The 72089-nt window shown below is 36.4% G+C and overlaps 2 protein-coding genes across 6 annotated transcripts in view; both read right to left on the bottom strand.

The window, feature by feature from the left end:
• Positions 1-1208: 1208 nt before the first annotated feature.
• Positions 1209-48117, bottom strand: LRRCC1 (leucine rich repeat and coiled-coil centrosomal protein 1). 5 transcript variants are annotated; one of them, XM_030304040.2, is made up of 19 exons: positions 47959-48117; positions 45418-45623; positions 45042-45107; positions 40450-40617; positions 37685-37860; positions 37379-37585; positions 23154-23347; positions 22737-22884; positions 21546-21694; positions 17468-17672; positions 16490-16629; positions 14660-14861; positions 13843-14028; positions 12921-13095; positions 11884-12047; positions 8241-8449; positions 8010-8147; positions 4197-4332; positions 1209-1906 (listed from the first exon to the last, which is right to left on the bottom strand). In XM_030304040.2, the coding sequence occupies exons 1-19, from the start codon at positions 48045-48047 to the stop codon at positions 1784-1786; spliced, it is 3081 nt and encodes a 1026-aa protein (XP_030159900.1). In that variant the 5' UTR covers positions 48048-48117; the 3' UTR covers positions 1209-1783. The 5 variants fall into 5 exon arrangements, with proteins under 5 accessions (XP_030159900.1, XP_030159902.1, XP_030159901.1 ...); XM_030304042.1 differs by lacking the exon at positions 45418-45623 and having other exon boundaries at positions 47959-48095; XM_030304041.1 differs by lacking the exon at positions 37379-37585 and having other exon boundaries at positions 47959-48094.
• A 19635-nt stretch (positions 48118-67752) lies between these two features.
• LOC115506423 (solute carrier family 7 member 13-like) overlaps positions 67753-72089 on the bottom strand; it is a 13965-nt gene continuing 9628 nt past the window's right edge. Inside the window, exons 3-4 of the mRNA XM_030304408.1 lie at positions 71183-71544; positions 67753-68115 (exon numbers count right to left, since the gene is read on the bottom strand). Of these exons, the coding sequence (XP_030160268.1) occupies positions 67840-68115; positions 71183-71544 (638 nt within the window). The 3' untranslated portion in view covers positions 67753-67839. The remainder of the gene's footprint in view (positions 68116-71182; positions 71545-72089) is intronic.

Here is a 72089-nt window from a genome sequence, read left to right on the forward strand (position 1 = left end):
GCATTTTAATTTATCAGTCATCTTTAGATTAATCTGACAAAATAAACTCGAGTATGGCTGTATTTCCTCCCAACTTTGTGTTTTTTTTGTCACACATATCCCAATATATATGCTGCAAATTCAATATAGTGTTAAAATTATTGCCATAAATGTCTTTTAATTAACAGAAGAAAAAATGTATTTATATAGTCCTATGAAAACTTACCCATAGGGATGCCTGAGTGGTTCAGTCAGTTAAGTGTCCAACTCTTGACGTTGGCTCAGGTCATGATCTCACAGTTCATGGGTTTAAGCTCTGGGTTTAAGCCCTGCATCGGGCTCTGTGCTGACAGCACAGAGCTTGCTTGGTATTCTCTCTGCCCCTCTCCCCGCTTGCTCTCTAGCTCTCTCTCTCAAAATGAGTAAACTTTTTTAAAAAAAAAAAAAGAAACTTACCTACATGTTTATTGTTCCCAATAGTCTTCATTTCTTCCAGTGGGTTTAAGTTAATGTCTGGTATCACTTCCTTTCAGCCTTTTAGAACTTGAACATTTCTTTTAAGGTGGGTTGGCTAGCAATAAATTCTATCAATTGTCTGGGAATGCCATTTTTTGCATTTATCTTGAGAGTTTTGCTGGATATAACATTTTTGATCGACAGTTCCTCTTCTTCCCATTTCAACTGTGTGACTGACTGCCCTCTGGCCTCTACTGCTTCTGATGAGCAGTCAATCGTTCCTCTACATGAGTCGTATTTTCTTGCTGCTTTCAAGAATTTCCCAAGAGTTTGACTATAGTTCCTAGGTGTGGTTCTCTTTGTTTATCCTGGGTTTTACTGAAGATCTTGGATCTGTAGGTTAATCTTTTTCATCAAATTTAGGAAATTGTCAGCCATTATTTTTCCTCCTGACCTCATTGTGCATGTTTGTATGCTTGATGTTGTCCCACAGATTTCAGTAGGAATCTTGCCTCTGATGAAATGGAGCCCTCTCTTTTAGAAGCATTTGCATTTTTTTCTGATTGCATTTAATTTTTAAAACTTACTTCAGTGGCTATTAGTTCAAAATATTCTTTCTTTTAGAAATAGTATTTAGGTTTTTTCCTTTTTCTGCATGCATAGGAGCATAAGAGATGACAAAAGTTAAAATAAGAATTCTTTTATATACAGTGATTAGAAGGGAAAATGAGCATGGAACAGTAGTGTTGCTGCTGAGGAACAGACAATGTTCATAAAACCTTAAGTATAATCTTTAATGAAAAAGTCATACGCATTCTAAAAAAGGGGTCATTATGAGTGATGTGGAGATGGTTACCTGTGCTTTGTTAAGAATGCCACATCTTTATCATACAGACTTCAAATCTTTTCAGCTACACTTATGAAAAAAATGGAGCTACATCAACTAAAGGATGACCAATATATATATTAGTTTTTCATCAACACAATAATGTAACAACAATGATGAAAATATTTTACCTCATATAGTCTAAATACTAATCTTAATTTCTATTTACATATTTGTAGGCAAATGTGTAATTGCCAAACAATGTATATATAGCACAGAAACAAGAAAGTGTCATAAATCTGGTTGATAGGTTTTTCTAATACACATATTATCAACAATTTATTATAGAAACCTACAGATACAATTAAAAAATACTTGATCAAAAGTCTTTTAAAATATAATCAGAATGAAATGTGTACAAAGAGACATTTCAAAGTCGTAGCAGTTACTACTATTACAATATTTAATCATTTTTACAATAGGTCTGCTGTTCCATTTCAATTAAATTCATTCTCAGAAACATCACATTTCTCGCTGAATTTCAGTTAGAGCAAAAGCAAGTTGCTTAATTTTTTCTTCCATTGCTTTTTTGTTCTTGCATGTTTCTTGCAGAAGTTCACGCATTTCTTCTTCAACTAGATGAACCTAAATCAACATATAAATTCACTTTTTTTTAAAGAAAATATATTTTAAAAATGTATTCTGAAACAAAAAGTCAACACTTTACTCTCTTCAATTTTGTAACTTGTGGTATTCATTTAAAGCAAAGAGGTTAGTAAAATGTAACTTGTTCAAATACTAATAGGGAAATCAATGTTTATACTGTACACAAAGTACTTACATGTATATTGTCTATATCTCATGGGTGCTTGTGATGAGCACATGGGCATTTATTTTAACTCTATTTTAGAGCTTAGAAAATTTGTTCAAGTTATACAGCTTCTCAGTAGTGTATATGGACAGAAACCATTCTTTTGACTTAATCTTTCCACTGTCCTGTACTACATATGAATAAGGAATCAGGAGTTCAAGTAAAATATCAGTTCCTTATAAACTTTCAAAACAAATAACCTCCCTTCCTAAAGAAATGCTTTAATTTAGTCTATCTCATTTCTAAAATTGCTGTGGGTTATAAATTACCATCTTTTTGAAAGATAATTTTATCATTTCTTCCTAACCTATATTCTCCTAGGATTCTTTGTATTTGATCCTACTAATTTCTGCTTGAAATTCTCCTATGATACAACATTCCTGACAGTACTATCAATATGACCATTCCTTTCTATTTATCTCCCTCTTCCTAATCTCTAATATAGATTTCCTAATTTTTTCCCCCTGAGAAAATTAGTATTTCTCCTAATTTAAATTATATTCATGTGATAATTTACAATGTTTTCATGATTATAACATTTAAGCTCTGGTGCCATTTCTCTAACTCTCAAACAGACACATCCCTTTGATATTATTACGTCATATCAGCACTAGAGGTCCAATATCAAACTTATTATTTCCCTTTCAACTAAGGGCCTAATCTTATGTTTTATTTGGTATTACCTGATACACCCCTGTTAAACTTGGTAGATTTTAAAGAAAACTTCTGAAACATCTGTTGACATGAAATAAAATAAAGAACTGCATTTTGAACAAGTTATACTTCCTTATTCATTATTTCCAAAGACCTTGTTGCTTCCTTCTTTGCACATAGACTCCTGAGGGTAATGTCACCTAATCACACAACTGTAATAATTATATGGAGTCACTCTTTCTGTTTATGAACTCTTTCCCAGTCACTGGTTTCTGAGTCTCTAGTCGTACAGGTATCTCACTTTCTTATTGCCACTTCAAAATCAAGGAAAAATGGAAATTTACAACTGTTCCACTGATCTAGTAGGTCTCAAAAGAGGGGACATATCAAACCAAACAGGTGTTACCTGCTGAGTTTTAAAATAACTGGGTCTAACTAAAATACAAGAGACTTAGGAAATGAAAGTCTCTGGGGGGGGAAGCTCATGCATATGTATTATTAAAAAGCTCTAGGGGCATCTGGGTGGCTCAGTCAGTTAAGTGCTCTACCTTTTTTTTTTATTTATTTTTGAGAGAGACAGAGAAAGTGAGAGGGGGAAGGGCAGATAAAGAGGAAAAGAGAGAATCCTAAGCAGGCTCTGCACTGTCAGCACGGAGCTTGACATGGGGCTCGAGCTCACAAACCATGAGATCATGACCTGAGCGGAAACCAAGAGTCGGACACTTAACCCACTGAGCCACCCAGGCGCCCCTGCATTCTACTCTTGATATCAGCTCAAGTGGTGATCTCGTAGTCTTGAGATCAAGCCCTGCATCAGGCTCTGTGCTGAGCATGGAGCCTGCTTGGGCTCCTCTTTCTGCCCCTCCCCAACTAGCATATGTGCACTCCCTCTCAAAATAAATATTAAAAAACAAAACAAAACAAAACCAACAAGCTCTATAAGGTGATTCTGATGTTGCTTCTGATTTAATAACACCTAAAATTCCTGTCGATGATATTAAATATCATTCAAGATTATCAAGGATAGTCTTAAACCCTAATTAACAAAACACATCTTGGGAGTTATTTCCAAGGTAGTGATGAATTGTACTTATTCACATTCTTACCCTGCCTATGTGTAACCAAAGGTGCTTCCATATGAGACTGATCAGGAATACGTCAATTTTTATTCAGAGATCATGGAGGTGCACATCAGAATCAAACTTCTAATTTTGGTTTCCTTAGAATTCTACAACTAGTCTAAGTATTACTAGCATTTTGGCCTGATTGCACAATAGTTTTGGCAACATTCTTCATATCTATTCAGCCATTAAATCATACTGCCTTTTCTCTTTATAATTCTCAAAGATATAATTTATTTAGCTATAATAATTTAATACTGATTATCAAAGCAAATTTTATTTATAGTACCTTGAAATTTGCAGAATCAATGTATTTCTGCTTTTCACTTGCTAGTTGTATTATTTCAGCTTGATGAGCTTCAACAATTGCATCAACTTGTTTTTTAAAGGCATCATCCATACTATGAAGCTTTTCCACTGCATCCCTTAAAAAAAAGCACAAAAACCATATTATCTAGGTTTATAAAAATTAGAATTTCTTTTCTTCTTAGATGGCAGCTCTTACATTCACTTTTTAAAAAATGTTTATTTATTTATCTTGAGAGAGAGAGAGAGAGAAGGAGCACGTGCATGGGAGAGGGGCAGAGAGAGGGAGAGAGGGAATCCCAAGCAGGCTCCACGCTGTAAGCACAGAGCCCGACATGGGGCTTGATCTCACAAACCGTGAGATCATGACCTGAGCAGAAATCAAGAGTCAGATGCTTAACCAACTGAGCCACCCAAGCACCCCATCTTACATTCACATTTTAATGGAAGTATATATAACTCCATTAAATAGAAGAAGGTATCCTGGGTAATAAAAGACATAAGTAGTTCATCCAGCAGAATCTGTTAGTAATAGAACAGGGCAGGATAACATCAATTTAAATTTGTTACCCTTTTATCCTCTAAAAGTTAGAGTACTCTGGTTCCCATTTATTTTGAGTCTCATGGTATGATATATAAGCACATTCATAGATGATTGCTATCAATTTTTTTTCTCCATGTGTTTGTAGTGTGATAATTTGAGAAGTGTACGTTATAGGCAGGTTTAGGTTTATGAACATGTAGATCTGACTTTTCTATGCTAATGTTTAACAGATAAAACCCTGTGTTAATAAACACATTAAACAGTACTGTATTCACAAAATTTTAGCGCTATAAGTTTCTTAGAGGCAAAAAACCAATTCCTTTATATTAAGTATGAATAATTTCATTTAAGAAAGTTAAGTCCACAAGGAACATATTTTCTGCTTTTGGCACAGCCCATAGTAATAGACTGAACACTGGGTCCGTGAATCAAGTCTTTCTTATGTTCCCAGATGCAAGCAACCCTTAGTAGCTGTATGACTTAAGGGCAAGTCACAAACTCTGCTTTTAAGTTTTTTAAACTATAAAAACAGGATAATCCTACCTGTTCTGCCAACCTCACAGAATTATTGTTGGTTGCAAAATAAGATAGAAGAAAAAAACCAATTATGTATTTTTTTAAAAATTTATTTATTTAAGTGATCTCTATATCCAATATGGGGCTCAAACCCACAACCCCAAGATCACGAGTCACATGCTCTTCTGACTGAGCCAGCCAGGCACCCCAATTTATGTATTATAAAAGGCTATATAAATAAAATCTGTTTTTATTAAAATTCTATTAAGTTAAAAATCTTCTATCTTACATACTAATCTTAGTCTACAATGCATAAAAGCATTAATGTATACAATCAGGTCTTTACTGTTTTGCTATTAACAACATGACAAACAATGCAATATAAGAGATTTTGAAAACTGTCAGGCTTTATGATTTATATTAACTTTAGGAACTGCTATTTATAGGAAATGATTATTTCTTTTAGGATATAAGAGACTCCCAATTGTGACAGGCAGGAGAGAAAATTTCAACAGGTTCCAAGCCAAAGTCCCTGTATTAGTGCTGGTTGAAAGCAAAGTGGAACAGGGTCCATTAGCAGACAAACAAGACACTACTGTCAGTCAAAACCTTTTCCATTTACACTGAGTTAAAATATAAGAAATCAAATTCCAGGTTCTATTAGATTTGATATAATGGGAACTGACCCCTACATGAGATTTTGCTGTTTATCCATACCACTCTTTAATCTTGACCAGAGTTTAACTGATCATTAAACTGTGTTACCTATTTTTCAAGGCAGCCAACTTTATAAATTATTTTAAGAAGTCCAGTTACATAGTTTACAAGGTGAAGCCTTCATTTCCTCTATGGGATTTTATAAAATCTACACACCGATGGCACCCAGGTATACATTTTCTTCCCCTTCTTTCAAATTAGCTCTCATCCTCAGTTTGTGCAGGCCTGCTACTGAAATCCGCTCTAGCTTCTTCAGGAGTTCACTGCCCCTGGTAGTTAAGGGACTGCCCATTCTAAACTCCACACAGAAGAGCCAAAAATATCACTAGATGTTTCAATCAGTTTGAAAATAATCACAGTCATAAAAAAAAATATTCAACCAACAATTACTACTATGTGTTAGGCACTATGTACCAATTAACTCATACAAGCCATATATACACATAAATACATTTACATATGCTTTTTACATCTCACCCATCCCAATTCAGTGTTTACATCAAAAGATCTCCCACAGAGGCAACACAATCCTAGACTTTAGCCTCTACTGCAAAGCTGTAATCATCAAGACAGCATGGTATTGGCACAAAAACAGATACATAGACCAATGGAATAGAATAGAAACCCCAGAACTAGACCCACAAAAGTGTGGCCAACTGATCTTTGACAAAACAGGAAAGAATATCCAACGGAAAAAAGACAGTCTCTTTAACAAATGGTGCTGGGAGAACTGGACAGCAATAGGCAGAAGAATGAAACTAGAATGCTTATACCATTCACAAAAATAAACTCAAAATGGATGAAGGACCTGAATGTGAGACAGGAAACTATCAAAACCCTAGAGGAGAAAGCAGGAAAAAACCTCTCTGACCTCAGCTGCAGCAATTTCTTACTTGACACATCTCCAAAGGCAAGGGAATTAAAAGCAGAAATGAACTATTGGGACCTCATCAAGATAAAAAGCTTCTGCACTGCAAAGGAAACAATCAACAAAACTAAAAGACAACCGATGGAATGGGAAAAGATATTTGCAAATGACATATCGGACAAAGGGCTAGTATCCAAAATCTATAAAGAACTCACCAAACTCCACACCTGAAAAACGAATAATCCAGTGAAGAAATGGGCAGAAGACATGAATAGACACTTCTCTAAAGAAGACATCCAGATGGCCAACAGGCACATGAAAAGATGTTCAACGTCGCTCCTTATCAGGGAAATACAAATCAAAACCACCATGAGATACCACCTCATGCTGGTCAGAGTGGCTAAAATGAACAAATCAGGAGACTATAGACGCTGGAGAGGATGTGGAGAAACGGGAACCCTCTTGCACTGTTGGTGAGAATGCAAACTGGTGCAGCCGCTCTGGAAAACAGTGTGAAGGTTCCTCAAACAGTTAAAAATAGATCTACCCTATGACGCAGCAATAGCACTGCTAGGAATTTACCCAAGGGATCCAGGAGTGCTGATGCATAGAGGCACTTGTACCCCAATGTTTATAGCAGCACTTTCAACAATAGCCAAACTATGGAAAGAGCCTAAATGTCCATCAATTGATGAATGGATAAAGAAGTTGTGGTTTATATATACAATGGAATACTACTTGGCAATGAGAAAGAATGAAATATGGCCTTTTGTAGCAATGTGGATGGAAATGGAAAGTGTTATGCTAAGTGAAATAAGGCATATAGGGAAAGACAGATACCATATGTTTTCACTCTTATGTGGATCCTGAGAAACTTAACAGAAGACCATGGGGGAGGGGAAGGGGAAAAAAAAAAAAAAGTTAGAGAGGGAGGGAGCCAAACCGTAAGAGACTCTTAAAAACTGAGAATAAACTGAGGGTTGATGGGGGGTGGGAGGGAGGGGAAAGTGGGTGATGGGCATTGAAGAGGGCACCTGTTGGGATGAGCACTGGGTGTTTTATGGAAACCAATTTCACAGTAAATTTCATATTTAAAAAAATAAATAAATAAATAAAAAAGAGAAAGATCTCCCACATATTTTAGGACTTACTTTTGTAGTTCAATACTTTTGTCTCTTTCCGCTTTAAGTTTCTTTTCCTTGTCTTCAAATTTTTCTTTTACTTCTTTTACTTGCATTTCCAGATGACTTAGAAGCTCTCCTTTATCATGCCACTTCTGATTAAGTGTACTAATACAAAAAGAAATAATTTAAAAAATAAAATTAGTTATATGAAACTATTAAGCCACATTTTATTTCTCAATAGGAAATACTATATAATACCTATAAGCTTTTCTAATTTCTTCAAGTTCTAATTCCTTTATTTTCAACTGCTGTTTTAGTTTTTCTTTTCTTTCATTGTGTCTTTCCAGTTTTTCAATTACGTCATCCAGTTGTAAAGATTTTTCATCAAGTTGTTCTTGGGTACATTTTTGTATTTCAATGATCTTTTCTTGTAATACTTTGATTTGTTCTTCTTTTTCTTGTACACACTTAGAGAAACAAAAAAATCAGCACTTTATTTTTATTAACCCAGATGTCTCATTTCCTATTTGGATTTAATGGTTTAAAATGATTCTAAAAACTACAGATTAAAAAATAAACTGAATATTCACTAAGTGTTTTCAAAAAGATTTACAGGACATTTTTTAATAACAATCAACAAGAAACATCACTACTACTTTGTTTTAAGTGCTATTAAGAAAGATAAAATTCTAGGGGCACCTGGATGGCTTAGTCAGTTAAGTGTCTGACTTCTGCTCAGATCATGATCTCACAGTTTGTGGGTTCGAGCCCCACGCCAGGCTCTGCTGACAGCTCAGAGCCTGAAGCCTGCCTCAGTCAGATTCTATGTCTCCCTCTCTCTCTCTCTGCCCCTTCCCTATTCATGCTCTGTCTCTCTCAAAAACCAATAAACATTAAAAAATTACAAAAAAAGAAAAAGGAAGATAAAATTCTTATGCCCTTTACACTTTTTATTTCAGTAAGTTAAGTTAGCAATTATCAATCATAGAGGGAGAAGGAAAAGCGGCACAATAAAAATTTTCAATTACTGTAATTTTGCATTTGAAAACATGTTTGCATGACAGAAAGAGAAAGAAAACTCTAGGTGGATGACAGATACAGCAAAGACTGATATGCACAGTACGTGTGGCACTAATTAAACTGCTATTTCTACTATATTCAACAGAAGTGCTTTCTGCATCAGGATGAGCAAATAAATGCTTTACCTCAAAACAAAGCATGATTTTATCACTACTAAAATGTCACATAAGAACAGGGTTTACATCTCCCCAAACTTTTTATGCTATCTTCTATACCATGAATCAGACTTTATCCTGTATGTGCATAAGACAAATCAGAGGATAATGAAAGATCAAAACCACCTTAGGCAGCGTTAAATGTCTGCAGGGATTAGGCCTCCTATAGGTGATTTATTCCAATGACTATTTCTTTGCTTTGTGGGGGCATGCCTGGATGTCTGGAACAGTCTGCTACACACCGACTACTGGTATCAGTCTCTGTAAGTGAGAATAGATGAAACTGGCAGTTCTTATTTTTACCCTCTTTCCTCTGCCCCACTCCACCTTGCCTTTTTTCCTTTTGGGAAGAAGATGGAGGCAAACACACAAATGCTGGGAAAGGTCACTTTAAGTATATACTCATAAGAATTATAAACAATGCAGTTCAATTCCTCAGTGTGTTACATATGCAAAAATCTAAGCAAAGATGTTGGGTAGTCTCCTAGGCTTGACCAACATTTGCAAAAAAGTCATGAATTGTTTATTTTGTCCCCCTGACTCTCTGAAGCACTAAGAGTGAGCAGTCTTGACATATGTTATGGGAGTTCACAAAAGCTATAAAAAATTATTATGAAATAACCCTATTAATCAAAAAGAATGATAAACATTGCAGCATCAGAGAGTACTATGACCCAGATATACTGAAAAATACCAAAATAATATATGGGGCAGAAACAGAATTTTTAAAAAAACTTCTGCTTCTGATTCCCATAGTCAGAAGCTAACTATAGATTCCATTTAATTGAAAATATCACACTCCAAAACATCAAACATCAGTATCAGGTTCATTTGCCTTTTGCAGAGACTTGTTCTCTCTCTATAAACTTTCAATATGAGCCACTAATTTCCCATGATTTTGGCCTAGGGAAAATCCTGAGAAACAACACGATCAGTGACAAACTTTAAAAGACCTGAAGGTTTTCTATTCTATGAACATCCAACCTAACAATAGATAAAGGTCATTATCGGTTTTAGATGAATTTACTGCTGAAAGAAATTATGCCTAACTATCTCTCTCTGTTACATGGTTGGTGGGAAAGCACCCTAATACTCACACCTGTGAGGCTGTGCAGTGTTCTCTAAAGTAAATGTAGTAAGTTATGGGAAAAGAATGATGGGTTGAAAAATCTGAACTTTTTTTTTTAAAACCAAAACTCTAAAACTAAAACTCAACAGTGTTTTGGCTCCACTGTATCATTCATTACTAGTCATTTCCTTCCTGCCCTGAGACTGACAAGAAGGCAGTAGTCTTCTGTAGAAGTAGCTTTGTCAAATCAATGTCTTGTACCCATAGTATCCCCTGCTTTGCTTTGTGAAATTTAAAAAGCAAATCACAAGTCTTTCTGTTTCATACTTAGCTTAACTCAAAGGAAAATATGTTTGGCTAGAATTTTAAAACAAGAAAAAAGGCTTACTGCTAAAAAATTTCAATAATTTTCACTGCACGTTGGCATGTATGACAGATATATTTGAAATTTTGGACATACTGAAACCAAATTTCAATGGAGTGAACAACAATGTAATTGCTTAGAGTGATACAATTCAGGCATTCATGGTCTAAACCTAGCTAAGGATATAGCAACATGGTGATACAGATTTATTTTCTGTACTTGATAAAGTCAAGTTCTCAAGGAGTTTCTTAAAAATGACTAAGAAAAAGAAAATTAAATCTTAGGCAGTTATAGCTACTCTGAAGAATGAGTTGTTACTTTTAATGGGTGATAATCTCATTTAGAAGTTTTTAAAATACTCCTTTCTCAGTTTTTACACTTTTTAAAAAAATATTTGTTTTGAGAGAGAGAGAGAGAGAGAGAGAGAGAGAGAGAGAGAGAGAGAGAAAACATGTGTGAGTGGAGGAGGGGCAGAAAGAGAAGGAGAGGGAGAGAGAGAATCCCAAGCAGGCTCCTCACTGTTAGTGTGGAGCCCAACGCAGGGCTCAATCTCACAAACCCTGAGATTATGATTTGAGCTGAAATCAAGAGTTGAACACTTAACCCACTGAGCCAGCCAGGCTCAGTTTTACACTTTAAGATAATCTCTAGAAGAAAATTTTGGAGATCAAATTTGATTCAGTACTCAAGATAACTTTCAAAAAATTTCTCTGGAAAATTTTCATGTAACATACTTTGAAACAAGTGAACCTAGTAGTATTCTCTATTAAGATATGCCATATTGGAGAAGAAGGTGAAATGGTTTCCCCTGGGAACAAGCATAGTTTTACAAACTATTTCTACTTTTAAATACAGAATAGTTGGGTTTTGTCACAATTTTCAGAATTTAGCAATATTAGAAGATCCTAAACAGTGCTCTAAATGGATATTTTAAACATATAAAACATTAATTTTCTTAAGATTCCTAACCCTTTAATGACATTATTTTCAGTTATTTCACAGGACCATGATAACATCCCATAAAATTCTGAGATAAAAGTAATTTAAAGTTAATAAAGGCCATACAGTCATTTTAAAAGGCAAAGGGCATAGATTACATAAGGAAACATCTGATAATGTCCCAAATTCCACAACAGTTGGGATTCACTGAGACAGATATTTATTCGATACTCTGATCCACAGATTTACAAAACTGCCACATGCTCTTTTCCCAAAATAAAGTATCAAACTTACAACTTTTAATTTTCCAATGGTTTCAGTTTGGTCTTCTATGATTTTGCACTTAATTCTTAATGCATCATTATCACGTTCATTTGCCTTTCTCAGAGACTCATTCTCTCTACATAAACTTTCATTTTGAGCCTCTAATTTGCCACGATTTAAGGCTAGAGACGATCCTGAGAAATAAACATCATGAGTTACAAACTTTTAAAGATCTTGGAGGATTTGTATTTTATGAATATCTAATTTAGCAATGTAAATAAAAAGTAAATAAAAACTGAATAAAAACCCAAAATACATAAAGCATAATATAAAAGGAAACGGGAAAAGAACCAAAAGGCCCTTTAAACACCTGTGGCTATTTGGAAAACCTAAAGCCACAAATCAAAAACAAGTAACTCAGACATGTGATATTTAATTGATCAGCTTATGACATTCAAACAATCATATTAAAGATTCTTATATGGAATGGACAAATGAGCAATTCTCCACTAAGACCAACATCTAGCTATTCATAATTTGTAATCTATGAAGGCCATAAAACAGTGTCTATCTCTTGCTTTAGTGATTGGAAAACAAAGGAGACTAAGAGTAAATATACCTACACCTACAGTGGTTTTCATTCATATACTATTCTCACATTTCTCTATGTATAACAAAAGTGTTACCAAATTTTTAGGAAAAAACATGAATACTGCATACTATACAAATAATTTAAAATCACTGTGTAAGAATTATTTCAATGACTTAGTTAGTTGAAGCACTGTAAATGTATACCTGATCAGAAAAGTAACCAAATTATGTTGGGAAGAAAACCAAAATTAAGAAAAAAATCAGAGCTGTAACTTCCTAACTAGTGTAATAAACTATTTCACATCTTAGGCATTTCATTTGGCTGTTTGGCTGGCAAATGCTTACTTATCCTTCCATATAAAGTGTTGCCTTTTTTTGGTATGTCTTAGGCAGAATTAATGAGCGCTTGTTTTTCTCATCAATACCCAGAATTGTTGGTTTAGAAGAATGAGCTATTTTCCCTTTGAAAATTTTACCTTGTTGTGCCAGCTCATGCCCCCATACTTTTCTTTCTGTCCTTAAACCATAAATTAGTGATTCCTTGGCGGCTAGCTCAGAAATGAGCTGGACTTTTTCATGCTTGAGAAGTTCTATTTGAATACTCTTCTGCTTGTCATCTTCAATCAAGATTTCAAGGGTGTTGATTTGATTCTGTATATCCCCAAAAAACATCAAAAAAAAAAAAAAAGCACAGTATTACATTTAAGTGCTCTATTTTTTACTTTTTGCATTTTAGGAGAAAAATTGTTATCTAACCAAATACAAAGTAAATGCTCCTAAATTTTACATTACAAAGGTTTTCATTTTAAGATAAGTGTATGTCATAAAACAAAAAGTCAAATTTTAAGGGACTATTCCTTTAAGAACGCTGAATGTTATTCTAATATCAGTTATCTTAAAAGAGCAATTACACATGTAATACTCAAAATTTCTCAACCTGCATTTATATCAATAATCTAAAGGTCACTTTCTGGAATTAAGTTTTCTTGGGCAAAATACCGCTAATGTTTAAAACTGAGACAACAGCACTAAAAAGGTTAATTTAAGAATTACTATAGCTAGGTCTATCTAAAGACAACCATCACCACCACAAGACTATCAGCAATTTGTGTGCCATTTCCCGAACCTCAACCATCTGAGTATCACCATCACAATTTCTGCTGTATCACAGACAACTGGAACCTATTTACCTAAGTACAGTTCTTAAATTCACTTATTTTATTTAAATAATACCATTTTAGTGTAAGCAATACAATCTGTGAAGTCATTGTTTAATCTCCTAGTTATATTACTTTTCTCATATGCATCATATATATACTTAGTATTAAAATCATCACAATATACATGAGACTATGATATAAAAAATTAAAGAGGAAATAAAATGTTTCAATGTTTTACCTGTAAATTTGCTGCTGTTTCCTGTTTCAATTTCGAAACTTCTGCAAGTTTTGTTTTTTGCTCCTTCACCATACAAGTCAAATCTTTAATTAAAGAGGAAGATTCATTTTCTTTTCGTTGAGCCCAAACAAGAGCATGCTTGCTCTTTGCTAACTCAGTTGCAACATTTTCAAAACCATCTTTAACCTATATTTCAAAATTGCATTATAAATAGCAGTTCTCCAAATATTTAGAAACTATTTGTTTCTGTGGCTGTGTTCTAATAAAACTTTATTTACAAAAATAGGCCTAGGGTCTTTAGTTTGCCAATCCCTGCTCTATAGAAATAGGAGAATTCAGGCTTCCCAATTCTTATTCCGGTGCTGTCTTTACTTGACCATTTATAATCTCACTCAGTTTTTGCAACAGCACTGAAGAGTGGCTATATTTTTGTGAAGAAACTAAGGCTCTAAGAATTTAAGTAATTTGCTTAAAATCATAGAGGCAACAGTAAATAAAGCTAGAATTCTAAATTTTTTTTTTTTCAACGTTTATTTATTTTTGGGACAGAGAGAGACAGAGCATGAACGGGGGAGGGGCAGAGAGAGAGGGAGACACAGAACCGGAAGCAGGCTCCAGGCTCTGAGCCATCAGCCCAGAGCCCGACGCGGGGCTCGAACTCACGGACCGTGAGATCGTGACCTGGCTGAAGTCGGACGCTTAACCGACTGCGCCACCCAGGCGCCCCAATAAAGCTAGAATTCTAAAATGTAGTCCTCTCATCCAACCATATCTTGCTGATTTTGTTTTCAATAAAAAGCTAGATGCCAATTCTTACATCTTTAAATCTTCTGGCTTCAACAGTTAAAGCAATACGGAATTCATTTTCTAAATCCATATACTGTTGGTTTAATGTATCAATTTTTTCTTGGTACTCTTTTATATCTTGTTCATGCTTTCTTTCTTCTTTAGCTACTTCTTTAGCTAAGGCTTCTTGGAACTCAGCATCACTGAGAAACTCCCTTGTTTCAAGTTCTTTCCTGGAATGAAATACAAATAAAAATCGCAGGATGCTATTCATCAGGAAAGAAAAACTTTAAGGCTGTTTAAATAGTTATTAAATATTCTATATTCTCTATTGTTAACTTAAAATCAGCTTCTCACTTTCAAAAACAACCTGGCGGAGGATGGTAGTTAGACGAAGACTATATGTATTCAGTGGTGATGGGGATAAAAGGGGTCTGCTGTATCTTAACTTCACTGAGATAGTTCAGAATCATTTTATGATTTCTAAAATTCTTCAGGTGCATTTGTAGAAGTCAAGTTCTACTTCACTGTATCTTCTTTGACATACAACTGTGACAAACAACTAATATAGTCTGACTGGTACTGGTGGTTGGTTAAGAGAAAAAAATCAGTTGAAGTGTGAAAGTATTCACTGGTCTTTTGATATATAGGGCAAGTTTATTTAAATATGAGTTAATTCTTTACAGTTTTCCACTATTTTTCCTGAATAAGTCAAACCCATAATACAAAATCCATTATTTCTAGTTTTGGTTTCTTTAAATCAGAACAAGAAGTTAAAAGATATCTGCGAAGGAAACTAAGTGCAAAATTTTAGATTTTTACAATTATTTCGCCCCTCATCTTTTACAGTCGTTCTGCCCCTGCACATGTTGACAATTTTCCCCGGTGCATCAAAATTTAAATTTATACAGTAAAAATTTCATTTACATAAGGGCAAAAACAAAACAGGTTTGGTAACAAACACAATTAACTCATGCAAATACACAATTCAACTGGTAGGGCAGTAAGTAGATAACTAGCTGCAAGTGTTCAAATTATTGTGGACTCCACAGAGCAGGGCTGGCAAACTATAAGTGATGGACCAAATCTGGCCGGAGACTCTTTTTTTTGGAAATAAACTTTTATTGGAACATAGCCATGCCCATTCATTTACATATTGCTTATGGCTACTTTATTACTACAAAAATATAGTTAGGTATGGCCTGCAAAGCCTAAAATATTTTCTATCTGGCCCTTCAAAGAAAAAGTTTGTTGACTCCTGCACTACAGAGGAATAAAGGCTATTGATTAATTTGACAGGCAGTTACCTGGGGGTCAATTAAAATAGTTTTCTCGGGGCGCCTGGGTGGCTCAGTCGGTTAAGCGTCCGACTTCAGCTCAGGTCATGACCTCACACTCTGAGTTTGAGCCCCGCATCGGGCTCCTTGCTGACAGCTCGGAGCCTGGAGCCTGCTTCCGATTCTGTGTCTCCCTCTCTCTCCGCCCCTCCCCTGCTCACACTCTGTCTCTGTCTCTCTCTCTCAAAAATAAACAAACATTAAAGAAAAAAAATTAAAAAAAAAATAGTTTTCTCTACTACAATGACTGACTTTTGGTTGGGCTTGAAAAAATGCAAAATGAGCTTCATTATTATAAGTTCTTACCTCAATGAAGCCACCTATTTGTTTTTAAGCTATCAGTTCTTTCTGTAAGACTGCTTTTAATGCATACCTAAACATGTTATTTTCCATGAGCTAATTCTGTCAGACTTCAGCACTGATCAATCAGTCTAGCTTTAGGTAAGTGAGTAAGGTAGGGAGGAACCAAGAAGCTTTCTTTCTCTATTTTTAAAAGTCATTTTCCTGATGTATTTTTCATTTACCTGTGTTCTTGTTCTTTCAATGTAAGAACTTCATGAAGTTGTTGTACTTGTTCCTTTTCTTGATGAAGAGAAGTTCTAAGTAAGTTTATTTCTCTATCAGCAGCAGCAGCTTTGAGCTCCATCTCTTGGATAAGTCGTATCTGAGTAAATATATACATTACAGTATTTAGATAATACTCTCCCTGCTTCTATTTTAATGCTACTTCCCCAAAGAAAACTGACTTCTAAATAGAACCTGGTGACTAAGTTGATTTTTTTCCAAATTTATTAAATTAATGATGCCATGGTCACATAAAAGTACAGTCTTAGAAGCATCGGACTAGCATTAACTATTGTTTAGTTACATCATAGACCTCAATAACTTCCACTCAAAAGGCATGAAAATGAAATATCTTCGGGATCCCCAAAGAGACTTTTAAAACTTGGCTCCCAGAACATAAGCCTAATAACCTCCAATATTTCCACCAACTATTCTTAAAACTGCTTTGCAAGTGCTAGTCAGAAATAACTCCACGGTGGGGAGTGGGGGGCCTGATTGGCTCAGTTGGTAGAGCATCCGACTCTTGATCGGGGGGTTGCTAAGTTCAAACCCTACATTGGGTGTAGAGATTACTTTTATTTTCAGCATGAAAGTGACGTGGGGTGGAGGGTCAGAGAGAGAGGGAGAGAGAATCCCTAGTAGGCTCTGCACTGTCAGCACAGAGCCAGATGTGGGGGCTTGTACCCGTGAACCGTGAGATCATAACCTGAGACGAAATCAAGAGTCTGACACTTGACCGACTGAGCCACCCAAGTGCCCAAAATAAAATCTTTAAAAAAAAAAAAAAAAAAGAAAAAGAAAGAGGAATTGTTACATTTAAATTTTTTGCATATAGTCTAACATCTTTGAAGTTTACTCTATAACAATATAACTTGTTTCAAGATGAAAGCTATGAATTTGTGTTAATTCACATGGTTGACGGATTTAAAGAGAAATACCTGTGCTGCTTGCTGTTGCCCCTTCTGCCTCTCCATTTTTTCTAATGCTTTTTCCAGGGTTCTTAAGTGTCTAATGTGATACTCTTGTTGATCTCTTGCTTTGATTAATTCAATACTTAGATTTTTTACTTCACTTTGAAGTTTGTGAACCATAACTTCGAGTTGTGCTTTGGAATTTCTCTCTTTATATATAATTTCCTTTAACCTAAAGCGAAATTGAATGTGGTTTTAAGTATATTACACATACAAAAGGTTAAAAATTGTAGTAAACATTAAAGGTTACAGTAAAGAGGAAATTTGAAGTAGGTTTCAAATCCTCATTAGGTAAAAATGGCTGAAAAACAATATAATACAACTCTCTCCCATCCCTGAAACAAACACTGTGCCAAAAGGGAAAACACTCCATACAAATTAATAAAATTTTATCTTATATGAACTTTGCTATTCAACAGCAAAACTTTATTAAACACCTAATTTGTTTCAGACATTATGCTAGGTATGGGCTTAAAAGCAAGCTAGATGGATTAAGATACAGCCTGTGTCTTCAAGGAGTTCAAGGAGAGGGAAGAGACATGGATACAGTTACAAAGCTGTAAGAGAGAATTGATATATAAATAGATACCTGGAAGTTAACTTTGACAAAGTATTGATCCCAGCTTTGTAATAGTTGGAACCGTTTGATTACAACTGAAAACTCTTAACTAAGTTAAAAGAGAGAATCTGTTGACCTACATGACCATTCAGAGAATGGGGTGCACTATTCTGAGGAGCCCCTGAAACCAAGGACATGAAGACCATAAGGGCTATTTGTAATTCTCTACAGGCTGGTTTCTGTTTTCCTAATGTAGGCTTCCTTGTAAAGTATGGAGAGAAGGAAATGGGCTCACATCCTAACAGCCCTGAGGACCAAATAGAAAAGATTATCTTTCTCTAGTTCAACTTAGAAGAGAGTTCTGGGAAAGGTCTGATTAGTCCAATTTGGTTCATATGCCCACTGTATGCACCAATCACTGTGACCATGGACTAAGGCATTTCGTTTACCTTGCTTGGGTCAGATGTTCATCTCTTGACCATTATTATATAGGCAGAGAGGCAAATGATGAAAGAATATAAGTCTGGTGTTTGAAAATGGTACAACATGGGTGCCTGGTGGCTTAGTCAGCTGAGCGTCCTCTGACTCTTGGTTTTGGCTCCAGTCATGATCTCATGGTTTCATGAGTTCAAGCCCCGCATCAGGCTCTGACAGTGTGGAGCCTGCTTGGAATTCTGTCTCTCCCCAATTCCACTCTCTTTCTGCTCCTCCCTCACTTGCACGGTCTCTCTCAAAATAAATAAACTTAAAAAATTTTTTTAAAAAAGAAAATGGGACAACAAACAGCAAAGACACAGCCTCATGAATAAATTACTGAGCTAGGCAGCCACTCCTATATATATTTACTATAATTTCCAAGCCACAACTGAAAAAAGTACATATATCCATCAGGTGCTATACTAGTCATTTCTCCAATTCTTATCCTTACTGTCTCCTCTTCCCTTTGAGAGTAGTCTCTGAACTGGTCTTCCTTTGTTTACTTTCTCAACGCCAGTTTGGTGTGAAAGAGTATTAGCCTTTATTCTGTGGACCACCATATTTGGTGAATGAGGCAGAGCAGCTACGGATCAGTACAATCAGAACAACCATCTAAGCAAGAGATAAGGGCCTAAACTAAGGTGACAGTCTCAGGATAAAGAAAAGATAGTTCAACATCTTCTAGCAAGTAGAATAAAGAAGATACCAATACCAACTGGTTATGGGATATGAGAACAAGAAAGAAGCAAAAAAAAAAGATTCCTAGATTGCTAGCTTTGGTGGCTGACTGGATGAGACATCATTTATTAGAACAGAGAATATAAAATAAGGGAGCAGGATAAGTCTACTTGTGGACATGCTGATTTAAGACACTTATGAGCAAGGTACACAAGGTATTTCTGGTAGATAATCAGATAATCAGATCTGTTGTTCATCAAGGAGATCTGGATGACATATAAAGATTTGGGGGTTTATAGGTTATGTGTTAAAAGCATAGTAGAGAAGATTGAGTTTCTGAAATAATGTATATTCAGAACATGGCACCTAGATGTTAGACTCTATTAGGGATGAGGAATGCAGAGTCCCTACCAAGTCCCTTAAGGGGATATGAAAGTGTGTGAGGATCTAATGCCAAACGAACATTTGAGGTATAAATAAAAGGCAAATCAGAAATGATTGAAGCTGAATTTTTAAGAAAATAACGAATATATAACATGGTAAACATGGACAACAATGGAGAAGTTAAGCAAGGATAAAGATGAAGTGTGCCCAAAGCCTTTCAATTTAAATGGAAGCTGGCTAGCAGCCCCAGACACTGCTTCCTCAAAAATCCCATTAAATAATACCTACAATACAGAATAAAGCAAAAATTCATACACCTACAATTAAAAACAAGAGAAAACATAATGTCAAAGTCTGGAAGAAATTTTGATTAGAAGAAAAACAAAACTAAGTTAAAATAAAAACCACCCCTAAAACACTCACGCTTTGCCTCATAAAACTACAACTTCATAAAAGTGTGTGAGGTGGGGGCGGGGGGGGGAGGATATATCCTCTCTTTTATTTTTTGTTTTTAAATTTTTTTTTTTTTAACATTTATTTATTTTTGAGACAGAGAGAGACAGACCATGAACGGGGGAGGGTCAGAGAGAGGGAGACACAGAATCTGAAACAGGCTTCAGGCCCTGAGCTGTCAGCACAGAGCCTGACGCGGGGCTCAAACTCACGGACCGCGAGATCATGACCTGAGCCGAAGTCGGCCGCTTAACCGACTGAGCCACCCCGGCGCCCCTATCCTCTCTTCCATGATTCAGGGTCCCAGGGACTCTGTAAATCTACCACTGCACTCTGTTAGCTAAGTATGCACCTAATGCAAATAAGAGTACTGTTTTTCTGAGGCCGTCATAGACTGTTAATGTATCCATTCTGTTTCTTTACCCCTGACCAGCATCTTCTTACATCAAAGACAGCATGTCCCAAAACAAATAAGGCAGGAAGTTAGTGGGTGGTGGTAATAGTAATAGTAATAGTATGATGCATCATGCTTATATAACAGAGGTTCTCAGAGAACACATGATGAGTATCATAATTTTCCTTATAATGCGTGGGTACAAAGTATGAGAGAAGTAGGTAGTGGGGAATAAAAAATAACACACAAGTACCACAACATTTTGAGTTAAATGCCTAAAAGAACCTGGGAATTGGGCTAGGAGCTGTGTACATCAACTTAACTAATCTATTAAGATCGTAGAAGGGAATTTATCCACTGTACAAACAGATAGGAAATGGAACTGAGAACAACTTCCCAGACGCTATCTGTTGGCAAATACTGAATCTAGAAACAGTGTGCTCATTCAAGGATAAGACACATAAATCAACAAGAACTATGGAGAAAAGTCTTGTAACCGTTTGAGGAAAAGTATCACTTTAGAAATAATTACCTACAGGAAACAGAAGATGACGTTACTGTAATTTCAGAAAACTGGTATTCTTACAGAATGGAGTAAGACAAACCTGCATTAAAGAATACATACAGGACAAAAAAAAAAAAAAAAACAGATAAAATGGGAAATGGAAATGGATAAGATGGAAAAACCGAAATACCAGAATAAGAAACTTGGGCTATCTGGTACCAAAGCCCACTGCAGAAGAGAAAATGCAACAGAGACCAAATATGACCTCCAAAGCTGAAAGTTCGCCAATCCCTACCCTTAACAGAAACCAACACTTTACAGGAAAAAACTGCCAATCCCTGTTCCAGTCTCTTGCTCTTCTTCACTTATAATACTTAAATTTATCTAACACTTCTCAGCTTGAGGGCTGCAGCTTGACGGCAAATAAGTGTACCCTGAATCCTTCATTTACAAAAAAAACTTATAAAGCATTAAATCTCTAAATAAAATGAGTTCAAAACAAACTAAAACCACATACATTGTTTTTGGTCTTACTACAGCTAGCGTAAACTGAGGTACTCCAGTTCTAAGTTAGATTTACAGACTTTGCCCTTACCTATCTGTGGTGAGCATAGCCAGGGTATGAAAACCTTTTTTCTCCTTTGCATGTTTGTGCAGTTCATCAATATAATTCCTAAGTTTCTTTTCAGCTTGTTCAGCTTTCCACCTCTTCTCTCTCTCTTGGTCTAGTTGTTGAAGGAGTGTCTGAAAGAAAACAATAGGGTTATGTGAACCTAGAAAAGTTACCTAACCTTTCACTGCCTCAATTTTATCATTTGTAATATAGAAATAATAGTTATCTAATTTAAAGGGCTGTGGTAAGAATTAAACTAATGGAAGTAAAGCACTATATAGAACAGTGGAGAACAGTGCCTGGTACATAATAGCCACTCAATAAAAGTTAGCTGGTATTATTATTGTCCTAGTGATTATTATCTTTCAAACATTAAAGCCTCCATACTTGAGAATAGGGGGAGGAAACCAATGGCATGAAAGGTGTGATACAGGTTAAAAAGCAATTATTCTACTGGAACAACAATGCACATTACAATTGAAAGTGTAAGTAGCACTTCACAAATAAAGCAAGGACAAATTGATGGAAAATATAAATCAATGTGTACTAAAATTCTTAACAACATGAGAATGATTAAGGCAAATACTGAAGAATATTTAAATTTCTAAGGGCCTTTTTTTTTTCTTTTTAAGTTAAGCTCCCTGCCCAACGCAGGGCTCAAATTCACGACCCCGAGATAAAGAGTTGTACGCTCTACTGAGTGCCCTTAAAGCCCTCTTAATCTGGGATCTATGCATCCAAAATTGGGTTTCAGCAGAGTATGTGAAAACCTTGAAATTATACACATTTTTTGAGTGTGTAAAGTAGACTTCTCAGAGAAGACCCATAAATTTCCTTAGAAATTTAAAAGGGTCTGAGACCCAAAAGAAAGGAACCACTGTTTTAAGAAATAAGACTTTGAAAATTCTGATGTTTTTTTCTCCATAAGATAAATGATTTCACCAAAATCTGACCTTAGATAAATGTATAATTTTCATTCCTTTACAATTTGCAAAAATAGTGTTATACAAAATCTGCAAATCAGGAAGGGAAAAACAACCCAAACCATCACCCCAATAAAATTATATGCAGTATTTTTTGCTCATAAAAACATGCATTATTTTACTAGGACTAATTCTACATTTAAAACTAAGATTATTCACATTCATTTTTTCTTAATCTCCTATGCCATACCCGGTAAGTGGTGTCTTCTGAGCTACTACTGTCTACTTTAATGAGCTCCTTTTTCTGTTCTTCTGATTCTTCTAATGTATTACAGTTTGCTAAAGATGATCTTACATATAAGTCTTTAAAGAAAGGTTGTTTCATTTTACGATTACAACTGCAAAGAGAAAAACACAGGTAATAACTCGGAAATGTATAGTATTTATTCTACTTTACACAACTTAGGTAATGACGGTCTATCAGAGAAAGGGATCCTTTTGTATAAATGTATATAAACGTGATCAACTCTGAGCCAGCAAGGCTGGAAAGTCAAATCTCTGACATTAGAAAAGTAAGAAATATCGCTCAAAGCTTTAAAGGAACAAGCCAACAGTATTAACTTGTATCTCTGTGCCTTATTCAAATTTCTAAAACTAAAACAATTACCTCATAAAAGGGTTGTTTTTGTTGTGGTGCTTAATAGTCTGAATAGTTTTGGAATAGTATGGGATTTTTGATCTTCGAGGAATTCTCCTATTACATTCTTTTCTGTTTCCATATTCGCTTTCAGAAGTCATATCCGTATCTCTTTTTGGTCTGAGATCTTTCTCGGGCACATTACTTATTAAAGAATCGGAAGTCTAGAATAAAAGAACCAACAAGGTTTGTTAGAGTTCAATTCAGTATAGAAGATTTAAATGTGATATTTCCTAAAACATTATGACTTTTTACAAGATTAAGAGTTCATAAACTAGGTATGTTTAGAATTTAAGACAGGAAATTCAGCTTCTGGTATGGACAAATAAGTTCCGACAAGGTTGATTTTCAGGACAGCAATCACAAACTCTAGGAAAAATGTAAACAACAATAAACAAAAACTATTTGGACACCCTGGAAAGTGAACAAAAGCTGGCTTATTCTATAGTTGACACTTAGAAAAAATCACCAGAACAGGGTGTTTCTATTTTTATGGTTTTTTTCACTTGAGAGCTTAACACAATCAGCAGTACATAGGGAATCTGAAGTTTCAGGTAGAAAAACCATAGACCTGTGGGCCTAAAGAATCACAGGCTAGTACAGACTACAAGAAGCCAGTAAAACATTAAGAAAAATAAACTGCTGCCCAAGACAGACAAATTTATAGTTCGAGTGAAAGCAAGTTAAATGTTTCTACATCTGAAGTATCAGTCTTCGGAGGGCTATAATAGCATCTGAAGTCTCCACAACCTAACATTCACGACGTCCGGGATAAAATCCAGAATTATTCACCATAGGAAGAACCAACAAAATATGACCTATTCTCAAGGGAAAACGCAATCAGTGGAGACCTAACTTGAGAGGACTCAAATATTCAAATAAGCAAAAAACAACAGACTATTACTTGGCTATAAAAAAAAGAATGAGATATTGCCATTTATGACAACATGGATGGACCTAGGGTATTTTGCTAAATGAAATAAGTCAGAGAAAGACAACACCATATGATTTCACCCATATGTGGAATCTAAAAACCAAAACTAACGAACAAACGTACAAAAAAATCATAAAGTGACCCATAAATACAGAGAACAAACTGGTGGTTTCCACAGTGGAGGGGACTGAGGGATGAGAGAAATGAGTGAAAGAGATGGGAAGGTAGAGGTTTCTAGTTATGGAACAAATAAATCAGCATAGGGAATACAGTCAATGGTACTGCAGTAACATTGTATGATGACAGATGGTAGATATAATTGTGGTGAGCATATACAGAGTTGGTGAGGTCAAAGGTTACACACAGTTACTATGTGACCTAGAATTTCACTACTAGATACATAGCAAAAAGAAATGAAAACCTGTGTCTACGCAAAAGCTTACTCATGAATGTTCATAGCAGCATTTCTCATAATAGTCAAAAAATGGAAATTACCCAAAATACCCAAAAAGAATGGATAAAATGTGGTATATTCACTCAACAGATTAGCTGACACACAAAAAAATGAAGTACTGATACATGCTACAAAATAGATAAAACCTGAAAACATTATACTAAGTGAAAAAATAGTCACAAGAGGCCACATATTGTATGACTCTATTTACATGAAATTCCCAAAATAGGCAAATCCAGAGAAAAATAAAATTTACTAGCGGCTGCCTAGGACTGGAGGGAAATGGTAGTGACTGCTAATGTGTACAATTGAATTGCACAGTAAGTGAATTATAACTCAATAAGGCGCTTATTAAAAACTGATTAAAGAAAAAAGATTTATCATATAAATTACAAGCATAAGAAAGCTGGAATGGCTATATTAATATCACATATAACAGACTTCGAGAAAACAATACTTCCAGAGACAAAGAGGAACATTTCATTAGGAAGACAAAGCAGTTGTAAACACGTACATGCTTAATACCAGAGCTTCAAAATATAATAAGCAAATGTTCAGGGAATTAAAGTAAGAAACAGACCAATCTACACTCTTAGATGGAGACTTCAACACCTTGCATGCAAGGGCTACAACCAGACAACAAATAAATTTTTAAAAAATCACTATCAGCAACTGATAGAACTAGACACAAAAATCAGTAATGATACAAGTCATCTTAAAATACTATTAGTCATCCTGACTTAACAAGTTTACAATACACATTCTGTTCAAGTGCACAAAGATCCACCAAGATAGACCATATGCTGGGCTATAAAATAAGTCTCAGTAAATTTAAAGAGTAAAATTATCCAGAATGTTCTCTGACAAAATGGAAGGAAATTAGAAGTTACTAGCAATAAACATGTCTAGGAACCACAAATACTTGAAAATTAAATAAGACAGTTCTAAATAATCCTTGGATGACGGAAGAAATCACAAGAGAAATTAGAAAATACAGCTAGATGATGAAAACAGATGTCTAAAAATTTGTGAAATGTAGCTAACGCAGTGTTTAAAATTTTTTATTGCTTTAAATGTTTAATTAATTTAACTAGACGACTGGTGTAAAATCAGTAATCTAAGCACTTACATTAAGAATTTAAAAAATGGGGGGTTAAGAACATGGAGTAGTAAGAGGACTCTGGACTTGTCCCCTAAACACAGCTAGATCAACATTAAACCATTCTGAACACCTAGGAAATCGATGTGAGGATTGATAGAACAACCTACATAATTTGAGGGAGAGAACACTGCAGGTACAGCGCAGAGAGGTGAATTGAGGGAGAGAAGGGCTGTGGTACAGCAGAGGGGAAGGAGCCATTTTCACAGAGAGGAGAAAGGCACAGGGTGAGAGAGAGTAGCGTATTGAGTTTGTGCAAGAAGACACTCCCCTGAAAGCAGCTAGAGGGGGAGTGAAAACATGAACAGGGGTCTGCACAAGAAGACTGTTCCCCAAAAGCAATGACAAAGGAAAAAGGAGAAGGTATCACTACTATCCGTTTTTATACACAGCAGTGTCTAAAGTTTCAGAGCTCAGCCTGGCTGGTGCTCTGGCAAAAAAGCAGGGTGGAACACCAGGAGCAGGCAGCAGTGTCCAAGGATCCCCTGGGTCCCCCGGGGAGAAGCAGTTCCCCTGCTTGGAGTGCATTTGGTACAGGTGATAAGCTCTCTCCCCAGGCAAAAGACCTAGTGGGTGCCATCAAGCTACCACATTCACCCATATAAGAACAATGATGTCAGCTGAGGGCAGCAAATCCTGGTGCCAGCTGTGTGTTGTGATTTACCATAAACTGAGCCACTGCCACAGCATGGTGATGCGACTATTTCCAGTGACAAGCTGGCCCTGGCCACAGGATGGTGAGATGCTCCCTCAGATCACTGTGGTTTCAAACCGTGGGGGTCTCTGAAGTGTGGGGTTCCAAAACAGAGCCTCACCTGAGACAAAACTCTGGAGAGGTGCTTCCTGGTAGGCAGACAGCTAGGACACAGACGGGAAAGGCAGGGAGCTGAGGACACAGGAGGGGAGACTGATCATCCATCTGTGTGGGCACAAACATCCCACTCTGGAGACTAGAGAGCAGAGTGAAGCCATTTTTACCATTAGTCCACCAAGAAGTATCTACCCCAGTGAGATAAACAGCGCCACCAAGTGGAGAACAGAACTGTTAAACCAAGTACCGGCCACCTGTGCCTTCCAGGCACATCTCCACTAGGATTAAGTCCATTCGAGAATCAGAGAAACAGGCCACTCCCCCGGAAGAACACCAATGCCTTCCATGAGCTCAGTCTGCTGATCATAGACTGCTGCAAAATTTCAGCTCTAGGTGATCTAGCTTCGTTTGGGTTTTTTGTTGTTGTTGTTCATTTGCTGTTGTTGCTTCTGTTTTTTTGTTGTTTTTTTTCTTTTATTTCTTGGATGCAGAATGAACAAAATTTATTATTTTTTTAATTTTTAATTTTTTTTCTCTTTTCTTTTTTCCTTCAAGCTTCTCTTAAGCAGACCAAAACAAGCTTAGGCCTACCTTCCTTTATTTGATAGAAATTTAATTTAAAATTTTTATTTCATCCTGTTATTATTATTATTGTTTTTCTTCCTCTAAAATGACAAGACAGAGGAATTTACCTCAAAAGAAAGAACAGGAAGAAATGCCAGCCAGGGATTTAATCAATGTAGACATAAGTAAGATGTCTGAACTAACTATAAGGATACTAGTTGGGTTTGAAAAAAGCATAGAAGACATCAGAGAATCCCTTTCTGCAGAGATAAAAGAACTAAAATCTTGTCAGGCCAAAATTAAAAATGCTATAACCGAGATACAAACCCAAATGAAGGCCACAAAAACAAGGATGGAACAAGGCAGAGGAGCAAATTAGCAATATAGAAGATAAAATTATGGAAAATAATGAAGCTGAAAAGAGGGAAACAAAGGTCAGGGATCACAAAGACTTATAACACAGTGATTTATTAAAATATACAACATTTGTATCATAAGAGTCCCAGAAGATGAAAAGAGAGAAAAAGTGGCAGAAGGTTTACGTGAGCAAATTATAGCTAAAAACTTCCCTAATCTGGGGAAGGACACAGACATTAAAATCCAAAAGCACAGAGAACCTTCATTAAATTCAACAAAAGCCAGGCATTGCCAACACATGTAGTCAAATTCACAAAATCCACTGATAAGGAAAGAATCCTGCAAACAGCAAGGGAAAAAAAGTCCTTAACCTACAAGGGAAGATAGATCAGATTTGCAGCAGAACTGTCCATAGAAACTTGGCAGGTCAGAAAGGAGTGGCAAGATATATTCAATGTGCTGAATGGAAAAATATTCAGCCAAGAATACTGTATCTGGCAAGACTGTCATTCAAAATACAAAGAGAAATAGTTTCCCAGACAAACAAGAACTAAAGGAGTTTGTGACCACTAAATCAACTGTGTAAGAAATTTTAAGGGGAATTCTTTGAGGAAAAAAAAAAAGACCAAAAGCAATGAAGATTAGAAAGGACCAAAGAGCATCACCAGGAACAGGTAACACAATGGCACTAAATTCATATCTTTCAATAATTACTCTGGATGTAAATGGACTACATGCTCCAATCAAAAGACAAAAGGTGCCAGAATGGATAAATAAAACAAGATCCATCTATATGCTACCTAGAAGAGACTCATTTTAGACCTAAACACCTGCAGATTCAAAGTGAGGGGATGGAGAACCATCTAGCATGCTAATGAATGTCAAAAGAATGTGGGAGTAGCCCTACTTATATCAGACAAAGTAGATTTTAAAACAAAGACTGTACAAAGAGATGAAGGAGGGCATTATATCATAATTAAGAGGGCTATATTTATGCCCCAACCTGAGAACACCCAAATATATAAAGCAATGAATAACAAACAGAAGGAAACTCATTGATAGTAATACAATAATAGTAAGGGACTTTAACACCTCATGTAACAGCAATGAACAGTTCACTTAGGCAGAAAATCAACAAGGAAACAATGGCTTTGAATGACACACCGGACAGGATGGACTTAACAGATATATTCAGAACATTTCTTCCTAAAGCAACAGAATACACATTCCTTTCGAGTGCACATGGAACATTCTCCAGAATAGATCACATACTGGGTCACGAATCAGCCCTCAACAAGTACAAAAAGATCAAGATCGTACCATGCATATTTCTGGAATATAATGCTATGAAACTTGAAGTCAACCACAAGAAAAAATTTGGAAATCCCTCAAATACATGGATGTTAAAGAACATCCTACTAAAGAATGAATGGGTTAACCAGAAAATTAAAGAAATAAAAAAATACATGGAAGCAAATGAAAATAAAAAGATGACTGTCCAAAACCTTTGGGATGCAGCAAAGGAAGTCCTAAGAGGGAATTATATTGCAAATCAGGCCTACCTCAAGAAGCAAGAAAGGTCCCAAACCTAACCTTAAACCTAAAGGAGCTAGAAATGGAACAGCAAATGCAGCCTAAAGCCAGCAGAAGGGAAATAATAAAGATTAGAGGAGAAATAAATGATACAGAAACAAACAAACAGCAACAAAAACAGTAGAGCAGATCAATGAAACTAAGAGTTGGTTCTTTGAAAGAATTAATGACATTGATAAAACCCTAGCCAGACTTACCAAAAAGAAGAGAGAAAGGATCCAAATAGATAAAATCATGAATGGAAGAGATCACAACCAACACCACAGAAATACAATTATAAGAGAATACTATGAAAAATTATATGCCAAAAAACTGTGCAATCTGGAAAAAATTCCCTGCAAAACAGAAACAGGAAGAAATAGAAAATTTGAACAGACCCATAACCAGCAAAGAAATTGAATCAGTAATCAAAAATCTCCCAACAGGGTGCCTATGGGCATCTGACTCTTGATTTCGGCTCATGTCATGATCTCACGGTTCATGAGTTTGAGCCTCCCCGTCAAGTTCTGCATGGACAGTGTGGAGACTGCTTGGAATTCTGTCTCTCCCTCTCTCCACCTCTCCCCTATCCTCCCACCCTCCCTCTCTCCCTCAAAATAAATAAGTAACATTAAAAAAAAAAAAATCTTCCAACAGACAAGAATCCTGGGCCACATGGCTTCTCAGGCATATTATACCAGACATTTAAAGAAGAGCTAATACCTATTCTCAAACTGTTCCAAGAAATAGAAATAGAAGGAAAACTTCCAAACTCATTCTACATAGCCAGCATTACCTTGATTCCAAACCCTGACAAAGACCCCACGAAAAAGGAGAATTACAGGCCAATATCCCTGATGAGCCTGGATGCAAAAATTCTCAACAAGATACTAGCAAATCAAATTCAACAGTACATTAAAAGAATTATTCACCATGATCAAGTGGGCTTTACTCCTAGGCTGTGGGGCTGGCTCAACATATGTAAATCAATCAATGTGATACACCACATTAATAAAAGAAAGGATAAGAACATATGATTCTGTCAACAGATGCAGGAAAAGTATTTGACAAAATACAGCCACCATTGTTAATAAAAACCATGAACAAAGTAGGGAGAGATGGAACATACCTCAATATCATAAAGACCATATACAAAAGACCCACAGCTAATATCATCCTCAATGGGGAAAAACTAAGAGCCTTTTCCATACAATCAGGAATAAGACAAGGATGTTCACTCTTGGGCACGTGACTGGTTCAACTGGTTAAGTGACCAACTCTTGATTTCAGCTCAGGCCATGATCTCATGATTTGTGGGACTGAGCCCTGCATGTGCTGACAGAATGGAGCCTACTTGGGATTCTTTCTTTCCCTCTCTTTGCCTCTCACGCTCTCTCTCAAAATTAATAAATAAAAATTTTTTTGAAAAGTCCATTTTCACCATTACTAGTTAACATAGTACGGGAAGTCTTAGCCTCAGTAATCAGACAACAAAAAGAAATAAAAGACATCCAAACTGGTAATGAAGAAGTCAAACTTCCATTATTTAAAGGTGACATAATACTCAATGCAGAAAACCCGAAACCCCACTAAAAAGTGCTAGAATACATTAATTCAGCAAAGTCAAAGGATATAAAATCAACATGCAGAAATCTACTGCATTTCTATATACCAATAACGAATAGCAGAAAAAGAAATCAAGAAATTGATCTCATGTGCAATTACACCAAAAACAGGAAGATACCTAGGAATAAGCCTAACTAAAGAGGTAAAAGATCTACACTCTGAAAACTATAAAACACTTATGAAAGAAATAGAAGAGAACATAAAGAAATGGAAAAGCATTCCATGCTCATGAGTTGGAAGAACAAACATTGTTAAAATATCTGTACTACCCAAAGCAATCTACCCACTTAATGCAATCCCTATCAAAATACCACCAGCATTCTTCAGAGCTAGAACAACCCTAAAATTTGTATGGAACCACAAAAGACCCCAAATAACCAAAGCAATCCTGAAAAAGAAAAACAAAACTAAAGGGGTCACAATTCCAGATTTCAAGCTATATTACAAAGCTGTAGTGATGAAGGCAGTATGGTATTGGCACAAGAAGAGACACACAGATCAATGCAACAGAATAGAAAACCCAGAAATAGATCCAGAACTATATGGTCAACTCATCCTTGACGAAGCAGGAAAGAACATCCAATGGAAAAAAGTCTCTTCAACAAATGGTGTTGGGATAACTGGATGGCTACATGCAGAAGAATGAAACTGGACCACTTTCCTTTTTTTCGTTTTTTAATGTTTACTTTCGAAGAGACAGCAAGCAGGGGAGTGGCAGACAGAGAACCACAAGCAGCCTCCGCACTGTCACTGCAAAGCCCAATACAAGGCTTGAACTCAAAAACCATGAGATCATAACCTGAGCCAAAATCAAGAGTAGGACGTCTAACCAACTGAGCCACCCAGGTGCCCATGGACCACTTTCTTACACCATACACATAAATAAGACCTAAATGTGATGAAAGACCTAAATGTGAGACAGGAAACCATTAAAATCCTAGAGGAGAACACAGGCAGCAACCTCTTTGACCTCGGCTACAGCAACTTCTTAGCAGACACATCGCCGAAGGCAAGGGAAAGGAAAGCAAATGTCAACTATTGGGACTTAATCAAGATAAGCTTCTGCACGGCAAAGGAAACAATCAACAAAACTAAAAGGCAGTCTACAGAATGCGAGAAGGTATCTGTGAAAGACAAATCTAATAAAGGGTTAGTATCCAAAATCTGTAAAAAACTTACAAACAACACCCAAATGCAACACCCAAAAACAAATAACCTAGTAAGAAATGGGCAGAAGACATGAATAGACAATTTTCCAAAGACATCCAGGTGGCTAACAGACACATGAAAAGATGCTCAACATCATTCATCATCAGGGAAATACAAATCAAAACCACAGTGAGATACCACCTCACACCTGTCAGAATGGCTAACGTTAACAACTCAAGGCAACAATAGACGTTGGCGAGGATGTGGAGAAAGAGGATCTCTTTTGCATTGCTGGTGGGAATGCAAACCAGTGCAGCCACTCTGGAAAACAGTATAGAGGTTCCTCAAAAAATTAAAAATAGAACTACCCTATGACCCAGCAATTGCACTACTAGGCATTTATCCAAGGGATACAGGTGCGCTGTTTTGAAGGGACACATGCACCCCCATGTTTGTGGCAGCACTATCGACAATAGCCAAAGTATGGAAAGAGCCCAAATGTCCACTGATGGATGAATGCATAAAGAAGATGTGGTATATATATACAATGGAGTATTACTTGGCAATCAAAAAGAATGACATCTTGCCATTTGCAACTACGTGGATGCAACTAGAGGGTATTATGCTAAGTGACGTTAGTCAGAGAAAGACAAAAATCATATGACTTAACTCATATGAGGGCTTTAAGACACAGAACAGATGAACATAAGGGAAGGGAAGCAAAAATAATATAAAAACAGGGAGGGGAACAAAGCATAAGAGACTCTTAAATATGGAGAACAAACAGAGGGTTGCTGGAAGGGGGATGGGCTAAATGGGTAAGGGGCATTAAGGAATCTACTCCTGAAATCACTGTTGCACTATATACTAATTGGGATGTAAATTAAAAAATTAAAAATTAAAAAAAGAAACATCAGGTATTAGGGGGATGCAGAGAAAGGGGAGCTCTCTTATACTGTTGGTGGGAATGCAAACTGGTGCGGCCACGCTGAAGAACAGTATGAAGGTTCCTCAAGAAACTAAAAATAGAACTACTCTACAATCCAGCAATGGGACTATTAGGTATTTACCCAAAGGACACACACACACACGACTCGGATATTTATAGCAGCATTATCAACAATAGCCAAACTATGGAGAGCCCAAATGTCTACTGACTGATGAATAGATAAAGAGGTGGTATATATATATTCAATGCAATATTACTCAGACATCAAAAAGAATGAAATCTTGCCATTTGCAAAAAGGTGGCTGGAGTTAGAATGTATTATGCTAAGCAAAATAAGTCAATCAGAGAAAAGATGAATACCATATGATCTCACTCATTTGTGGAATTTAAGAAACAAAACAGATGAACATATGGAAGGGGGAGAGAAGGGAGGGAAATAAACCACAAGAGAGTCTTAATGACAGAGAACAAACTACGGGTTGACAGAGGGAGGTGGGTGGGAGAGGGCCTAGATGGGTCATGGATACTAATAAGGGAACTTGTGATGAGCATTGAGTGTTGTATGCAGGTGATGAATCACTGAATTCTATTCCTGAAACCAATACTGGACTACGTTAATTAACCAAAATTTAAGTTAAAAAAAAGGGAAAAAAAGAGCTGAAAAATGAAGGGTATACTCAAAAGTAAATAGAAGAAAAAAAAATGTAGGAATCAATAATACAGAAAACAGAAAGCAGGTAAAATTAACAAAACTGGGGCACCTGGGTGGCTCAGTTGGTTGAGTGTCTCTTGATTTCAGCTCTGGTCATGGTCTCATGGTTCACAGGATCAAGCCCAGCATCGGGCTCTGGGCTGACAGAGCTGAGCCTGCTTGGGATACTCTGTCTCTCTCTCTGCCCCTTCCTTGCTCGCTCTCTCTCTCTCTCTCAAATAAATAAACTTAAGAAAAACTAACAAAACTGATTTTTGTAAAGAAAAACAAAACCCTTGGTAAACTGACCAAGAAAAAAAAAATACATGAAATAAGAGAGAGAGGGAGAGAGAAGACACAAATCCTCATGCTACAATTAAAGTAAAAAGAAATATTCCTCACGAGCAAATATGTAAAACCCTCATAAAACATTGATTAGAAACTAAATCCAAGAATATACAAAAGGATCCTATATCATAATTAAATGAGGTTTATTTAAAAAATGCAATGTTTGTTTAACACTTGGAAATTAATCAATGTAATTTACACTATTATGTAAAAAAGAAAACCATAAGATCAGAAAAAGCATTTGACAAAAAAATATCAACATCAGAAAACTCAGCAAATTTGGGACAGAAGTACTCCTTAATTTGATAAAAGGGCAACTATGAAAAACACAAGACTAACATCATACTGAATTGTGAAATATCGAAGGCTCTCCTAAGATGAGAAACAAGGCGAAAGTGCCCACTCTATTTATCATCAGTATTGCAATGGAGATCCTAGCTCTTGCAACAAAGCAAAAAGGAACAGCATAAAGATCAGAGAAGAAAGAAAACTGTCTCCATATGATCATTTATGTAGAAAATCACCAGGAATATAAAAACAAGTACTAGAACTAATAAGTAAATTTAGCAAGGTCACAGGACCCAAGCGCTATATGTGTGTATGTATGTGTGTGTGTGTGTGTGTGTGTGTGTGTGTATAAATATAAATTATATTTCACAAATAAGCAGCAATCATGGGATCTGAAACCACAAAAACTGTTTGACTTGTGATACTGTAAAACATAAAACATTTAGGAATAAATTTAATAAAAGATACGCAAAACTTGTATACTAAATCTACTGCTGAGAGCAATGAAAAAGATCTAAATAATAGAAAGACATATATAGAATGATTTCAAAGTTATGCTGAGTGTGGGGTGCCTGGGTGGCTCAGTGGGTTAAACGATCGACTTCAGATCAGGTCATGATCTCACCATTCTTGAGTTCAAGCCCCATGTTGGGCTCTGTGCTGACAGCTCAGAGGCTGGAGCATGCTTCAGATTCTGTGTCTCTCTCTCTCTTTGCCCCTTCCCTGCTTGTGCTCTGTCTCAGTCTCTCTCTCTCTCAAAAATAAATAAACACTAAGAAAAAAAAAAAGTTATGCTGAGTGAAAGAGACCTTACACAAAAGAGTATATATACTGTATGACTGCATTTGTATTAGGTTCTGGAAGAAGCATTCAATAATCTATGATGAAAAAGTGAGAAAAGTGATTGCCTTGGGGGATCAGAAGACAGTGAGAAGGGGTAATGCTGAGCACGGTAATGTTTATCTTCTTAGAAGTTTGGGTAACAGATATATATATACTGTCAATTCAGGGAAAACACACATCTATATTTTACATCAAAAGAGATGATGGTTAAAAAAAATACTGAACTCTATAGTTAGTTATTTTGGGGGAAGTATACCAATGCTTAAGTGTTTTGGGGGAAGTATACCAATACACGTAATTTACTTTGAAATGTGTCATAAGGTACTTTTTCAAAATTTATTTTAATTTTTTTTATTTGAAAGAGAGAGAGAGAGAGCACACATCCAAGCAAGGGAGAGGGGTAGAAGAGAATCTTAAGCAGGCTCCATGCTCGGCAGAGAGCCCGACGTGGGGCTCGATCCCACACCCCTGGGATCATGACCTGAGCTTAAACCAAGAGTCAGATGCTCAACTGACTGATCCACCCAGGTGCCCCATGTCATAAGACAGTTTGATAAATAAATAAATGGATAGATATATGATGAAATAAGTAAAGTAAAATGTTGGTGGCGGAATCTAGTTGGTGGGTATACTGGTATTCACTAATAAATTCTTTCAAGTTTGCTCTAAATTTGAAAATTTCATCATAAAATGATAGGGAAAAACTAAAAGACAAAAGTCTTCACAGAGAACTCTCAAAATCAGTATAATAATTCTAAGTCCCATAGTTAAAAGTATCATTGTAGTATAACACATTTTCAGTAATTTAATGACTTCACTTATAAATTACTACTTTTGAAATAAGAGTGTATACATCAACTGAAATTAAAATTTTACGTTTACCTTCCACACCAGGTAGGTTAGCAGATAAGAAGTTATTTACCTAATTTTGTTTTTAATATGTGGAGCAATGAGTCATGCTTTTTCCCCCTGTTAGCTAGAGTCCTATTTTTGGTTACAAGGTAGGAAGAACTGTCACCATAACTGAGTAAAAAGCATGATGGTGGAGAGAATACCAGACTGGTTATTAGAGATTTGGGTCTGAAGCTCAATTCTCTTACTAATAAGGATGCTTCAAGTCCCAAGTTTCTTTTTCATAAAATAAGAATGATATGTTAATCCCTATCTACTTGATTGGGTTGTTGTGAAAATGAAAGGAGGATGGCATAAGAAAAGCCGCAAAAGTTCACTTCATATTTAAGTTACTCAACTTAAATCTAAGTTCTGACATTGGTAGAAGAGTCAACCATTAGAAAAGATGTACGATGAAATCTGAGGAAATGGAGACGTCTGAAAGCTCAGTGACATGTTATCAACAATATCAAAGAATGTATAGGCTGGCATTGTTGTCCCAGTTCTGTTATGATCTACCTATGTGGCCCAAATGAAATCTCTAGAGATTTCTGGCAAACAAAATCCTTACAGCCTTATTAATTCACTGACCTAAGGTAGATCTCTTGTTTACTGAAGCACTGTTAGTATTTTAAGTATGATAACAATTCAGAATTATTAAAAATCTTTTGAACCATAAGTCCATTAGCGTTTTCTACTCCCCACACCCACCTCACTTGGAGGAAAAAATTTTGATTAAAATTTAATTACAAATATCTAGGTCAAACAGACTTTTGACTAATAGCCTCTTTGGGCTGTACCACAGTATTTCTACCATACATCCAGGTAGGGGTTAAGTAATAATCTACTGCATTCTGGGAGGTGTGATATTTAAGAAAACAGCTGCTATTGTAGATCATAGCCAAGAATGCTAGAGCAAGGGTTGGAGACCCGAACAAAAATAAATCTAGGAATTGTAGTTCATCCACATAGTTCAAATATTCTAAAAGCCAGGGTACCAGTAGTAGGGGTAAAAAAAGAATATCTCAGGAAAGTAGAGATTAATCTGGTGAGGGTCTGCTGTAAACAGAAACTGAAGCAGGAACTATGTAAATTCACTTGTCATTCAGCTCTAAGTTCTAGAAGTGGTTCTGATCATTAAACAAGTGAACAAAATAGAGGCAATTAGATAATAGAGGATAATAGATAATAAAGAAATTCACATATCCTGTATGATAATAAACATTGAGTCCAAGAGTTCTGAGGTTATTTAGTGTTGAAATAAAAGGTGGGTGGGTGGAAATAATATGAAGTACAGCAGAACAAAGGAATTACATAATAAACATTTGAAGGACAAAAAGGAAAATGAGTGAAAAAATTGTGTTACCTTTTTCTACTACTACTATTATAAAACTATTATTACAAATCCTATTTCTGCAAAGGAAAAAAATACATACATACCAATATGTTAACTGTAAAGTGTTTCTGGTTGGTTAGCTTGTATGGTATCTTTATTTTACATATTCTTAACTATTTTTTTCAACAAACACACTGCTTAGAAAAATAGGAAAAATAGTTACGTCATTGAGAAGCTGTAAAATTTGATCATCTATTTTCTGAAGTTTCATGTCATTATTAAAATTGTTTTCATGATTAACTTTCTCCGGCTCAGAAGATGGACACACAGATATAAAGGATGTCAAACCAGTATCTGTTGGTGATGCAAACTGATCCAAGGGAACTATCTCATCGATGGGTGGTGTTACCACTGGCATACTATCAATTATCTATGATACAGAAACAAACCAAAATCTTTTAAATTTATATTATTAGTCAAAATTTGAAGTTATCTTTTATATTAAAAAAAAAAACAAACAATACCATACCTCATCTTCACTTATATTTAGTGGAGAATCTGAAGAAAATAAGTTATCCAAAAGACCTTCTAAGCACTGTAGGCGTGATGAATTTATTTTTGACAAATTTACTGGCTCACCAAATATGTTCTTGCAATCTAGGATTCTAAGCTGTGGCAACGTCTGGAGCAGAATTGCTCTGTACCCTTGGAAACAACATATTCAAAGTGAAAAGTCAGGCATTAAAAAGTTAGTTATTTCTAGAATACAGTAAATTTATCAGCTACCAGATATATCATCTAAATGATAAAATTAGTCCTGGAATGCAACAAATAAACTTGTAATAAAAGCTCCTTGGTCCTTCTCTAGTATGTAATCATTAAATACAAAACAAACAGCACCCACCACCCATCCCACAAAATCCTCCTGGTGAAGATCAGAAAGTTAAAAATCACCATTGCTGGATTTATCTTTCAAAAAATTGCTTTAAAGTTATATCTGCATGATACCAGTAACAGTTTATTCTTTTTTTTTAACTTGTTTTTTTATTTTTTAAAATTTACATGCAAATTAGTTACCATATAGTACAACAATGATTTCAGGAGTAGATTCCTTAGTGCCCCTTACCCATTTAGCCATCCCCCCTCCCACAACCCCTCCCATAACCCTGAGTTTGTTCTCCATATTTATAAGTCTCTTATGCTTTGTCCCCCTCCTTGTTTTTATATTATTTTTGTTTCCCTTCCCTTATGTTCATCTGTTTTGTCTCTTAAAGTCTTCATATGAGTGAAGTCCTATGATTTTTGTCTTTCTCTGACTAATTTCACTTAGCATAATACCCTCCAGTTCCATCCACATAGTTGCAAATGGCAAGATGTCATTCTTTTTGATTGCCGAGTAATACTCCATTGTATATATATACCACATCTTCTTTATGCATTCATCCATCAGTGGACATTTGGGCTCTTTCCATACTTTGGCTATTGTTGATAGTGCTGCTATAAACATGGGGGTGCATGTGTCCCTTCAAAACAGCACACCTGTATCCCTTGGATAAATGCCTAGTAGTGCAATTGCTGGGTCGTAGGGTAGTTCTATTTTTAGTTTTTTGAGGAACTTCCATACTGTTTTCCAGAATGGCTGCACCAGCTTGCATTCCCAAGTAACAGTTTATTCTGAACAGAAAGCCAAACATTTCTTTTATTTGTAATATGATTAGTATAAATATAAATCAGGTAATGTGGGTAACAACCAGAAATCCAGAATTTTGCTAATGAAGCCTCAAGCATTAGTACAATTAAACATCCCCAACTGTCCCCCTTAAATTACATATAACTAAGATTAAGATAGGCAATGTATCAACTATTCAAGAATATGTTTATTTTCCCTAAGTACAATTAAATATGAGAAATCTGATAAATCACCATTAATTTGTGTTTCGGCTAAAAGAAACACTTTAATTTTACTTAACCATAATTTTAAACAAAGGGCAATGAAATGGTTGGAAAAACTCCAAAATAAAGAAGGAGGTCTGGCAAATTAATACTAGAAATTTTGAAGGGAAATTAAGTAATTTTAGTAATAAGTATCCCTTCAATTCTAGGGGGATGGCAATCATGTTATAATACCTCGTCAAATAAACTGAAAAACAAAGGTTCAAACTGTAGGAACTAGAGACTCTTAAGACAAACTGTTAAGAAAAAATCCAACTTGGGTAAGTAGAGAAAAAATAAAGTTGTTTTAGCAATAAGGTTTTCTTTCAAGAAAAGAAAACTGAAGTTCACTATCCTGATTGTTAGGGAGACTATATTATATCGCCTGAGGAAAATAGTTCATCTCAAATCTATTATATTCTTGTCTGAAGTAAAATTATCAAAACAGGTTTCCATTCTGGGAAAAGCCTTCATACAGTTGCATATTAATAACAGAATGGAGCCAACTCTATAGCCAACTTCTACCCAAGCAGATCTTTAGAATATATATTCATATTCTACATTTGTCATCTTATTGCTTGGTTAAGCAACTTGAGATTAGTGAGTTCTATAAACTGCAGTCTGGTCTGCTTTGTATTTGCCAGCTTTCAGGGATTCTGAATTAGCTCAAATGGCATTTCAGCAGTGTCTTCTATATATCATATTCAGTTTAAGCTTTCTTTCTTACAAAAATCATTTATTTATTAATTATTTAACACATTCACAGATAAAATTTAAAAAGTATACAGGAAAAAATTTTCCTAACATTTCCTGATTTGCAGCTACCCTTTCCACTATTTCTGCATTTCCTGACCTCCAGCTACTTAATACCGGAGTTAGGCATTGTTACCAGTTTTTGGTGTAGCCTTCTAGATATTTTACATATATACTCAGCAAATACACACGTTACCCTTTGCATACAAATGGCAACCTATTATTTGCAATGTTTTGTAATTGGCTTGCTTTTCTTTCTCTTAACAGTGTATCTTGGAGATAAGTGCATACCAGTAGCTAAAGATTGTTTTTTATTTTTTTATGCCTGCACAGCGTTATACTGTAAGAATATAACGTAACATAATTTAATTTTGAGGCATTCACTTATCAAGCATAAAGCTGTCTATATAGAATTACTTATCTGTTCATCCTGTGTTCTTTTAATGGCAATTTGTCTTAAAAATTATTTGCGATTATGGTTTTTTCCAAACGTACTAAAAAGTTGCAAATCTTAAGACCAATAAAAGGAGGTCATCAACACCAGTTGCTGCAAATAAAGGATCTTTGAATATTAACTATTACAAAAAGTATTAAATTAATTGCTCATACCTGGTACACGACAGACAGGGTTATCTTCTCCATTTGTCTCCAAAATGAGATTAGTCAAGAAGTGCAATCCTACCATACACTGAAGTAAGTGATGGATACTATCTATACAATTACTATGTAAGTCAATATATCTGAGTTTATGTTTAATTCCATGAAGGGGGATCAAACCTGGAGTACGGGGGGAAAACAAAACAAATTTTTTGATACCATCAAAGTCATTTTTCCAAGAACTAATTAAAAAATAATTTTTACATGGGTTAGATTTTGAGACAAAGGAGCAGCATTAATAAGACTCTGCATATAGCTACAGCTAATAAATAAGGTATCCGTAAAGTCAATTTCTGTTTTGAAGGAACACAGGTTTAGCATCTCTTTGAGGCCCTAGCCTGGAGGTCTCTGGTTTTCTTCAAACACAACAATGTACCTCCCAAGGCCAATGTTATGTACTTATATGAGAAGCATAAAGGCATGACTTAAGGCTCTCGATCAATACATATTTTTGATTAGTAGACATAAGCAAGCACTGCAATATCCTTCAATTTTGTTGGTTTGAGCATAAAATACAAATAGCACCCATTTAATTTCGTTCCCTGGTACTAATTCTTACATGAGTGCACCTAGAGTATGGTAATGTTAGGAACTAGGTTTGCAGCAGAGGCGACTGCTGCCTGGTACCATTCTCATTGACCAGCCTCGGACTTGAGCTGCAGCTGTGATGAATGAGGCCATGTACACTGCCAGTGTCTCCCTGGAGCACTTCATGTTTCTCTTTTCTTGCCTCAGAGCTCCCTTCAAAATGGAGCTTTTGGGCAAAGGTGCAGCCTGGAAATGTAAGGGAGTTAAAACCTCCAGGGATATTCTCAACAGAAGGGGGACTGTCAGTGAATGAATGCCCTAGTCTCCCTTCTTTTGGAAAGACCATTCAGAGATGTACTCTATGTTGTTCCTCCTGAGGTCTTATATACAATTTTGCTTGGTTTAGTATTCTCCATATATAGATTCAACTTTACCCACCTTTTTTTTTTTCCTTCAATTTCTTCAACCTGACTGGTATATTCTTCTCCATCTTTATTGGGCTAACTTCTACTTCTGTTTCTTACAGGGTTGCCTCTTCTTTTGTTCACAGTCCTCATGAAGTTCACTAACTTCAACTCATCCCTCATGTCCTCAGAAAAGTCTTCTCTGACAACTCTCTACAAGATCAGATTTTCTCTCATGCGTTCTTGTAAGTACTCAGCATTTCTTCGTAATTTCCTGTGACGTTTCTAAGTCCTTGTTCCACGTTACTGGTTCTTCCTCTCATGTTTTAACTTTATGTTCCTCTTACTTTTCAATTTTAAAGGCTCATTCCTGGTCTGCCTTCTCTATTCATATGCTATCCAGGATGTCCTACAGTTTCATGGTTACAAATACCATTGATGTGCCAAATCTACAACTCCAACTATGATTCCCAATCTCTAACTGCACGTTATATAAATACATAAACACATTATGTCTAATAGGGTTCTCAAATTTAAGACAGAATCCTTATGTCTCACCCCCTCAACTCTAGTTTTTCCCCCAATCTTACCCACATAGTACCATCATCCTCCTGTAACTACAGAAAAAACTCACAGCTAATTACCTTTGATTCCTTTTTTCTTCATTTCCTTATCTCAATCCATCAGCAAATCCTATGAACTCTACCCCCAAAATATATCCATTTGCTCCTCTACACTATTTCCACCTTAGTCCAAGTCTCTCCTAACCAATCACTTGACTTCCACTCCTATCCTTCTAACATTCATTCTTACTCAGCAACCAAAGTGATCCTTTAAAAACACGTATATATCACTTACTTGTTTAAAGCCCTCCTATGGCTTTCTATTGCACCTAGAATAATATGCAAACTTTTACCCTGAGTATGAAGCTGTGATCTGGCCTTTGCCTACTTTCTCATCTCTTTTCTTAGCACATTAACCCCTCATTACTATGCTCTAGCACATTACCCTTCTTTCTGTTCTCTTATCAGGACAGGCTTGAAGGTGAGGGGCCTTACTGTTTTTGCATGCTCTTATATAAAGTGCCTTTATTTATTGAACACATAAAATATTATCATTCTAAGAATTATCCATTAGAACTTACATGGTTCCCTATATTTTCTTCATACTCCTTCTTACAATCTGATATGAAGTCACTAAAACACACCCTTTTTAGGTGAATCAATGTATTCTAACAAGCATATACAGTTGTATAACCACTACTATAATAAGATGCAGAACATTTCCATCCCTCCAATCAACATGTCTCTGTTCCCATTTTCAACCCCTGGCAACTAATGATCTAATTTCTGCCACTAAAACTTGCCTTTGTCAGAATGCCATATAAATGAAATCATACAGTGCAACCTTCTGTGTCTTACTCCCTGCACTTAGCCTATTTCTTTTTAGATTTATCCATATGACTGCATGTATCAATAGTTCATTCCTTTTTGCTCCCAAGCATATTCCATCATGTGGATGAATCACAATTTGTTTATTATTTGTTTATTGTTTACTAAGTGGTAAACGTATAGATTGTTTCCAGTTTGGGGAGATTATAAAGAATCATATAAACATCATTATATAAACAGCTATATAATCATATAAACATTCATGTACAGGGTTTTGAATAGACATGTTTTCATTTCTCTTAGGTAAATACCTAGAAGGACTGCATGATTATATGGTGAGTGTTATGTTTTAAGATTATAAGAAACCTTCAAACTGTTTTCCAAAATAGTTGTATCATTTCAGTTCTCCCCACAGTGTATGCAAGTTCTAGCTGCTATACAATCTCACCAGTCTTTTGTACTGTAAGTTTTTAAAACTATCTATTCTAGCAGGTATGAAGTAGATCTGATTACAATTGTAATTTGCATTTTCTTAATCACTAAGGATGCTAAATATATACATATATTTTTCATGTGCTTATTTGCCATTTGGATATCCTCTTGGGGAAGCGTCTGCTCAAATCTTTTGCTTATTTTCAAGGGGTTGACATAATCATATTTTTTGTTTTTCTTCCTCACTACAATGTAAGCCCTATGACCAGAACCTAATCTATTTGTTGTTGTTGTTTTTCATCACTATAGAACAGTATGTGATACAGTGATCTTCAATAAATATTTGTTGAGTGAATGAATGAGCAAATCTTATCCAAGAGTCACATTCTTCAGATAAGGAAACTGCATCTAAATAGTAATAATATACTTTGTTCAACAGCATGTAGCAGTGACAAAGCTAGGATTAATACTCAATTCTAATATTTTCACATCTTTGGGAAAAAACGTTTATTTTTTAATTTTTTTTTTTTTTTTTTTTTGGAGAGAGAAAAAGAGAGAGCAAGCAGGAGAGAGGGGCAGTGGGAGAGAAAGAGGGAATCTCAAGTAGGCTTCATGCCCAACCCAGGGTTCTATCTCAAGACCCTGGGATCATGACCTGAGGCGAAATCAAGAGAGGGATGTTCAACTGACTGAGCCATTCAGGCATCCCAGGGAAAAAAGGTTTTAAAAAATTAAAGTATTCTTGAGGCACCTGGGTGGCCCAGTTGGTTAATCGTCCAGCTTCAGGTCAGGTCATGACACAGTTCGTGGGTTTGAGCCATGTATCAGGCTCTGTGCTGACAGTGCAGAGCCTGGAGCCTGCTTCGGATTTTCTGTCTCCCTCTCTCCCTGCCCCTCCCCTACTTGTACTCAGTCTCTCTCTCTCTCTTTCAAAAATAAATAAACATTAAAAAATTAAAATATTCTTGCCATTCCAGCTTAATGGTAGGGTTCTCTTTAATTTTCTGTATATGAAATACCTGGCATAGGGCAGTATTTTTGTAGTACTGGGAGAAAAATAAACACATGAATAAAATTGTTTCAAATACTGATAGAATTGTGAAGATAATTAGAAGAAATCTGCCAGTTCTAACAGATAATTCTAAGAATAATCATGAAACTTTGTTCATTTTATCAGTGTATCACTTTACTCAATTAAAAGTAGGTAACAATGTTTAACTTTGTAGACATGCTAAAAGTCAAAAAGAAAAAAATTTATTTGATCTTCAATTCGCAATAGCCTTTAGAATGCTGTATACCCATATGGTCCAATATCTTAGCACTAGCCGCATATGGCTTTTTAAAATTAAGTTAAAATTAAATTGCAAATTTAGTTCCTCACTGCACTAGCCACATTTTAAGTGCTCCAAAAGGATACATCTGGCTATTAGTTGTCATACCACACAGCACAGATATATAATATTTTCATCATTGTAAAAAGTTCTATTATAACTATTCTTCATTATATGATAGTACATTACTTATTTATGATTAAAACATTATTATTCTCCCAAAGTAAGTCTTTCCCATCCAAGTTTTTTCTGTTGCCGAGCACCCTATTTTATGTTCCTATTTTTTATTTTAGCTGTAGCTTTGGCACCAAAAAAAAGAATTATGACTGAAGTACACTCTCTAGATGATATTTTGGTCAAAAATGGGATTATTCAGTTTTCAGCATGCTGAGCTCAGCCTAATTCATCACATGTAGCAAACATTCAGCATTATAGAAAATATAAGATTATCTACTTACCACTAAGATCATTGATGTGGTTATAAGATAAATTCAATCTAGTCAGATTAATTAGTGTTTCAAGTCCTAAAATAAAATAAAATAAAATAAAATAAAATAAAGCCTTTATAGAATTAAAATAATTATTTAGAGCTACACAGTATTGCTATTTCAGACAGTTTGAAGCAAATCCAGTCAGATAGCAGTGAAATCAATTTTATTGGCATTTTACAAAATACTTAAAAAACTGATAACTTTTCTTGAAGAAAACTCTTTATGTAGTAAAAGTTAGGCTCAGTTTTCAAAGGTTTATATTTTATTCCATTCTTTTGGGAAGAAGAAAAGCATTTAAATCATCTTTCTTATGCAAAGTATCACATGAAAATCACTTACAAACCTTCTATTCTTGTGATCATATTGCAGGACAAATTTAAAGTGCATAGTTTTGTCAGTGTATTTAGCCCTTCAATTTGAGTTATTTGATTAGATGACAGATCTAAGTGTTGTAAATTCCAAACATGATCAATGGCTTCAATTTTTGAGATGTTATTGCAATGAAGATTGATGGCATGAAGGGTTGAATCTAAAGATAACTCTGATATGCTACAAGAGAAAATATATGTTATCAAAAATAATTAAGGAACAGATTTTAAAATCATGGCCAAATAATTAAAATCAACCAAATACCATGTAGATGATAAGTATGTGCTCTACTCATTCTATAATGAAATCCTTCCTACTTATGGTAACATTTTAATATCTCATAAGGTACAGTGCTTCTGACCACTAATCAGTATTTTGGACCATAGAGATAAACAAGAAATCCATTCAACAGAGGCAAGTGACCCTAGGCATTTCTAGCTTCTACATACATCAGCATATAATGAAGGCTGTAATTGTAAAGGCCCTGGAATCATAATACCCCAGTTCAAATCTGCATTCTACCATTTTCTTTTGCTAAATTACTTAAGTGAGTTAACCTCTCTAACCCTCAGTTTCTTCATTTCATTTAACCCTTACAACAATTCTCAGCAACCAGTATTGCGAGAATACTGAATATCCTCAGTATTGAGATACTGAATAAAGATACTGAAGTTTGCAGATATTAAATAAGTTGTCCAAGTTCCTATAGTTATTACCTGAGGCAGTATAAATCCAGATCTGGCACTGGAGTTTATAATCTTGCCTTATTTACCATTTGCGACAGCTATTTAACCAAGAAAGTAGTTGGTTTCAAAAGAAACCATTAGTTATTGCTATCTGTAGTGAAAGTCTATTTCTAGTGCTATTTCTAGTGAAGTCCATCCTCCCTTCTATAAATTTGGAATGCACCTTCTCTAAATAGAACTCATCTCTTCATTCTCTCAATTACTGCCATTTATTACCAGAACCTTTCCTGAAGATAGTAATTCCAGGAATAAAAACTACAGTGCACATAGTTCAGAGATGCTGGGTGGAGGAACAGTTGGGAATAGGAACACACAATGTTACAGGCATCTGTTCTATGTTCTGTAGCAGCTACCATAGAGGAAACCTAACTGGTGAAAGTTCAGGTTTAGTACTCAGGGAGTAAAATAAAAAACAAGGGATTCTGGTGTGCTTCCAAATTAGCATCAAGAATTTCAAATTCAAAATTAAAACACAAAAACACTTTAAATATGCCATAAGATCATTCAGCTCCTCCCTTAGAATTCAGACTGAAGCACCTAATAACTTGTGGCAGAAAATTAGCTACTGTCATTTACTGAGGTATCATTTAGTGCCAGGCCTTATGCTATTAACACATGCTCATAATGATGTACATTTATTTTCTGACACATTTTAGTTTTTGGAAATTAGTCCTTTGCAGATAATGTGGTACAGGAGAAAAAGCAGACCCTGAAATTAGACAGAAATAGGGTTTAAATTTGAACTTAACCACTCACAAGCTGCGTGAAGCTAAAGAGCTGTTTAGATCCTTTGAGCCTCCTGTCACTTATAAAATTGCCCTCTTGCAGAATAATTGTGAGGATTAGTGATAATGTATATAATATGTACACATAAATGGCATCCAGTAAATAACAGCTATTATTAAATATAAATGTAAATATTCCTTTAAAAAACATCTCCTTGGGGTCTTGTAGCAAATTTTAGATCAGAATCCAGAACAAGATGGTTTAATTATCAGCAGCAAGGTTCTGCATATGGCAGGGCATGCCACAAAGGAACAGCATGTGCAAAAGCACAGAGAAGCCTACTATGGAACTAACTGCCAGTAGCGCAGTATGGCTAATCATAGAGTAAAATGAAGAAATGGTTAAGAGGGGAGACCGAAAAGGTAGGCAAGGACCAGTCAGTAAAGCAGAACAAAGAACTTAGTATGTCATACATAAACTTGGGCTACATGAAAGAGGGAAACGACTAGCTAAATATGATGTTTAGTACTTTCAAAAAGTATATGGATATAGGTATCATAGTGTTCTGCAAAGGAGAAATTAGAATGCAGGTGTAGAGAATTGAGGCAAAACTAATGAAGAGCAGTAAAACTTCGCTCCACAGCTGCTAGAGATACCACAGTGCCACTTTTTGTCAAAGTAAGAGGAGCAGAAAAGACAAGACAGAACCGGAGAATGCTAACAATTACAGAGCAAGTAAAAAAAGAATAATTAGAAAAACAAGGAGAACCAGTAAAGGAGGGAGGACGGTTAAAGGCTGGTAGAGTCAGGTCGTAGGGCAGTTTCCAGGTTGCTCAGAAGTCCAAGTGGAAAGGAATAAGGACAATTCGTGGGACGAGGTACTTCAGAGCAATTCTGCAGCTCTAAGGCGGGAGAAAGCCGGACAGCATTTGTGTGTGGTCTGGGTAAAGCTGTGCCGCCTCCGCTGCACCGAGGCAGCCACCTACCCACAACTGCCGTCCGGGGAATGCGCAGGCTGCTTCTGGCTGAGCAGCACCCTTTACCTTCGCAGGCCTTTGTCCATGAAGCACAAGTCCCCGCAGCTGCTGTCGCCGTCCCCATTTTCAACTTCCGCCTCCACCGGCGCCTCCATGGAACCGGCGACGGGAACCTTGATCTTAACCGGCGCCCAGAGCTGGGTCGGAGAGCCCGGAACACGCCTCCTTGGTGAGCGGAAGTCCAGCCCGAGAGGGCGGGGCGATGATCCCCCCACCCGCCCGTCTTCCAACCGACAGCCGGGCACCTTCCCGCCCTTACGGTGCCGCAAAGCGGGAAACCTGATTTTCTTCCCCAAGGGCTTCCCTCCCTTTTACGGTATCTAGGGCGCAACTCTCGAGACTTGCCGTAAAGGGAAACATCATTCCTCGTGGTAGCTGTTGGGGAAAGAATGAGTTTTTCCTTTGAAGCTGTTCTGTATGATTTTTGCGTTTTAGGTGACTGACTTCTGAAGCCGATTTGATAGCAGTTTGACTTTACAGAACTAAGTTAGTTGTTCCCCCACCGGCCATTGCACCTACTGTTGTTGATTCAGTCAGTAAACATTTATGGGATGCCTTTACATATGCCAGGCAAATACTTACCTGTGCCATGAGGAATAAATTGAAACCCATTCTCGTTCCTGGAAGCATTCACAGTTCAATGGAGAAAACAATTGACGTGCAACAGGGTGAGTGCTAGGAATAGCACTGGAACATTTGTGCAAAATGTATAGAGATGTGGGTAGTGGGAAAGTTTTCTAAACAGTTATTGATGACTGAGCAGAGGCTTACTAGGTCAAAGGGAATTCTGGAAATGAATGGCATTTCAGGTAGCAAAACAATACCAGAAGGTCGAAGAGGCCACCTGGTAGGCTTGCTCTCTAACTCATGGGAATATATAAAAATGGAGACAAAAGGTATGTCAGCTCTGAACCTGTCACTGTCTTGAACTAAAATCTTTGGTGGTCCCTCATTAGCAGTCAAACAAAAGCCTAACTTTCTAATCTAATATTGAAGATATTTCCAGTCTTAAATGTTAATCGGTCTCCTACTGTTTAGCTATACCTATCACGTTCTAAAATTTGTAGCCACCATTCACTATTTCCTGTTAATCATGTGCTTTGTCATATGTCTGCAGCTCTTTCTAACCAGAAATGGAGGTAGAATCTCTTTAACGGTTCCTCGATTCTGGGCTTGCTTTTGCCTTTTTTTGGAGGGGGGCAATGCATTTAATTCTAGTGCCGGGCAGAAACAAGTTACTCTAGCTAAGGACACACAGCACACAGATACATACATGAGCCCAGAAGTGCTTAGCTGAACCCATCCCAAATTGCAAAATAACAGAAATGGTAGTTAAATAAAGTGTTTTGTATTAAGCCAGTAAATTCCAGAAATGTGTTATGTAGGGTTAGATGATTGATAAGTCACTAATCTCTGAATATCCATTAAAATACAGATTTTCAATGGGGATGAGTATTATATAGTCTTATCTAATACAAATAACTGATGTAAGAAACAAATTATGTTATGGGTGCCTGGGTGGCTCAGTTGGTTAAGTGTCCGACTTTGGCTCAGGTCATGATCTCACAGTTGTGGAAGTCATGGTTGTGGGTTTGAGCCCTGGGAGGGGTTCTGTGCTCACAGTTCAGAGCCTGGAGCCTACTAACTATCCTGTGTCTCCCCTTCTCTCTGCCCCTCTCCCACTCACGCTCTGTGTCTCAAAAATGAATAAGCATTAAAAAAAATTTAAAAAGAAATAAATTATGTTGTAATGGTATTAAATGTATTGGATCTTTCCTCCAAAATCATGGACATTATAATTAATTAATTAATATATTGATTATGGTCACTGGAGTTAAAAAATCTTAGCACTTAAGAATTGACTTTTTTTTTATAAATTTTTTTTAACGTTTATTTATTTTTGAGACAGAGAGAGAGAGAGAGCATGAACAGGGGAGGGTCAGAGAAAGAGGGAGACACAGAATCTGAAGCAGGCTCCAGGCTCCAAGCTGTCAGCACAGAACCCGACGCAGGGCTCGAACCCACAGACCGTGAGATCATGACCTGAGCCGAAATTGGACGCTTAACTGACTGAGCCACCCAGGCGCCCCAAGAATTGACTTTTTTAGGGGCATCTGGGTGGCTCAGTCAGTTTAAGCCTCCAACTTGATTTCAGTTCAGGTTGTGATCTTAGGGTCATGAGAGTGAGCCCTGCCTTTGCTCTGCCCTGGGCATGGAGACTCCTTAAGATTCTCTCTCCCTCCCTCTGGCCCACTCCGCTAGAGCACTTCTGCACGTGCGTGCTCTCTCTCAGTAAAAAAGAATTGACTTTTTAAAATGATAATTTGATGAACTACTTCTATCGTTTGTCTGGTTGTTGTTGTTGTTGTTGTTGTTTAGCACAAATGCTTAGAAACTGCAGTTTTGCTTTGAAATTCTTTATGTGCAGACCAAAATTTGTTAACTAAGTTTCTATAGGAGACCTAAGTTCTAAATTTCAAAGAGCCTATCATTAATATTCTAAATAATATGTAATTAACACTTTTCAATTACTGTAGTCTGTAGTTTTGTATCTTTAAATGGCACTTCAGTTTGTTTTGGACTTGCTTTACATGCTGTCTATAAAGTATTCATGGGGTGGGTGCAAAATGGGCAATATATTTGGAGTCAGTCTTATCAGTGTGAGATCAAGATGGGATAGGCAGTCAGACTGGGCATCAAGGTAGCATTGTGAGGGAGACAGAATGAATACTGTCTACTCTGGGAATATTTATTTAGAAAGGCTGATGTGGGGAGAAGGTGTGTGCAAGTGACAAAGCAAGAGGTGAGAATAGAAAGTTAGGCTTGACTCAGATCTTGGAGAACCTGCAACAGTTTGTTTATAAGTTGGCATTTGGTAAAGGAAGGTAGTGATGGATTGATGGCGTGTTGGTTGCAGCAGCTGTCAGAGTGAGGTTGGGAGGAGATGCAAGAACACAAGATAGCAGAGTATTTAAGCAGGAGGGTGACAGGACTAGATTTGTGTTTTATAACATTATCTCTAGAGACTGAGTGGAGGTGGTTTGGAGGGAGATTAAAAGTAACTATATAAATTAGGAGGTTGTTGCAGTAAACTGAGTGAGAAAAATGAAGGCCTGGACAAGGGAAGGAATGATGAGGCGAGAACACCTGAGGAGATGTTAGTAAGTTAGATTTTATAAGTTTTGTTTACTGATTTGGATGTGGGGTATAAGGCAACTATGGTTTTTTCTCCTTTTTCTTCATCTTAATAGTTTTTGAATAGCCTTTAGTGTTTTACTGCATTCCTGTGGAATCAAAATGGAATAGTGGTATTATATGCTATAATTTGTATTTGTCTTTTTCTATTCGAATCAATGTAGCACTTTTATGCTAATATTTCAGATGAGATGCACAATGGCTTTTTAACCAACTAAATATATGTAAACTTAAAGATAAAAACCCAAAGCTTTTAAAATTTTACAATGACTTTCCACATATGGATCTCACTATGGAATATCAGGTCAGTAATGTGGGCCCATAGAATCATCCCCTTTGTGACCTCTGGCCTTGAAAATATTGCATTACTCATGAATTCCAGTTACTTAATTGTATATATCACCCCCTCCAAACACATGCTGTGCTTGTATATCTCTCTTTGTCAACCATTATATACAATATTTTTGTAATTTGTATTTTTTTGGTGTGATACATTATTTATCCAGAATATTTGAAGAGTTAGTTCTCAAAAAATTGAATGTTTTAGATATCTGAATTTCTTTTTTTTCTTAATTTTTAAAAAATTTGTTTATTTTGAAAGAGAGAGAAAGAGAGCATGGGAAAGGGGCAGGAAAGAGGGAGAGAGAGAATCCCATGTCCGTTCAGTTCTAACTGAAGTCTTTTTTATTTAGAACTTACTACTGAGATATGACATATTCCAGAGGGCCCTGAAACATCCCAAAAGATTTGTTTTCTCTCCTTATAATGAGAGATATTAAACTAGTTAGACTTATTTTGTATGTTAAATTGCATGGGAAGTACTGTCAAATAAATGATGATAAACTTTCTTAGGTTAGATTATATGGGTGAATACTATTAATATAACTGTTCTAGAATGTATATAAAATTCTTAAAATTTTGATTTGTCCCGGTATAATGAATGTTATCACTTGTACTGCTAATTATTGAAGTACTGTGTGTCATGGAAATAACCACAATTCCTTGTCAAGTCCATTATAATGAGTTCTCATCAGTTCTCTAATGATGAACATTTTTTTAAAAGTCTTTGGTCATTTACAGACAGTTATTGTTTTACTCTGATGCTTTTATAGAAGGTTCCCTGCAAAAGTGCTTCATCCTCAAGGAGATTCATGAAAAGTACTTTTGACAAATATAGGTTTCTGATAAACTTAAGGTCATATAACTGAACTGGGTAAGAATTTCCAGAACTGGTGGGAAAACTGGATTCAAGCAGAACAAGAATTAATAACATGGGTCTGAATGAACTGAAGAAGAGGATTATAATTTTTATGACTTCTTATTTGAAACATTGCTGGTTTTCTAATGTTTGTTTTTTCAGATTTAAGGAAACATTTTCATTTAAGCTGTCTACGACTTACAGCAATTTGGTAAAACATACTTTTGTAAACAAACATGAAGTTTTTATCTTTTTCTCCCTACTTGATCCCTCCAGAATTTGGACACTCTCAGTGAGTTTTCTTATCTTCATGGCAATATAAGTTATTTGCATAAGTTCAATAAGAATGTGTTCTCTTTATAATAGGATATAATTGGAAACATTGGTTGTATTGCCAAGACTTGCCTAGAATGTCGTTTTTGAGAGAGATACATAGACTCAGATATGACCGGACAGCTTTAAGGAACTAAAGTTGACTTTACAGAGCCAATGAAGCCCCTTGGAAAAATCAGCCTCGTACCTTGCTTCTAGGGTCCTTACCAGGTGAGAAAGGAAGGTCACTTCTTGCAGCTGCAGTAACCTCAGATATTTTGGCATCCTTGAGAATAGAGGAATTTACTCACATATATAGACAATTGTAGGCAAGTCTGATAGCAAGTGTTTGGCTCAGCTTCTTTGCCTTAGAGACTGTTAAAAGTTCAGTCTGAAGATTCCTTCTGAAAAGTTCTAGCAAAACAGATTTTAAAGAGCCCAGGGCACCTCTGTGACTCAGTTGGTTAAGTGTCCAACTCTTGGATTCAACTCAGGTCATGATCTTGCTGTTCGTGAGATAGAGCCCCCCATCAGGCTCCATGCTGATAGTGCAGAGCCTGTTTGGTACTCTCTTTCTCTCCCCCTTTCTCTGCCCCTTGCTGCTTATTCCCTTTCTCTTTCTCTCTCTCTCTCTCTCAAAATAAATACATAAACTTAAAACAAAAAGAGCCTATATGGTCAATCACTATTCTTGCTGCACTTATGCAAACAATCAGGCCAAGTTTTTTTGAAACCAGACTTATTTTTCAAACAAATTAGTCTTAATTTGGCTATCTTTGGTGGAAATGAGGGTGATTTTAGAAAAATGAAATTCAATAGCACACCTTTGTGGATATTAGATTCTAGTTCCATTGTCTTTGACAGTTTATTTTTTGCTTATAAAGTGGACTGTATCCTGAATTTTGGTTTCCTCAAGTATCTGGCTAAGATTCTCCAAACTAAAATTTGCAAATTTCTCCCTTGTTTTGACTTAGAATCATTGAGAACTAAAGCTGCCCTTTTTCCTGAAGTCCTGCAAACTGAAGCTAGATGACATGATATTGATGTCAGAGAAATCATCCCAACTGACCATATTTAGACGATCTTTGTGCCTGTTGCTCTATGGGCCACTAAGAAAGATCACCAGAGACATTCAAACTGCGAACCAGGAAAATTTATCAGATTGCCACTGTCTGCCATCACTCTATCTGCAGATGCTTCAAGGCTGACATCTAGAAATCTCACTGGCAGCACTCAGACACTAGGTTTATACTTTGCTCCAACCATTAACCTCTGTTTTCCTTTTAATTCTATAGAGATGCGTCATATTAATTACCTGATTGCTTGCACAAGATAGGCCTAACTTTGGAAGCCCATCTGCAAGATTGCCTCCTGAAATGAGACACAACCATTTAACTGAACTGACCTATTCCCAAGACTGAGGCTGATTCTTTGAGCTATGGAGTTATCTATCAGTTTGGCTTCTGGATACTTCTTCAAAGTTTTAAAGGTGAGACTGAAGGAATTTAGGATAAGTCTCCCCAAAATGTGCCATTTCCTTAACTACCTAGAACAATCTAAATTGCGGGGGTTCTTTTCCTGAATCAGAGTTATGACCGGAGATACATTTTATCTGAATGGCCCATCTGTATGGCAGGCAAATATCCATCCAGTTACCAAACATCTGCTCCTCTTCTTATTGCCTTGTGCATTGGCCTCCTCTCCTTTGAAGCCCCAGGCCCCTCTTCCATTCCTTAGCTTCAGGATTGCATATAAGCCTCATTTTATATTTCTGTCTTTGAACCTGTCGTGTTTGTGAGGTTCCCATATATACAAAATTAAATTTGATTTTCTTCTGTTAATCTGTATCATGTCAATTTAACTCTTAGACCAATGGGAAGAATCTTTGAAGGGTATAGGAAAATTTTTCCTCCCAACAGTTTACATTCATTGACCACAATAATGTACTTGAACAAAATAAAGAAATGCTCATCAAAAAAAGTGTATGTAACTTGACATTTGAAAATCATACTCCTAAATAAATGTAAATCACAGTTTATAGCTGTGTAATTGAAGCAATCCATATCAAGATCTGTGGCATTTGGCCAAAAATATTTCAGGAGAAAACTAGAAATTTGAATGAGTTATTACATAACAGTAACACAACAGAAGACTGAAAATTAATGAACAAACTTTTAATCAGTAAGCTAGAGAGGAGAATGACATCAGCAAGATAGTGGAAAAGGAAGTTCCAGCCCTCATTTCCTCATAGAAACACTGATTTAACAATGATACATACCCAAAATACCTTTAGGAAGAGCCCAGAATCCAGTTAAGTAGTTGCAATACTTCAGACTAGTACAAACCAAGAACGGTCACATTGAAAAGTCTTAGAAGAACAATTCGACTTTATCTACTTCAGCCCCTCCCAAAGCCAGTACAGCTCAGTGCCAAAAGAGATCACCTGGCCTCTCTCAGAGGCAAGAGTAGAGCCTTTGGCCTACTCAGGATGAAGGTCCTGGCCTTTCTGGGAGCTGTCTGAAGGGCTGGTTTCTGTGTCGCCTCACATGGAACACTGATGGAACTGGTGTAGTTTGGTGAGGGCAGCTAAGAACAAAGGAACAGAAAAGAATGGCTTGCTGCATGCCCAGTACAGCTCTGCTAGAGAGGGAGAAGTTGCAGAACTTGAGACTTCTTTACAGGAAAGAAAGGAGAACAATGGAGAATCCTTCCATGGCCTGGCCTCTGATACAGCAGTACCTCTTGACACCAGAGGGAACAAATTATGGGTTGCTGAAGAAAAAGACAGAGACTAGAAAAGCAATAGAAAAAAACACAACAAAACCAAGAGTTGGTTTTTTGAAAAGATAAACAAAATTGATAAACTGTTATCTAGATTAACAGAAAAAAAGAGAGAACAAGTAAGCTAGAAAAAGAGAAAAATATACCCCAAATTAGTTGATGAGAGAAGAAATGTAATCATCTTAAAAGAAGCAAAAGGTCATTTGGTATATTCAATAGTCTCTCATAATTAAAATCTTAGCAAGTTGAGAGTAGATGATGATACCTTAATTAAGTAAAGGGCATCTCCCAACCACCTATAGCAAATATCATCATTAATATAAAACATTGGAAGTATGCTCATTAGAGTGATGAGCAAGATAAGGATTCCTGCTCTTTTAAGATGAACCAATGTTGTAAGAAAGAAAAATGTGTTTTAAGAATTTAAAAAGAGGAAATAAACTGCTTCTTTTGCAGACAATGTGGTTTTCTTCATATATTCTCTTGGATTTTCTAAACTGACATAGCAAAATAATTATAAGTGGTTATGGAGTGAGTATAACAGGAAATGTGCAAAATTTTATGGAGAACACTAAAGCTTATAGAAGGATTCCTCTCTTTTCCAAAAAAGTTTAATTTAGAGAAAGCTATAATCATTATTATAAAGATGTCAGTTCTCCCCGTGTATACCTCAACTAAAATTCCATCACAGTAAGAATCCCAACTGAATCTTTTATGGAACTTGACAAAATTATTCTAAAATGTGTTTGATTTCAAAAATTAAATTGGAAGGTGAAAAGAGATTTTATATTTGAAATGACTATACATTTTGATTTAATGATTTTAATGATGATGTCTTCAAGTTCTTGATGGTCACCATCAATGAGAAACTACTTAACACAGGTAAACAATAAAATAAATTTACAAAATTATTTTTTTCACAGTCCTCTGTTGTGTGCCTCTACCATTTAGTATTCTAGCCTCTCTACTACCCACCTGTGCTCCATGGACACCTAGAATCCTGCATAAAAAAGCTGAATTATACAGTCAGATAGTAAGTTATAAGTTTGATGAGCAGCCATTCTTAAAAGATAAACAAAAAGTTTGATCCAAAGACTGGGGAGAGAAACAGAGGCTCCAAGAAATCTTTTGAAAAAATAAATTGGTCCTCTGCTTTTAGGGAAGATCATCCCCAGCCCTGTGTGATTAAGAATGGCAAGAATAATCACCATGGCACAAGCAGCTCAAATATTCAGGGAGACAGGTAAGTTCAGTGAAGAATATTTTAATACCACTGATATAAGACCCAAAGATTCCTGTCCCTGTTGTGGCACTAAATATTAAAATATTTCCATGGGAAAGTTCTATTGCTCTTGGGAGTTGCATGATTTTTTGCCTTTTTCCATTTTTTAAATCCTGAAAAGTAATTTTGAAACTTCACAAGGATTGCCTTTTTTTTTTTTTTTCCACTTTCCCTCCATGTTTCTGGAAGGTTTCCTTAATTTAGCCATCTCATCCCTTCACAAGCATTTTGTTATTGAATCTAATTTGGTTTATAAATGACTGATTAACTTGTGAATTGTTCTGCGATTTTGTGACTTCTTTTAAGGCCAGAGTTAAAGTGTTTCACATGTTAACTATTTTTTAAAAAATCACATATGCCAGTGAACAAGTTAGTCACAGCTAATTAAGAAAGGAAGGTTTCGGGGCGCCTGGGTGGCGCAGTCGGTTAAGCGTCCGACTTCAGCCAGGTCACGATCTCGCGGTCCGGGAGTTCGAGCCCCGCGTCAGGCTCTGGGCTGACGGCTCGGAGCCTGGAGCCTGTTTCCGATTCTGTGTCTCCCTCTCTCTCTGCCCCTCCCCCCGTTCATGCTCTGTCTCTCTCTGTCCCAAAAATAAATAAACGTTGAAAAAAAAAAAAAAAAAAAGAAAGGAAGGTTTCAAAAGTTCTGGGAAGAGAAGTCTCCTCTGGGGGTGTAACATTGATATTATTTAACTCTGAAAGAATAATTTGTAGATGAGTACCAAGAGAAGAAATTGTAGTTTAATGGAAAGAATGTAAACTTTGCATTTAAGTGGGCAAAGGTTTGAATCCCACTGTGTCACTTACTCTTGGCATGGTTTATAGCAAGTTGTGTTATTTTTTGGGATCCACATTTCCTCATTTTATAAATGAGGATAATAATTTCATATTGTAGGATCAGTGATGTACTGTTGAGTGACAGCATACATGTGAAACGTCTATTGGGATTAATTTGTATATCTATATTGTCCACGGGGATATATGTAAACCCATCTAGTATTAATTGTATACAGGCAACTACTCTTCCTCTAATTTAACTTAATCTATAGGTATTAGTCCACCCAACATGTATTCATTAATTCAAACATTTATTCATTCATTACTTTTGTAGTAGGATCAGCTATGGAGAAATTAACTTGTGTTTAGTTTATTTTTGTTGTTGTTTTGTTCATTTCATGCATATTATATAATAAGCCAAAGATGGTCTCTGTACCTTGGACCCTAGGTTGTTTACTTCTTCAGAGCAGACTAAGACCTATTACTTCAAACTTTTACACATCCAGTTGTTTTAAACATAGTCCAAATAAACATATTATTAGCCATTTAGAGCTTGCTTACTTTGCATACCCTGCAAAACTGCATTTAACCTATGTTAGCCACAGGTAAGGTAAGCCCGGGGCAATAAAGACCCCAAGCCACTGCTGCCCTTAGGGGCTCTCTGCCTCCAAGTCTGCCTACTTGCTGCTGAGTGACAACACCTAAATATACAAACCCTCCGTATGGGAGTCTCCTTTTCCCCAGGGATTCTCCTGTCTTCCTCCCCTTTTGGATGGTGGCTTGCCATGGCCTCTGGGAAGTCTCATGCTGTGAGTGATTTCCTCTATATGCAAACCAGCTCAAGTGTTGCTTAAATAAAGCTCATGTGTGCTACCACCACCTCCTGATCTTATCTTTTTTTCTTGATCAGCCTCAAAATCTCTGGAACCCCCTAAAATGCAACAAATTTATCTAACACCTATACTATATGAAGGATCAAAACAGATAAAGACCTTTTATATTCTAGACAGGACAAAGTATTCTACTCAGAAGAGATAAATAAACAAATTCACATGCATATATAGTATGTCAGGTGGTGATGAATGAAGGATGTTTACTGAGGTAGAGTAGTAATGATGGTGGTGATGTTTGTGTGGAAGGAAAGTGTTAATATTTGGCAGATAAATATTTCCCAACCATGGTGACATATGAGAATTTCACCTTCAGTTGGTCTTTTTGCAATATGAACTAAAGGATTGTATCCTTTGGGGACAAATATGACTGTCTTGTTGGTTCTGATAGTTTCGGCTTGTTTTTTGGTATTTCTGTAAGACAATGAGAGCTTGGAGCTGACTACTCTTGTGTTTTGCTGCCATTACACAATCTTTTTTGGTTTTAATCACAAATTTGCTAGCTTGTAGCTTGTATTTTTACTATGCTTATGATACTTATTTTTTTGAAAATTTAAAAATTTAGGTGTACATTCTATATCTTTTTTATGACTTGTGCTTTTTTAGGTTTAATTAGCTGATCCCTATTTTAATGTATTAAACTTATTCTCTTAAGTATTTCTAAATTTAAAATGTATACTTTTCACATTTAGGCCTTGCAGCTGGCTTTTTTTTTTTTTTTAATGGCATGTGATGTGAGTTAGGAATCCAACTTTATTTCATCCATGTGAGTAAGCAGTTGTCCTAATGCTATGTATTTTGGTTTGGAAATAAAATAATCTGCAAATCTAGTTTTACACATATTTGATGTAGAAATATTGTAGGGTTTTGATTCAGACAAACTGGTTTTTAATACAAACTTTATCACTTACTGCCTCTGTGAGCTCATTCAAGTGATTGAACTTTCTCTGATCCTGTTTCTTTACCTTTAAAATGGTGGGTAGTGGGGCGCCTGGGTGGCTCAGTTGGTTAATTGTCCAACTCTTGATTTTGGCTCAGGTTATGATCCCAGGGTTCGTGAGATTGAGCCTCACGTCAGGCTCTTTGCTGACAGTGCAGAGCCTGCTTGAGATTCTCTGTCTCATTCTCTCTCTGCCCCTCCTCCCCACATGCACACATGCCCCCCCCCCACCCCCGACACCCGGTCTCTCAAACATGAAAAAAAAATGGTGGTTAGCAATGCCTATTTTCTGAAAGTTGTTTTGACAACTAAAGACAATATATATAAATTACCTTGAGACACTAGATTTTAAAATTAAATATTTTCTAGTATTGTTTGTGTTATTATGTTTTATATAACTCTCCTCTTGATTTATATTTTTTATTCAATTCTATTCAATTTAATTTATTGTATTACACTTTACCCTTTAGTATATACTCAAAGTTAAAGATTGCCTAGAACTTTTCAACGTTTATTTATTTTTGGGACAGAGAGAGACAGAGCATGAACGGGGGAGGGGCAGAGAGAGAGGGAGACACAGAATCTGAAACAGGCTCCAGGCTCTGAGCCATCAGCCCAGAGCCCGACGCGGGGCTCGAACCCACGGACCGCGAGATCGTGACCTGGCTGAAGTCGGACGCTTAACGGACTGCGCCACCCAGGCGCCCCTAGAACTTTTAAATGTTTATCTTTAAATAAATAGATAACTCAAATATTAACCAATGCAGCATGTTTCTCTTAAGGTTTGCAAAGAGACATATTGTGTATTAGAGAGCTACTTTCTTTATGAGAATGGGACAGTGTCTTCCCTCTGGTTCTGTGTAGCCATACCTGAGGACATGATTTCCTTTGGAGTCAGGACTTCTAAGTAGGAAATGTTAACCAATAAGTAAATCAGTGAAGTAAATTAGCCACAAGTGTAAGTGCAATAATCTACATTTGGGGATATTTTCCCTAGGTATTTTAGCTCTCCCGTAAAAAAAAAATAAATAAATAAAAATAAAAAAATAAAAAAAAAATTAGACCATTCATAGTATCTTTTTTTTTTTTTTTTTTTTTAGCATTTATTTATTTTTGAGAGACAGCATGAGCAGGGGAGGGGCAGAGAGAGAGGGAGACACAGAATCTGAAGCAGGCTTCAGGCTCTGAGCTGTCAGCACAGAGCTTGACGTGGGGCTTGAACCCACAAACTATGAGATTGTGACCTAAGCTGAAGTTGGAGCTTAACCAACTGAGCCACCCAGGTGCTCCAAGACCATTTATAAAAAGTAACTTCTTACATAACCTTTGAAAGTGGCTTCACTATAACATATAATAGAAAAGAAAGTGACCTTGCAAACATCATAAACATATTTGAACATTTTTGATGAATGCTTATCATGTCCTGGGGGAATTTAATTATTCAAGAAGAATGGAATTACATTTTGTTCTGATGTCTCAGTGCTATATTCCTGATCCTAACATGAGCCTCTTAGATGAGAATACAGCAGCTCAGAAATACTGAAGGCTGGGCTATCTGAGAGGAGCTGGAGCTGCAGCGAAACTCTGACCTGTGGCCAACATGTTAGAATTGTAACTAACCAAAAGGAGAGTGTTGTCATGAAAATGGTGGAACAGGATTTCTCTACCATCTTCCTTTTAAAGAACACCAATGTTGCAATCATCCACAGATGACAGAACCTTTGTGAAAGTCCAGTAGTCCAGTAATGAAGTTCTAGCACACTGCTGGAGCAAAAAATTTCAATATTGGACACATTGAAGAAGGTAAGGCAAACCGCTTGACTTTGCCCACATCATCCCTTCCCCAGTACCTCCCCCATAGCTCAGGCCTTCTTGACCTGTGATTTCTCCCACAGGGGAAAGTGAAAGTATGAGTAAATGTCTAGCTTCAAGATACTGCCAAAGAGGCCCACCTCTCTCTTGCCATATCCAGGTGCTGAGTGGTGGGCAGGGTGATGGGGAGTGGTAAGTGGCTGGGACAACCACAACCAGAGCCCAGAATGGAACATATCACAGGGATGTGGATCCTGCTAAAAAACATCACAGTCTCCATCAGGAGGCCTGCCATGAGCTACTGGGAATCTTCCAACTCACTAACAAGTATCCCTAGTGCTTTGTGTACCTCACTTATGCCCAATCCCATTCCTTGGCTGGCTCCCTGGCCATCCTCTTGAGAGTTGAGAGAATGAACTTTTTCAGACAGCTAGTGAGCATGTGCAGACAGCTGGCTCAAATATGTGGGCCGGGGAGAAACTACAAGCTTGAGCATTTAGCATTGTGCTGGGAAAGCAAAGGGGAGACTGTTAGCACACAGCCTGGAATTTCAAGATCAAGAAAATGCATACAAATTTAACAATTCTGCCATGAGAGGGAGTAAGTGTGGAGCAGGTGTACCCATAGAAAAGGGCTGAGAAAACCTTAAAACCTCTAGTAGGGCTGACAAAGTATTTCTCTCCCAAAGCCAGTTAATAAAGACAGAGAGGTGACTATTTTAAATGCAAAGACAGCAATTTAAGGTTCAAAGAACATGAAAAAAGAAGGAATGATGACTCCACCAAGGGAATACAATCATGTTCCAGTAATCCGGAGATTGGAGATCTATGATTTACCTGATAACAGAATTCAAAATAGCAGTTTTAAGGAAGCTTAATGAGTTATAATAAAAAGTTCAACAAAATCAGGGAAACAATAAATGAATAAAATGAAAGGTTAAACATATAGATAGAAATCATTAAGAGAACCAAACAGAAATTCTGGAGCTGAAGAATACAATGAATAAAATGAAAAATGCAATAGAGCATATTACCAGCATAATAGATTAATCAGAAGAAAAAGTCTGTGAAGGAGAAGGTAGTTCTTTTGAAATTATCCCCTTAGAAGAGAACAAAGAGAAAAAAAACTGAAAAGGAGCAAAGAAAACCTATGTGAACTATAGGATACCATTAAAGAAATAATCTATGAATGATTAGAATCCAAGAACAAGAGATGGAGAAGGGGGGCATAAAGCTTCTATAAAGAACTAATGACTGAGAACTTCTTAAATCTGGGGAGATATTTCACATCCAAGTTCACAAAGGTAGTATGTATCCCAGAATTTCAATCCAAAATGATCTTATCCAAGACAAATAATAAAACTGTCTAAAATTAAAGACAAAGAGATAATTTTAAAAACAATAAGAGAAATTTCACACAAGGAAGTACCCATTAGGCTATCAGCAGATTTTTCAGCAGAAATCTTGTAGTCCAGGAGGGGAATAGAGAGCTAGAAAAACAATAGAAGAAATCAATGAAACTGAGAGCTGGGTTTTTAAAAACAAAATTAAAACCCTTTATCTTGATTATGAAAGAAAGAGAGAAAACTTAAATAAAATCAGAAATGAAAGAGGAGACACTATTACTGATGCTACAGAAATACCGAGAACCATAAGAGACTAGTATGAACAATTATACCCAATAAAACTAGATAACCTAAAAGAAATGGGTAAATTCCTAGAAATATACAATCATGAGGAAATAGAAAATCTGAAATCAGAAAATCAGTAATCAAAAACCTCCCAACAAAGAAAAGCCCAGGACTAGATGGCTTCACTAACACATTCTACCAAACATTTAAAGAATTAATGCCAACTAAAATTGTTCAAAAAAAGTCAAAGAAGAGGGGACACTTGCAAACTCATTTTGTGAGACAATTAACCTGATACTAAAACCAGACAAGAAACTACAACAAAAGGAAACTATAGGCCAATGTCCCTGATGAACATAGATACAAATATTCTTAGCAAAATACTAGTAAACTGAATTCAACAGCACATTAAAAGGATCATCCACTTCAACCAAGTGGGATTTATTCTTGGAATGCAGAGATGATTCAAAATACACTGTGGGGAATAAGCTTAGGAATCCCCCGGGGTTATACCAATGGGTTAACAAGGCATGAAGAAGTACAAAGCCATAGGATGCTCACAAATGAGTTTGGGTAAACAAGATTAGGACCCCAAGAGAGGGAGCGGGGTGCAAAGGCACCCAATACAAAGGTGTATGAGGTAAGCGAGATTAGGTATTCAGGGTGGAGGCGCCTCCCAACTTAGTACTATAGCAGAAAGCTGCTTTCACAGGAGAGAAGGACCAAGTTAGGTAAACACGTAATTTGGGTTATAGACCCCTGAACTGTGCTGCAGGGTGAAGTTGCCCAGAGTGGAGATGATTAACAAAAGAAAAGGTGCCTTGTTAACCCTGAGGTTATTTCCCCTATCTGTCTTATCCCCTAGGCTAGCTGAGATAAACAGAGGTGGTGCCTCATGTGCCCTGTAAACAACCTTCTGCCCGACTGCCTGGTGCCCAGATTTTGTTTTGTATTAACCCAAACCCCTAACTTCAAATATGTTCAAGATCCCCTTTCCCTCACATCCTCAAGTTAATGTTCACAGATTCATGGTCTCTTTGTGCACATTCATTGCCATGTTCATAAGCCTTCTGATTCTAATAAAAACGGGGCAAGGACCCTTATTTGGGGCTCTTGTCTCTTCCCGGACATTAGCTGTCTCTTGCTTTTCATCCTCCATCCCGCTCTCTTGCTGGCCAAGAGAGAACTTTAGACTTAGAGTCTACAACAATACACAAATTAATTAATGCGATCTATACACCAGATAAACAGAGTGAAGGCTAAAAATTGCATGATCATCTCAACAAATGCAAACAAACAAAAAACAAACTAATTGATAAAATTCAACATTATGATAAAAACTAGGACTCAAGGAGATTACCTTAACATCATGAAAGCTATATATGACAAGCTCACAGGTAACATTATACTCAAGAATTAAAAACCAGAAGCTTTCCCACTAAGACCAAGAAGAAGACAAGGATGTCCAGTCTCACCACTTCTTTCACATATTACTGGAAGTCCTAGCCAGAGCAGTTAGCCAAGGAAAAAAAGAGCATCCAGGTTGGAAAGGAAGAAGTAAAATTGCTTCTCTCTGCATATGACATCATCTTAAAAGCTCTACCCAAAACTATTAGAACTAATAATTGAGTTTAGAAAAGTTGCAGAATACAACTATACACTAATAATCAACTAATTGCAAATGAAATTAGGAAACAATCTCAATTTCAATAGCATCATAAACAATAAAATACTTAGGAATAAATTTAACCAAAGACATTAAGGACTTGCACACTGAAAATTATAAAACATTGATGAAAAAAATTAAAGAAAACACAAATAAATGGAGAGGTATCTCATGCTCGTGCTCATGCTCATGAAGACTCAACATTATTAAATATCCATACTGTCCAATAGATTCAACTGCAAGCCCTATCAAAATACCATAGAATATTTTTTTACAGAGTTAAAAAGAACAATTCTAGAATTCATATGAAACCAGAAAAGACCTCAAATAGCCAAAACAATCTTGAAAAAGATCAAAGCTAGAGGCATTGTACTCCTGATTTCAAAGTTTATTACACAAAGATATGGTTATTAAAACAGTATGATATTCATATGAAGACAGACACATAGACCAGTGAATAGAGAGCCTAGAAATAAATCCACACATATATGGTAAACTGATCTTTGGTAACAATGCCAAGAATACACATTGGGGAAAGGATGGTCTCTTCAACAAATGGTGGTGGGAAGGATGGATATGCACATATAAAATAATGAAATTGGACCCTTATCTCACATCATATACAAAAATTAATTCAAAAATAGATTACAGACTTACTGGAAAGAATTGAAATCAGGATCTGGAAGAGACATTAGTATTCTTATGTTCATTATATAAAGTGTGGAAGCGACCTAAATGCCCACTGATATATGAATGGATAAAAAAGGTGATATATACAGAGAATGGAGTCTTTAAAAAAGAAGGAAACCCTGCCATATTCAACAATATGCATGAACCTGGAGAACATTATGCTAAGTGAAATAAGCCAGTCACAGAAGGACAATACTGCATGATTCCATGTATATGAATAAGGTTATCTAATATAGCCAAACTCATGAAAGCAAACAATAGAATTGTGGTTGCCAAGGGCTGGGGTAGGGGGCAACAGGAAATTGCTAAATAATGGGTATAAAATTTCAGAATACATTTTAGAGATCAATTGTACAACAAAGTGCCTATACTTATACTGTATTAATACTTAAAATTGTGTTGATGGAGTAGATCTTATATTAAGTGTTCTTATCACAATAAAGTTTTTTAAAAAATAAAAAAATAAAAGGAATTCAGAAGAAACATAGAAACATGGTTGGACAGTTCTGACTTGGAGTCTCTCATGAAGTCGCAGTCCGGTCTTGGCTGGGCTACCATCATATAAACGTTTCCCTGGTGTTGTAGGATCCAGTCTGAAGGTAGCTTCCTGAAATGACTATCATGTTGATGCTGGCAAATTGGTTTTTCTCCACTGTGTCCTCTCTGTGGGACTACTTGATTGTTCTTCCAACAAAGGCCTTTGGTTGTGACCAGAGCAAGCAATCCAAGAGAAGAAGGCCTCAGCAGCAACGCCACTTATGACCTAGACTTGGAGGTGACACACCATTGCTTCCTTCATATTTCGTTGCTTAAAAGCAACCTGGACTCAGTGTGGGAGAGAACTGCCTCAGAGCATGAGTTTCAAGGGGTGAGAAGTACTTAGGCTATCTTGGAGGTTAGATAATATGATTTTAGGGAAGAATAGCAGTAAGAATATCCTCTCTCAGTTGGGAACTTACATTTTTAGTTTTCTCTATATAGTAGACAATTTCAGTGGAGTCATATGTCTGTGTACTACACATGCAAAAATATTTAGTATGTGAGTTTAGAAGAAAGCCTTCCTTTCCATATTATGGAAATTGCATGAGTATTTTTGGCAAATACCTTATATATAAGTTTCCTGGAGCTGCTGTAACAAATTACCACAAACCTGGTGGTTTACAACAACGGAAGTTTATTCTCTCACAATACTGGAGGCTAGAGGCCAAAATCAGTTTCACTGGGCTGAAATCAAAGTTTTGGCAGGGCCACACTGCCTCCAGATATTCTAGGGAAAAATCCATTGTTTGCTTGCTTCTAGCATCTGGTGGCTGCTGTCATTTCTTGGCTTGTGGCCTCATTATTCCTGTCTCTACCTCCAGGGTTACATTGCCTTCTCTTCTGTCTTGTCTACTATCCCTCTACTTCTCTTTTAGAAAGATATATGTGATTGCATTTAGGGCCTATGCAGATAATCTAGTTAGATGTCCCTCGTCTCAAGATCTTTAATCACATCTGTAAAGACTCTTTTTTCCATATAAAGTTAGATACAGAAGTTCTGAGGATTAGGACCTAGACACTTTTTTTAATAGAAGTGTAGTTCTATATACCATATTATATTAGTTTTAGGTGTACAATATAGTGATTCAACAGTTCTGTACATTATGCAGTGCTCACCATGATAAGTGTAGTTACCATCTGGACTTGAACATATTTTTCAGCATCATTATTTAGCCTATCACACTTTGTAGAGGTCAACACAAGGGTTTGAAAGTGAAACACATTCTTTTGATTGATATCACTGTGAACTGTTTAGACCAGTGAGTAGGAAGCAATATGTAGTTTTTATTAATATAAATCTCAGATTTATAATATTCTTTTTTTGTTTTTGTGGATGCATCTTACATTCATTCAATGAATGTTGATTAAATATCTGTTATCTACTGTTTACCCATGTACTCGTCTTCCTGACAATGACTCTTTTATTTTGTTTGTTTCTTTGATGGTTGTTGGAGGAAAGTGGTGAAAAACATGTTGGGCACTAGGGAACTAAGGCTTAAATTACAAGCAAAAGAATTAGAATTGTAAACAATTTGAGGGCTTTTGGGTGGCTCATTTGGTTGAGCATCTGACTTCGGTTCAGGTCATGATCTCAGGGCTTGTGGGTTCAAGTCCCACATTGGTCTCTGTGCTGACAGCTTAGAGCCTGGAGCCTGCTTCAGAGTCTGTGTCTCCCTCTCTCTCTGCCCCTCCCCCGCTTCCACTGTCTCTTTCTCAAGAATAAATAGACATTAAAAAAAAATTTTTTTTTAAAGAATTTGAATACGTAGCTGGGCGGGGATTTGATACATGTAGTTGGGGATTGGGTATGAAGGGGGAGGTTTTGTATCTATGAGGGTATATATATATATATATATATATATATTATTTTTGTTTTTTTAATGTTTATTTATTTATTTTGAGAGAGAGAAAGAGAGAGAGCTCATGTGCATGCACGTGCATGAGCAGGGGAGGGGCAGAGAGAAAGGGAGAGGGAGAAAAGCAGGCTCCATGCTGTCAGCACAGATTATGACATGGGGCTCAGTCTCACAAACCATGGGATCATGACCTGAGACAAAATCAAGAGTCAGATGCTTAACCAACTGAGCCACCCAGGTGCCCGTGTGTGTATACATTTTAAAGCAAAGATTGAATGTGCTTAGTCATTAACCACTTACAGATTTAGGGTTGCCTATTTACAAAAAGATTTCTTCAAGATGTTTTTTTCCTGTTGAAATACCTTCATCTTGGTCTTCAGGTGGTGAAACATTAAATAATAATTGTAAATAACAAGTGATTTTATCAAAACAAACAGAATGTTGATTAAGGTGAACATGAAGCCTGTAACCCAGAAGTCCACTGAAAATAAAGATAAACCCATAGATATACTCTACTTTAGGAGAATGAATCATTGGTGTCAAAATTAGAAACAAAGATATAGCTATGGATCCAAATATAAATGGCAAACGCACCTGAAAGTAAAAAAAAAAAAAAAAAAAGGATTAAGATTAAGATTAGTGATGACCTTTTCCTCAAAAGTTCAAAATTTCTATAAACAATATAAGAACATTCTCTTTCTGTTTGGAACAAATGTTTCAAAACACCAGGGAGAAAACTGCAAATATATTTTCAAATATATTTAAAGAGACAGTCTCAGTAGTATATTATAGAAAGTACATCAATGGCAGACTAAATGAGTGTAAAAAGTGGAACAGTATTTATTTATTTATATTTATTCTATAGTTTTTATGAATGCCTACTCTATTCATCAGATATTGCCAACTTATTACTAAAATAAGTGCTTTATTTTCAAGCGTGGGAAAAAAGATACATTATAAGAAATCATTGTCAAAAATAAAAAATTAACTATTCCGTTCTAGTATTAGTCATTGAAGCATTCTTAGTTTTGGGAATTTGCATAACCGTAATATTTGGTTATAATGCTTCTTTAATTAGGCATGTACCAATTTTTCCTAGAGCAGCACTATTACATAATAAAAACAGCAGAAATGTTGGAATCAGAAAAGTCTGATTGGAAATGCAAGCTCTGCAACCTTAATTGTTCATTCCTTCAAGAAATATCTACTGAATCCCTATGTGCCACTTGCCATGCTAGGGACACAGAGGTATTTAAGACAGATACAGAAGATTCCTCTCCGGGGAGCTTAGTGCCACTGTTCAGCTGTTTAACTTTGGGCTACTTAATTAATCTGGTCCTCAGACCTATTTGCGAAGGGAGCCAGAAGGAGGCTCCCTGCAAGTCCTGTGGGGCCCATTGCACCAGCGTCCAGGGTTGCTGTCACTGCACAGTGAGATCCTTGGGGCCCTGCACCCTGTTTCAACTGAAGGAAGCTACATGGTGGGCAGGTAGCCATGATAGATAAATGTGTTCAGAGCTTTTTAATCAAATATTCCTGAAATATGTGTGTCGTTGCCATTTAAGTTGGGGGAAAAAAGGGTCTTTTCCAACCCATTTGCAAAATGAGGTTTTATCTAATGCTGGTCTTTTGAAGTCTTTGTGAGCATTGTACACAGGGCACTTCAGTAAAACGTGCTCAACAAAATGGCATTTCTTTTTTAAAAAAAATATTTTTTTAAGATTTTATTTTTAAGTAATCTTTACATCCAATAGTGCTCAAACCTACAACCCTGAGATCAAGAGTCATATGCTCAACCAACTGAGCCAGCCAGGTTGCCCCAACAAAATGACATTTCTTAATTAACTTTAGAACAGTGATTTGTATACATTTCTTACACTTCTCTGAGGCTAATGGGTTTTTTGAACTGCCTAGTAGAGTACCTGAAACATAGCAGATAGTTACTGCTTATTTGTTGAATAAATAGATGACTCAAATCCAAGCTATTGTCATTCACTTTTTTCAAGAGGAGAAATGGCCAAAGAGGGAGCCATTTTGCGGGGAAGAAAGTGAAGATTGTCTAGACTAGTGTGTCTTAAAATACGGTCAGTCAGTGGACTTCTCTGCATAAGAAGCCCCAAGATAATTGATAAACATAAACTCTTAGGGCCCAACTGACATCGACTAAATTAGAATTCCCAAGAGTGAGTCTGGGAATTCATATTTTAAAAAGCACACTCAGGTGGTTATTATGGTCACTGGCATGAAACATGGGACTCTCATTTTACTTTGTACACAATCTTTACATGCAGAAAATATCTTAAACGGCCATTTTGATTATATTTATGACACAACTAAAGAATTAAACAAACACTATTTGAAACCTCTTAGGATTTACATTATAGCAAGGTATGTCTTACATTACACCAAGACAAAATAAATGAAAATAAGAGAGAGGGAAATAAACATAAAGAATTAATTTGTTTCACAAAACACATGCGACAAAGCTCCATATAGATTCTGAAAGCTGTCCATCATAAGGTATAAGCAAATCAGTTATTTAGGAGAGGCCTAAGTATTCTTGATGCTAAGATCAGAAAAAATTTCCTTAGTAGGTCCTTTACAGAATAAAATATTCACCAGTCTTTTTAAAATAAATATAACAAAAATATGGGCTCTGGAATCAGACTGTTTAGTTTAAATTCCAGCCTGGTATCTTTTAGCCAGAGTAATTTACTTAATCTCTAAGTTTTAGAATTCTCTTTAGTTAAACTGGGTGACTAAATGAACCTCTGCAGGCTGTTTGACCTGAATATGCTCATGCCTCCTTTTTAACTAATTAATTTTTTAACCTGAGGCTTGAACTCACAACCCCAAGATCAAGACTGGGACACTTAACCAACTGAGCCACTCAGGTGCCTCTACTCATGCCTTCTTCTAATTCACTTTCTATGCTATTGTCAGAATGGTCTTTTCAAATGAGTCTAATTTAATTTCTTATACGTATGATTGCTTAAGTAGTAACTATATGCACAAGTGCTCCCATCTGATGGAGCAGCGTGGAGCTAATATTTAGCTTGTGCTTTCTTCACTAGGCTGTGCCTGGGCACAGAGCTATGTCTGCCTAGAGGAAGGGGTGCTTTTGTATATTTTGCATAAAGATACTCTAGGAGCCTACAGGGCCCTACTGACATTATCTAGGAGGTAGTGATTTTATCTTGCAAGTTAAGTTCAGGTTCACAATGTTTATAATAATCCAAACTGAGGCTTAGATTAACATCTTATTGATCTTATTGTAGAAAATGAAGACTCCATCAAGGATATAATTAAGAATGGAATGCCATATCACCTATGTTGGGTTGTGCACTGAAGAGATGATTTTGAGTTGGGTCAATATTCCCCCCCTTCCCCCAAAAGCATTGTTGTCTAGCTCCTGGAAAATAACAAAAGTGATAACTATATTCCTTGTGGAGAATCAATTTTGACCTTTTACTCAATAAGAAACAAGCCAAAAATAGCTCATACAGCCAATTATACATCAGTAAACTGGAACATAGAGATCCAGATCAGATGTTTCATAAATTGGACTCTAATTGATCAGAAGCATCCCCTATGGGTTAAAAAAGTTATATTCCTAGAAATAGAGTAGAAAGTTAATATTAACATTTTTATCTTGATTTACCTTATAAGGTCTGGGTAGATTGGGTTCCTGGTACCTTAGTTTAAGTAAACCTATCATATATAGCCCTCTTAAAACCCAGGTTGCTAATCCTGAATATTTTATTAAATTGATTAAATCTGAGGCTATAATAAGACAAGAAGCTAAGATGATTATCTGGGTGATAGCAACAGTTGGACTGAAGTAGTTATTAAGCATGGAGAAAATCAAAGGCAGTTGTCCTTCTTGGCTTGCTGTGTAGAACAGCCTCGATGCTGAAAGCACTGTACAACATATGTTGCTAACTATTGAAGTTGAAATCCCAAAAGAAATGACCCATTGCATGGAAGGGATTACTTTATCCATCCAGGTGACAGCAACAGCATCTAAAAAAAATTTCAAGAGTCAGTCACTTTTGCTTCATTGCAAATATGGCAAAAATTATTCACTTCTTCTTGCATCTGTACTCTTGTAACCTGACTTGGCCCCTTCTTCTGAGAGGGAGTTTCTTTATCAGTTCTTGAGTATGGCCTCGTGGTCTATTTCGGCCAGTAGAATGCATTGGAAGTAGTAGTTTGCCAGCTCTGAGCCTATACCTTGAGAAGTATCACATGTTGCTTGCTCTCTTGAACCCTGCTTAGCTACCATGTGAACAAGCTCAACCTAGTCTGTGAAAGACAAACCATAGTAATTCTGGAGCCTGAAAATGCATCTTATAGACTTCCAAATACAGGGAGCATAATTGACCTAGGGCCCTGGCTACTGCACAAAGAAATACATTGTGGCATTTCTACCAAAGCCATGCTCCCACAGGTTGTTCCCAGCTAATATCTGTGAGGTAGAGGCACTAAGAGTCACTTATTTATCTGATGGCCAACTTTGGCTAAAGGGCTTCCTGGCAGATGTGCCAAACCTTTCCTATACAGCATAT

This window comes from Lynx canadensis, chromosome F2 (assembly GCF_007474595.2).
Source record: "Lynx canadensis isolate LIC74 chromosome F2, mLynCan4.pri.v2, whole genome shotgun sequence".
Classification (NCBI taxonomy): Eukaryota; Metazoa; Chordata; class Mammalia; order Carnivora; family Felidae; genus Lynx; species Lynx canadensis.

What these genes read in the sequence shown, in the direction of transcription:
- LRRCC1 (XM_030304040.2), bottom strand. Translation starts at nt 48,047, where the DNA reads ATGGAGGCGCCGGTGGAGGCGGAAGTTGAAAATGGGGACGGCGACAGC. An exon ending in CCCTGTCTGTCGTGTACCAG is followed by an intron (nt 37,861 to 40,449) that starts GTATGAGCAATT and finishes GTTGTTTCCAAG; the next exon opens with GGTACAGAGCAATTCTGCTC. An exon ending in AAACAGCAGCAAATTTACAG is followed by an intron (nt 13,096 to 13,842) that starts GTAAAACATTGA and finishes GGGGATATACAG; the next exon opens with AATCAAATCAACACCCTTGA.